The 72089-nt window shown below is 48.5% G+C and overlaps 1 protein-coding gene across 1 annotated transcript; it reads left to right on the top strand.

Moving 5' to 3' along the window:
• The first annotated feature begins 54056 nt into the window (after nt 1-54056).
• On the top strand, nt 54057-63442 carry LOC119306351. Its single transcript, XM_037582592.1, has 3 exons — nt 54057-54202; nt 55533-55648; nt 62403-63442. Exons 2-3 carry the CDS (start codon nt 55542-55544, stop codon nt 63160-63162), a joined length of 867 nt encoding a protein of 288 aa, XP_037438489.1. The 5' UTR covers nt 54057-54202; nt 55533-55541; the 3' UTR covers nt 63163-63442.
• Nucleotides 63443-72089: the final 8647 nt, after the last annotated feature.

Raw genomic sequence — 72089 nt, 5'->3', positions numbered from 1 at the left:
TACTGCCCTAACTAAAACCTAAGTAAATTAACCGAATAACCCTAGCAGAGAGAGAGAGAGGGGGGTTTACAGAGGGTGCAGGGGCGAGGAGGCAGGCCCGACGACGGCCGGAAGGGGAGAGGAGGGAGGCGAGGGCCGACGGGTCGGGGGCGAGCGCGCCGGCGCCGGGGTCGGGGGCGAGGGTCTGGTCAGGGGTGAGCATTGGGGTCGGGGGCTAGCGCCGGTGCCGGAGTCGGGGGCGAGCGCTGGGGCCGGGTCGGGCACGGCGGTGCGACGGGGGAGAGTGGGGATTTGGAGGGGAAAGGCGGGATGAAGCAGGGCGGGTGAGAATTTTGGGTTAAGTGGACGTAGCAGTAGCGCATTTGTACAAAACGCGCTGCTACTACCTTTAGTAGCTGTAGCGCTTTATCCGAAATTCGCTTCTACTAACTTCAGTATCTGTAGCGGTTTAGGCAAAACGCACTGCTACTACCTTCGCTACTGCCAGTTTCTCTTTTTCTTTTCCTTTATTATCCCACTTTTATTTCCCGAGGGCAGTGAATGAAGGGAGGGCGATATATACTGCATCATTTGACGGTTAAATATGTATGCAAAATAGGAACATATATATTACACATCATTGGACCCATGCATAATAATGGCTAAGTGTGTATACAAAATAGGAACATATATATATATTACATCATTTGACCGATAACATAAGTTTCCTCAGTGCTGACGTTTTCATTTTTGAGTCAGCTTCTTTCCCTTCTTGTTCGTCGAAGAATAATTGAGCCCCTCATTGTGACTTTGCCTTTTCCATGGAGTACGATTTTTCTTAGGTAATGTAGTATTGATTCTTCTTTTGACGTATACTTCATCATCATCATCATCTTCCCTCATTGGGTTGCCGTACTGATCATAGTCTTCGTCGTTGGCGACTCACTCCATTCCAATGATGTTCCTTTTGCCTCTCCTCACGACAACACGGCTGGGATTGCGCGGGTCAGTTATGAAGAAGCATTGTGTCAAGTGCTTAGCGTGTACCCATGGCTCGTTTTTTGCGATAGCGTTCACGGTAGCGCTCTTGGCGTCGGGTATAGTCATGGTAGTGAAAATCCGGCTTTCTCTTTCGACATTCTTAGCCCATCTGACACGAAACATCGTCGTGTTGTGCAGTCCAGAGTAGTCAAGCTTCCATAACGTGTCTAACTCCTCTTGAAGTAGCCCCAGATACGAATTAATATTATTTCCTAGTTGTTTCGGCCCTTGAATAAGCATGCTCATGTGAATGTACTTCGATTTCATGCACAACCAGGGGGGAGGTTGTACATCCATACAAACACGGACCATGTGCTATGGTTGGTGTTCTGGTTGCCAAACGGACTCATGCCATTGGTACATGCGCCGAGCACGATGTTCTTTGCATCACATTCAAAATACCGATAGAAGCTGTTCAACGCTCTCCACTGGCTTCCATCCTTCACATTTCTCAGCTTCGGATCATCTCCATCATCAGGCTTCTTCCTCTCCGCGTGCCAGCGCATTAGCTTTGCTTCCTTGGGATCTACAAAATACCTCTGGAGACCGGGAGTGATCGGTAAGTACCATACAACTTTATGGGGACATTTCTTCCCGGCCTTCTTGTATCGAGAAGCATTGCACACCGGACAGCTTGTTTTTCCGCGTGCTCCCTCCGATAAATTATGCAATCGTTGATGCATGCATGGTATCTAATGTGTGGCAGATCAAGAGGGCACACGATCTTCTTGGCCTCATCAACACTAGTAGGACATAGATTACTCGCGGGAAGAACATCCTTTAGGTACTTGAGATCCTCATCGAGGCTAATGTCGGTCCATTTGTTTTTAGCCTTCGTCTTCAGGAGTTGGAGCGTGAAACTCAAGCGGGTCACCTTAGGATTGCAACCATCATACAATGGAGTGTTCGAGTCTACCACCAGTTGCTCCAGCTTAGCCTCCTCTCTAGAAGCAGCTCTCTCAGTACTCGTCTCCTTGCGAAGCAATGCTTGGACATGAGGGTCCCGCACGATTGAACTTAGTACCAATGAACTCTGCTGCGTGGATTCCATGTCGTTCTCTCCGCCGCCATGTCCGGACCCTTCTCCTCCGCCATGTCCGGCCCCTTCTCCGCCGCCATGTCCGGCCTCTTCCCCGCCGCCATTATCGATCATCTCTTCATCTTGCCCCGTGTCATCATTACCTGCCCCGTCGGCATCCTCAACATCGTCATCCTCATCTTCAATTATCCACCGAGTATAGCCATCCATGAAACCAGTCATGAGCAGGTGCGCTTCGACACGACCATCGTCATGGGGGTCGAGCCAAACTATTCCTTTGCATTTTCGACACGGACATAAAACCTCTGTCCGGTTATTTTCTTTCATGTCCTGCACCGCCGACCGCAACCACCTGTCCACCATCGTTCCACTGACCATCGTCAACTCTGCACGGTAATAATAAACAAATTGATTAAAAAATGCATGCATGCATCAAAGTCATACAAAAATTTGGCATGACCTTCCCTAAAAATAGGACATATATGGATCTAAGGTTTGCCCGGAATTCGCCGAAACGTAAATAAATCGACATTTCGGCAAAACATAGGCAACTCAAAAGCACAATTTGGCGTGCCACACACACAATTTCCACAAACATATCACACACACATAAACATATTTCCATTTTGCAAAAGCATGAAATTTTCATCACCTCTATCTCGATCGAGATCGAGCACACGGTGGAGATGATGTTGTAGGGATATCAAAAGTGCACAAAGCTCTTCTTGACAAAGATAGATCTAGTTAGGGGGCAAATAGGTCACTTAACTAAATCCTACAACTACCTAGCTACCTAATTTGGGAGGAGACAACTTCAACTAGTGGAGGGGAAAGGAAAAAGAGAAAGGAGATGCATTAATGGAGGTGGTGTAGTTAGGTAGGAGTAATGAAGAGAGAGAAAGGTGGATAGAAGAGAAAGAGTAATGGGGGAGAAGTATTGAGGAAGAAGAAGAGTGAGAGTGGGAGCATGTGGAGGAGGTAGGGGGAAGGGAAGAGAGGAGGGGGAGGGGAGGCACGGGTGGGGAAAAGGTGGTGGGTTGGTGTGGGTTAGCAGTAGCGCGGGAGCAGAAACGCGCTACTAATAAGGAATTAGCAGCAGCGCGCTTTGGGCCACGGCGCTTCTGCTAACAGTGACAAAAAACTGTGTGAATTTGAAATTTAGCAGCAGCAATCTCAGTAAAAGCGTGCTACTACTACATTCGTAGCAGTAGCGCGGTTCGGGCCACGGCGCTACTGCTAAATGGAGCTATGTGAACACCGTCGGTCGATATTTGTAGCAGCGCGGTTTACACAGAGCGCGCAACTGCTAAAAACTTATCAGCAGCGAGTTTCCCGCACACGCGCTACTACTAATTAGCAGCAGCGCTCCTTTTTGAGCCGCTCTGCTGCTAAGATTCTGTGTATAGGCTTTTCCCTAGTAGTGAAGGTATATGGTGGGTGTATGGTACCGGTGAAAGTTGCGCGGCACAAGAGAGGCTAGCAATGGTGGAAGGGTGAGAGTGCGTATAATCCATGGACTCAACATTAGTCATAAAGAACTCATATACTTATTGCAAAAATCTACAAGCCATTGAAAACAAAGTACTACGCGCATGCTCCTAGGGGGATAGATTGGTAGGAAAAGACCATCGCTTGTCCCTGACCGCCACTCATAAGGAAGACAATCAATAAATAAAATTGTGCTCCAACTTCATCACAAAGAGGTTCACCATACGTGCATGCTACGGGAATCACAAACTTCAACACAAGTATTCTTTAAATTCATAATTACCCAACTAGCATGACTCTAATATCACCATCCTCATATCTCAAAAGAATTATCAAGCATCAAATTGATCATAGCATCCAATTCACTTTCTATGATAGTTTTTATTATACCCAACTTGGATGCCCATCATTCTAGGACCAATCTTATAACCATGGCAAATACCATGCTGTTCTATAAGACTCTCAAAATAATATAAGTGAAGCATGAGCGATCTATAATTTCTACAAAATAAAACCACCGACGTGCTATAAAAAGATATAAGTGAAGCACTAGAGCAAACGACAAACTACTCCTAAAGATATAAGTGAAGATCAATGAGTAGTCAAATAATTGTGCAACGATGTTAAGACTCTCTAACATTTAAGAATTTCAGATCTTGGGATATTATTCAAACAGCAAGCAAAGAAAAATAAAATGAAATGACGCTCCAAGCAAAACACATATCATGTGGTGAATAAAAATATAGCTCCAAGTAAAGTTACCAATGAACGAAGACGAAAGAGGGGATGCCATCTGGGGCATCCCCAAGCTTAGACTTTTGGTTGTCCTTGAATATTACCTTGGGGTGCCTTGAGCATCCCCAAGCTTAGGTTGTTGCCACTCCTTATTCCATAGTCCATCGAATCTTTACCCAAAACTTGAAAACTTCACAACACAAAACTCAACAGAAAACTCGTAAGCTCCGTTAGTATAAGAAAATAAAACCACCACTTAGGTACTGTTGTGAACTAATTCTAAATTCATATTGGTGTAATATCTACTGTATTAAAACTTATCTATGGTTCATACCCTCCGGTACTAGTCATAGATTCATCAAAATAAGCAAACAACACAATGAAACAGAATCTGTCAAAAACAGAACAGTCTGTAGTAATCTGTATCAAACGTATAGTTCTGGAACTCCAAAAATCCTACCAAATTAGGAAGTCCTAAGCAATTTGTGTACCAATCCAGAGAAAAATGAATCATATCAAAATCACGTTCTGTGAATTATCAAAACTAATTTACTGGGTGCAAAAGTTTCTGATTTTCAGCAGGATCAACACAACTATCACCGTAAGCTATCCTAACTGTATTACTTGGCACTTTATTGAAACAAAAGCTATAAGACATGATTACTACAGTAGCATAATCATGTGAACACACAAAAATAGTAAGTATAAATAATGGGTTGTCTCCCAACAAGCGCTTTTCTTTAATGTCTTTTAGCTAGGCATGATGATGACAATGATGCTCACATAAAAGATAAGAATTGAAACATAATGGGAGCATCATGAAGCATATGACTAGCACATTTAAGCCTAACCCACTTCCTATGCATAGGGATTTTGTGAGCAAACAACTTATTGGAACAATAATCAACTAGCATAGGAAGGCAAAACAAACATAACTTCAAAACTTTAAGCACATAGAGAGGAAACTTGATATTATTGCAATTCCTACAAGCATATATTCCTTCCTCATAATAATTTTTAGTAGCATAATGAATGAATTCAACAATATAACCAGCACCTAAATCATTCTTTTCATGATCTACTTGCATAGAAATTTTACTACTCTCCATATAAGCAAGTTTATTCTTTATGGCATACGTATCATCACAATAATCATCATAAAATAGGAGGCATGCTTTTATCATAATAAATTTGCTCATCAAAACTTGGGGGACAAAAAAATATCATCTTCATCAAACATAGCTTCCCCAAGCTTGTGGCTTTGCATATCATTAGCATCATGTATATTCAAGGAATTCATACTAACAACATTGCAATCATGCTCATCATACAAAGATCTAGTACCAAACATTTTAATGCATTCTTCTTCTAGCAATTGAGCACAATTTTCCTTTCCATCATTCTCACGAAAGATATTAAAAAGATAAAGTGTATGAGACAAACTCAATTCCATTTTTTGTAGTTTTCTTTTATAAACTAAACTAGTGATAAAATAACAAACTAAAAGATTCGATTGCAAGATATAAACATATATCTTCAAGCACTAACCTCCCCGGAAACGGCGCCTTAAAAGAGCTTGATGTCTACTACACAACCTTCTTCTTGTAGACGTTGTCGGGCCTCCAAGTGTAGAGGTTTGTAGGACAGTAGCAAATTTCCCTCAAGTGGATGACCTAAGGTTTATCAATCCGTGGGAGGCATAGGATGAAGATGATCTCTCTCAAACAACCCTGCAACCAAATAACAAAGAGTCTCTTGTGTCCCCAACACACCCAATACAATAGTAAATTGTATAGGTGCACTAGTTCAGTGAAGAGATGGTGATACAAGTGCAATATGGATGGTAGATATAAGTTTTTGTAATCTGAAAATATAAAAACATAAAGGTAACTAATGATAAAAGTGAGCACAAACGGTATTGCAATGCTAGGAAACAAGGCCTAAGGTTCATACTTTCACTAGTGCAAGTTCTCTCAACAATAATAACATAACTGGATCCTATAACTATCCCTCAACATGCAAGAAAGAGTCACTCCGAAGCCACTAATAGCGGAGAACAAATGAAGAGATTATGGTAGGGTACGAAACCATCTCAAAGTTATCCTTTCTGGTCGATCTATTCAAGAGTCCGTAATAAAATAACATGCTCCGTTCAATCTATCATAGAGTTCATACTAGAATAACACCTTAAGACACAAATAAACCAAAACCCTAATGTCACCTGGATACTCCAATGTCACCTCAAATATCCATGGGCATAATTATATGATATGCATCACACAATCTCAGATTCATCTATTCAAACCAACACAAAGTACTTCTAAGAGTGCCCCAAAGTTTCTACCGGAGAGTCAAGACAAAAACGTGTGCCAACCCCTATGCATAAGTTCATGGAACTCGCAAGTTGATCACCAAAATATACATAAAGTAGATCACGTGAATATCCCATTGTCACCACAGATAAGCACGGCAAGACATACATAAAGTGTTCTCAAATCCTTAAAGACTCAATCCGACAAGACAACTTCAAAGGGAAAACTCAATCCATTACAAGAGAGTAGAGGGGAGAAACATCATTAGATCCAATTATAATAGCAAAGCTCGTGATACATCAAGATCATATCACCTCAAGAACACGAGAGAGAGAGAGAGAGATCAAACACATAGCTATTGGTACATACCCTCGGCCCCGAGGGTGAACTACTCCCTCCTCGTCATGGAGAGCGCCGGGATGATGAAGATGGCCACCGGTGAGGGATCCCCCCTCTGACAGGGTGCCGGAACAAGGTCCCGATTGGTTTTTGGTGGCTATAGAGGCTTGCGGCGGCGGAACTCCCGATCTATTGTTCTCTCCGATGTTTTTTGGGTATATGGAGATATATAGGCGAAAGAAGTCGGTCAGGGGAGCCAGGAGGGGCCCATGAGGGTGGGGGCGCACCCAGGGGAGGTGGGCGCACCTCCCTGCGTCGTGGCCACCTCGAAGCTTCGCCTATGTGCACTCCAAGTCTCCTGGATTGCTTCCGTTCCAAAAATAACTTTCCTGATGGTTTCATTCCATTTGGATTCTGTTTGATATTCCTTTTCTTCGAAACACTGAAATAGGCAAGAAAACAACAATTTGGGCTGGGCCTCCGGTTAGTAGGTTAGTCCCAAAAATAATATAAAAGTGCTTAGTAAAGCCCGTAAACATCCAAAACAGGTAATACAATAGCATGGAACAATCTAAAATTATAGATACGTTGGAGACGTATCAGAGATCTCTACAGTATGAGCGGCAGAAGCTAGCAGCGATGCCTGCTTATTCACATAGACATATTATGTTAGACTCCTGCGAGAATTATTTTGATCCTCTGTTCGACTTTTCTTTCCGAACACCGAACAAAGCATCAGGGGCTACTGTCTACACTGTGAAAATCTTTCACAATTATATTACTTACCTCAAAGCCTATTAGAAGGCTAGTGCAGGCATCGGTCAGTCCATTTTTGGCGGACAGGACCTTCTAAATCACCGTACTCATAAGAGCTTATAAGAGTACGGTGTTCTTCCATGATGGAAGCGCCTTGCAGCGCTTCCAGTAATCTATCTGGTGCCTCTGGATGGACAGAGGTCACCGGTGGAGTTGTCTCACCCCCCCCTCCGAAAGAGGCGGCCGACCTGAATCTAAAGCCACTTGGGTCTCCGGAGCTGTTTTTGGCTGAGGGCCGAATTGGATACGGCCCCCAATGTTGGTATCTATAGGGGTCTATCCCCCCATGTGTTCAGCAACTTGGGTTTCACCCTCCGGCACCACCGGAATGGCCCCCGGATCCTCTCCCTGGCTTGGGATCCTTCGAGACAACACCTTCGTGTTGTCTGCGGCCTTGGGGGAGGAGGCCGTCGGAAGGGACTCATTGTTCATCGCCGACGGGTCCAGCGATCCCTCCGAAGAGGAGGATAGCGCGATGTTGGGCTGGGCCGGGCTGCAAGTGCATGATCCAGCACATTAAAAACAATAAAGTAAAAATGCTGGATATATTACTCTGTCAGGACACTTACGAGTTGGCTAGGGGCTTGACCCTGGGCTCCCACTCCCCGCCGCTGTTTGGTGGCCGCTGCGGAGTTATCCGAAAGGGAAGTTTTCCCCTTCTTGGATGCCTCGGCCTCCCCATGTGTGGAGGCCTTCCTCTTCTTTCTCCCTCCGGCAGGGGGGGGGGTGGATCTCTTCTTCCTCCTCTTCCTCGTCGTCTTCGGTGGAGGAGTGCGTCTCGGTGTCTTCGAACGTCACGTCTGAAGTGCCCTTTCGACGGAGACCACTTCTGGTCCCCGGGGCCTTTTTCTTGGCCTTCTTCTCTAGCACCTCATAAGACGCCGGAAACAGCATCTTCGTCAGAAGAGGCATTTCTGGATCTTCGGGCAGCGGAGCCGGACAGTTAATCTACTCCGCTGTCTCTACCCAGGCCTGAAAAATTGGTAGGGAGGCTTAGATTCCTCCCTCAGATATGCCAGTAAAGGATATACCTTGAAAAAACAAAAAAACTAACCAGATTAGCCCGACGTTTTGAGCTAAGCCCACGATCCTCGGTCGTGCGCGGTGGTACCTCGCCGGCCTTGAAGAGCACCTTTCATATGTCTTCGTGCGCCGTGCCGAAGAGCTCCAGCAGCGTTGGTGCTTGGTCGGGTCGAACTCCCACGAATTGCAAGTCCGGCGCTGGCATGGAAGGATCCGGCAGAAGAGCATAACCTGGATCACATTGACAAGCTTCATTTTCTTGCTTATCATGTTCTTGACACACGTCTGGAGCCCCGTCAACTCGTCCGAAGAGCCCCATGCAAGGCCCTTCTCTTGCCAGGAGGTGAGCCACATTGGGACTCCAGATCGGAATTCGGGGGCCACCGCCCAGTTGGTATCGCGTGCTCGGTGATGTAAAACCACCCCGATTGCCACCCCTTCACGGTCTCCACATAGGAGCTTTCGGGCCAGACGACGTTGGGCATTCTGCCCACCATGGCGCCTCCGCACTCCGCTTGTTAGCCGCTCACCACCTTTGGCTTCACATTGAAAGTCTTCAACCATAGGCCGAAGAGACGTAGGATGCGGAGGAAGGCCTCGCACACGACAATAAATGCCGAGATGTTGAGGATGGAGTTGGGAGCCAAGTCGTGGAAGTCTAGCCCGTAGTAAAACATCAGTCTCCAGATGAATGGGTGGAGGGGGAATCCCAGGCCGCAGACGAAATGGGTGAGAAACACCACCCTCTCCTGGGGCTCCGGGGTGGGGACGATATGTCCCTTGGCTTGAAGTTGATGAGCGATGTCCTTGGCCAGGTACCCGACCTCTCGGAGCTTCTTGATGTCCTCCTTCTTGATGGAGGAGGCCATCCACTTGCCTCCAGCTCCGGATCCGGACTTGATTGGAGTGCTTTTTCGGGTGGAGAAGGTGATGTCTACTACACAACCTTCTTCTGGTAGATGTTGTTGGGCCTCCAAGTGCAGAGGTTTGTAGGACAATAGAAAATTTCCCTCAAGTGGATGACCTAAGGTTTATCAATCCGTGGGAGGCGTAGGATGAAGATGCTCTCTCTCAAACAACCCTGCAACCAAATAACAAAGAGTATCTTGTGTCCCCAACACACCCAATACAATGGTAAATTGTATAGGTCGGTGAAGAGATGGTGATACAAGTGCAATATGGATGGTAGATATAGGTTTTTGTAATCTGAAAATATAAAAACAGCAAGGTAACTAATGATAAAAGTGAGTGTAAACGGTATTGCAATGGTAGGAAACAAGTCCTAGGGTTCATACTTTTACTAGTGCAAGTTCTCTCAACAATAATAACATAACTGGATCATATAACTATCACTCAACATGCAACAAAGAGTCACTCCAAGGTCACTAATAGCGGAGAACAAACGAAGAAATTATGGTAGGGTACGAAACCACCTCAAAGTTATCATTTCTTCTCAATCTATTCAAGAGTCCGTAGTAAAATAACACAAAGCTATTATTTCCGTTCAATCTATCATAGAGTTCGTACTAGAATAACACCTTAAGACACAAATCAACCAAAACCCTAATGTCACCTAGATACTCCATTGTCACCTCAAGTATCCGTGGGCATGATTATACGATATGCATCACACAATCTCAGATTCATCTATTCAACCAACACAAAGTACTTCAAAGAGTGCCCCAAAGTTTCTGCCGGAGAGTCAAGACGAAAACGTGTGCCGACCCCTATGCATAAGTTCATGGAACCCGCAAGTTGATCACCAAAACATACATCAAGTAGATCACGTGAATATCCCATTGTCACCACATATAAGCATGGCAAAACATACATCAAGTAGATCACGTGAAAGAAGTTAGTCAGGGGGTGCTCGAGGGGCCCAGGAGACAGGGGGCGCGCCCAGTAGGGGGGCGGCCCCCACCCTCGTGGCTTCCTCGAGGATATTCTGACGTGAACTCCAAGTCTCCCGGGTCATATTCTTTTCAAAAATCACGCTCCCGAAGATTTCATTCCGTTTGGACTCCGTTTGATATTCCTTTTCTTCGAAACACTGAAATAGGCAAGAAAACAGCAATATGGGTTGGGCCTATGGTTAATAGATTAGTCCCAAAAATAATATAAAAGTGTAGAGTAAAGCCCATAAACATCCAAAATGGGTAATATAATAGCATGGAACAATCAAAAATTATAGATACGTTGAAGACGTATCAGAAGGCAAGAACTTGGGCGCTGGAGCTTGAGAATGGATGGGCAGAGGAAGGAGAAGGCGTGAGTGAATGAGGATGAATCCTTATCCCCTTATAAAGTTATTCGCCTCCCTGCTCGCCTTAAAATCCGCCTATTCCCCAAGCGCCATGCAAATGACACGGTTGGGTTACCCATACCTGTATTGATGAGAATCCCGTGATAAGGGGACACGATCTCTGCTTCGATAAGACGTGCCAGTGAAACCGCACCTCGAAATACAGGGCGGTAGGCTAAAAAGCGGTTCGAATAATGGCTGGGCAGTGGCGTGATGTCACGCTACAAAAAGTTGTCAACGGATTGGACTCGTGAAATATTATACTCTCTATGGTTGTGTGTGGTACTTGTTTTGCAGAGCCGGACACATTTTCTATGTTCGAAAGACTATGTTGGAGTATTCGGAGAAGGAACCCGCCTTGCAGTGCCGAAGACAATCTGCGCGCCGGACTCATCGTCATTGAATCCTGGTTCAGGGGATACTAAGGGAGTCCTAGACTAAGGGGTCCTCGGACAGCCGGACTATATACTTGGGCCGGACTATTGGGCTATGAAGATACAAGATAGAAGACTTCGTCCCGTGTCCGGATGGGGCTCTCCTCGGCGTGGAAGGCAAGCTTGTCGATTTGGATATGAAGATTCCTTTCTCTATAACCGACTTTGTACAATCGTAGTCCCCCCCCCGGTGTCTATATAAACCGGAGGGTTTAGACTTCTAGGGTTAAGTCAACAATCATAATTTCATAGGCTAGGCTTCTAGGGTTTAGCCATTACGATATCGTGGTAGATCAACCCTTGTAATACTCATATTCATCAAGATCAATCAAGCAAGAAGTAGGGTATTACCTCCATAGAGAGGGCCCAAACCTGGGTAAACATTGTGTCCCCCGCCTCCTGTTACCATTAGCCTTAGATGCACAGTTCGGGACCCCCTACCCGAGATCCTCCAGTTTTGACACCGACATCAGGTCTTAGATGTTAGGTTTGGCTGCGAGGTCTGTTTGGTATTAGGCCCAGACTATTAGCATCCCTGCATCAACTGGATAGGAGTAGCGACAGTTGTTGCCTAGACGGTGGCTTCAGACTTACTGTTGTATTTCTTTGTAAGGTCTTTGATGAATAATTAATAAAGTGACTGCATGCATCACCCAGATGCAGAGGCTGGGGGTCCTCCTCCTTTTCTAAAAAAATGTCATATTTGAACTATGTTTGTAGTTTGCATGTTTGAGCTTCAGTAAAACTATGTTTTAAATATGAAATATGACCGAACTAGTTCAAATCTTCGTTTAAAAAATTATTTTTGTTGATTGGGGTTGCCTTTTTTTTCTTTTTTGAGGGAGCTGTTTGGTTGCTGGCTTGCTGCCCATGTTCGCCCTGCCCAGTCGTGGGCCAACCAAAAATTGACAGCCAAATTGCCCGCGCTGATTTCGCCAACAATAATTTGGCGTGGAATCAGAGAGCAACTAATTAACGAGCGCTCTTCGGGAGCCTCGCAACGATCACCGCCACTTGGCGTTCTTAGTGATTTGCCACGTGTCGTGCTCTGGGCGCTCCCTTCGGATTCTATTTTTTTTTATTTTTTCGCACGCGTTTTTGTCTTTTTAAACATTTTTTTGGTTTTCTTTGATGTTTCGTTTTCCATCGGTCTTCCCTAGCTTTTCAAGCAAAAAATTTCAATTTTTTTTTGCGCAAAAAACACGTTTTCTTTTTTGCGCAAAAAACACGTTTTCTTTTTTTCCCTTTCGTGAGAGTCACAGTTTTGTTTTCGCAAGAGGCACGGTTGTGCTTTCGCGAGAGGCACATCCGTACCTATTGGAAACGGAAAAAAACCACGTTTTCTATTTTTTTTCCTTTCGCGAGAGTCACGGTTTTGCTTCCGCGAGAGACACGGTTGTGCTTTCGCGAGAGTCACAGCCATGCCTCTTGGAAACGTAAAATAATGCGTTTTCTGTTTTTTTTCTTTCGCACGAGTCATGGTTTTGCTTCTGCGAGAGGCATGGTTGGGCTTTCACAAGAGTCACGGTCGTGCCTCCTCGAAAATGAAAAAAAACACGTTTTCTGTTTTTTTTCTTTCGCGAGTGTCACTGTTTTGCTTCCGCGAGAGGCACAATTGTGATTTCCTCAGAGGCACGGGTGTGCCTCTGTCGGAAAGGGAAAAACCTATGCTCCCGGTTCGGTTTTTTCGTCCAGTTTTTTTTTCATGAAAAGAAAGTTCGTCAAAACCTATCAACATGGGATCTAGTTTTGAAGATCTCGACACGAGGAATCCAACGGCGAAAGCGGTTCAAGATTTGGACGCACGTTTTAAGAGAAAACGTTTTGAATAAACGGATCTACGAAAAAAGAGAAAACTCCCAGGTTGCGACAAGTGGCCCACATGCAGCACGCCACTTGTCGCAACCTGGGGAATTGGAATGATCTTCGCAATGAGTACTCCTTAACTAGTGATTTCGGTGGAATCAGACTAAGGGAGCGGGCGAGCTGGCTGTGCCAAAACATGGGAACTGACCAAAACAAAAAGCCCACAAGAAAAGCAGTTTTTGTATCTATTTTCTTTTATAAGGCGGGCCCGCTGTCGTGGTACTAAGTCTGACAGTAGAATAGGGGGTAGGTATGGAGAGGCAAGATCCTAGCTATGGAGTAGTTGTGTACGCAAGAGATTTACGAGTTCAGGCCCTTCTCAGAGGAAGTAATAGCCCTACGTCTCGGAGCCCGGAGGCGGTCGACTGGATTATATGCGTAAGAGTTATAGGGGTGTGAACCCTTCTGCCAGTGGAGGGGGGTGGCTTATATAGAGGATGCCAAGACCCCAGCCAGCCCACGTAGCGGAGGGTTAAAGTACATTAAGGCCTGGCGTTACTGGTAACGCCTTACGTAAAGTGTCATCATGACCATAAAGACTACTTAATTACAGACCGTTTGGATACAGAGTAGATCTTGAACTCCTGGTGGTCGAGTGAGTCTTCATGGTCGAGTGTCTTCAAGTTCGTCGAGTGTCTTCCAGTCAGTCGAGTGGAGTCCCTCTAGGTCGACTGGAAGATGACTTCATCTGAAGATATCCTCGGGGAGGGTACCTTGGACAGGTTCATGACCCTACCCTAGGTACATGACTTCATCATTAGCCCCCGAATGGATCGAGGTTTGAGTGAGGAAGGAGTTGAGAATTCTTTCGACTCCTCTTTCTATGCTATGAGTACGTCTTATTCTGGATCAAATGACTGTAGGTGACGGTATCAACTTCTTTTTCAATTGCCTTGATCCATTCTGGATGTAGGTCGAGTGATCTTTCTACACTTGGAGATCTCCGAGCGACGGATCGCAGGAGATCTTCCGTCTGACAAGATTCCCTGCAGTTAGCAGATTTAGTGGGATCTGAATTTCGGGAAGCGCGCGAAGCGGAGAAGGCCGCGGTACTCGGATGGGATAAGACAGAGACGCCTTGATCCCCGCACCGCCTTTTTCGCCACGTATCCCTCGCGCGACTATTTCGGGATTTGACAGGATTGCCCGGGTCCACCAGTCAGCCACTCGGAAGCGACTCCATATAAGGAACCGGGCGGAGGTTTTTGAACAGTCCTTGCCATCTGTTCAGCGTCGTTGCTCCGTACCAGCCTCGTCGGCGACAATGGTGAAGGAGAAGACGGCGGCTTTGGAGCGGGCGAAGAAGGCGACGGTGCAAGCGAAGGGGAGAGCGACCAGTCGGGGTGGATCCTCGTCGCGGTCCCGCCTACCACAAGGTTGGATCCAAGGGGATTGGATCCGCTTGACCATCACCCAGAAGGATCTCGACGACCTGGCCAACGAGGGGTTGATTGAGCACGGAGCAGCGAGGCTCCCGGGGACGGAGTGGCAGCCGCAGCCTCAGGAGGGTGAGTGCGTCCTCCTAGCGACTCATGTTGATCGTGGGTTTTCTTTGCCGCTGCATCTTTTCTTTATGGGGTTTCTAAACTTCTTCGGGGCTCAGCTCCACCACTTCACCCCCAATTCTATTGCCTATCTCGCCGCTTTCGTTTCTCTATACGAAAACTTCTTGGGTTGTCGGCCGCATTGGGGCCTTTTCAAACACATATTCACTTGTCGCTCTTAGACGGTCAAAAAGGCTAACCCGAATGATGAGAGAACCCAAGTAATCCAGATGTGCGGGGGTCTTGGGGTCCAGATGAGGAGTAAGAGTGCTTTTCCAGCTATGACCCTTCCCGAGTCAGTTAGAGGGTGGCAGTCGACCTGGTTCTACTGCCGAGACCAGTCGACTGGGCTCCCTCCCTTCTCCATGAGTCGAGTGAACAAGCCATCTTTTCTGAAAGTAGTTCCAAAGGAGAAGGCCCAGGTTAAAATGTTGATGGAGCGGGTAGTCCAACTCTTTCGCGATGGTGTGACTGGCATGGATCTTTTGGAGGTTTTCCTTCGACGGCGTATCCAACCACTCCAGTACCAAGGCCACCCGATGTGGTTGTACTCTGGTACTGAAGACACCTCTCGGGTTCACCCAGAAGAGGTCGACGACGTCACACTGGAGAGGTGGATGACCTCCATCACAGGGAACAAGGACAACCCTCGTGGGGCCAGGAGGATCCCGCCACTCGACCAATCTTATGAAGCAGACAAGGTATGACCACTTATCTCCGACTGTAATCATGTTCCGTCTATTCTGTTTTGCTGCAGATCAGTCGATCGACTTTTGTCTTGTTTGTTGTCTTTCAGGCCACCACTGAGTTGTATTCAATGCCCAACGGAGCGCAAGCGCAGGCCGAGGAGGAGGAAGGAAGTGGAGGTGAAAGTCAGGAGGAGTGGGAATCGGATGGCGATGAGGGTGATGAAGATGCAGGCTCCGATGAGGAGGAGGAGGAGGAAGAGGAGGAGGAAGTAGCACCTTCTCGTTCTGAAAGAAGGTCTAAGCTTGCCCATGACCCTGCTGTCGAGCGCGGCAAGGGGGCCACATCTGTTGTGCAATCGACCAAGCGTCCTCGGACGACCTCTCCGGCGCCGACTGAGAAAGCGCCGAAGCAATCTTGAGTGGGGCCGTCGAAGCTGACGAAGGCTCTACCGAAGATGAAGATGGTGATTCCAACTATTTCTGGGTAATGACATAACTTGTGTCTTCTTGTTTCTCATGGATTCATTCTTGGTCGACTCGTTAGCTGACCGACTGATTTCTGAAACTGTAGCGCTGCCACTTCTGATACCTCGGCCAGACCTGAAGATCAAGAAATGGAGTATGTCGTTACTTCCAACCCTGGTATGACCTTTGAAGTTTCGTTTTCAGTCGGTGGGATCTTCCTTTTTATCTTTGACTCTTTTCTGCAGCTCCATCCAATATCATCATTGATCTTCCTGATGATGATGAAAACAGGAACCACTAAGGCAGAGGAGGAATAGGAGAGCGACTGCTGGCAAGGCAGCTCGGGCCGTATCAGCACCTGAGACGTTAGTCGCGGAGGGGGACAGCGTCACTCGGCCAACCGTATCCTTTGCGGTGCCGCTGACGAGTGCTCGCCCTTCGTCGTCAAGTGCTGGCCAGACTTCACTTTTCTCTACCCACCACGTCCCTAAAGACCAAGCAAGCGCTGCTAAAGAAGCTATACGCCAGGCGGGGGTTATGATGGAGCAAGTGAAGGCGATCCGAGATGCCAGACAAGCAGCTTATGACGCCAGTTCAACCCTTCAGAGCAATGTTCAGGTTGGTCGATCACTGCCTGTTCTGTTAGGATATGTTATCTAAAAACTTTTCTGTCTGAAAATCTTAGTATCTGTCGTACACCCACTGGGTGTGTCAATTGAGAATCTGGATTGGTGGGGGCACGCTGAGTGCACCCACTGGGTGTAGTCCCCAAGGCTATGGTCGACTGCTGGCAGTGGACTATAGTCTTTATGTCTTGAGTTTTTCTTTTTTCTCATTACTGTCTTCACTCGATCTGGTCGAATGGAATCATAAACTGGTGGGGGCACGCTGAGTGCACCCACTGGGTGTAGTCCCCGAGATTGTGGTCGACTGCTGGCAGTCGACTATACTCTGAAGAACACACACACTCTTTTTTTCTTTTTTTTGGTCGACTGATTGACTCTGAGTCTAGCTGATAGAACTAGTGGGGGCACGCTGAGTGCACCCACTGGGTGTAGTCCCCGAGACTACAGTTGAATGTTTAGATTCAGCTGTAGTCTTAGAAATACTACAATTTTTCTCTTAGTCACTCAGAAGTGACCTATCTTTGACATCTGTCGACTGGTTTTTTGCAGAAATCTTGCGAGCTTTCAGCTCGTTATACTGAATTGGAGAACAAGCATATCCAACTCGAACTTGATCTGAAGCTCATCCAGGAGAACTTCACGAAGGCGAAGGAGGAGGCAAAAGGTATGTTTGGTGAGAATCTTGACGACTGTCTTTGCTTTTTGCCTATCCCCGAGTCTGATCTTATTGTGATTTTGCAGATAAACTAAGGGATGCTCTTAAGAAGAAGGACCTTGACCTCGCCGAGGTGCAGAAAGCGGCTTCGGACAAGACGAAACTTGCAGAAGAGAAGTTGGCTTTGGTCAGCAAACTTGAAGAGGAAAACACTAATTTGAAAGCTGCTCTCAACGTGGCCAACCAGGAGGTCACTCGACTGAAGAATGACAAGATGGTCCTGAGTGACAAAGCTAGCAAACTGGTGGGAAAGAAGAATGATCTAGAGGCTTATCTGGGAGGACTCGCCAAGAAGCTATTCCTCATGCTTGAAGGTAATGTTGGGGAACGTAGCAGAAATTCAAAATTTCCTATGTGTCACCAAGATCTATCTATGGAGAAACCAGCAACGAGGGGAAGGAGAGTGCATCTACATACCCTTGTAGATCGCTAAGCGGAAGCGTTCAAGAGAACGGGGTTGAAGGAGTCGTACTCGTCGTGATCCAAATCACCGGAGATCCTAGTGCCGAACGGACGGCACCTCCGCGTTCAACACACGTACAGCCCGGTGACGTCTCCCATGCCTTGATCCAGCAAGGAGAGAGAGAGGGGTTGAGGAAGACTCCATCCAACAGCAGCACAACGGCGTGGTGGTGGTGAAGGAGCGTGGTAATCCAGCAGGGCTTCGCCAAGCACCAAGGGAGAGGAGGAGGAGGAGAGGCAGGGCTGCACCAAGAGGGAGAAGTTCTCATGTGTTTAGCAGCCCCAAACCTCAACTATATATAGGGGGAAGGGGGGCTGCGCCCCCTTTAGGGTTTCCCACCCCAAGGGGTGCGGCCAGCCCTAGATCCCATCTAAGGGGGGCGGCCAAGGGGGGAGGAGTGCCTCCCAAGTCAAGTGGAGGCCTCCCCCTTTAGGGTTTCCCCCTTCCCATGTGCATGGGCCTTGGGGGGCTGGTTCCCCTGGCCCATTAAGGCTAGGGCGCCCCCTTACAGCCCATGCTACTATATTGGACGTGGTGGAACAATTTCTGGACCTCCGGACCCCTCCGGAATCCTCCGGAACCTTCTGGAAGCTTCCCGGTACAATACCGAAAAAACCCGAACTTTTTCCGGAACCCGAACAACAACTTTCCATATATAAATCTTTACCTCCGGACCATTTCGGAACTCCTCGTGACGTCCGGGATCTCATCCGAGACTCCGAAAAACATTCGGTAACCACATACAATCTTCCTTTATAACCCTAGCGTCACCGAACCTTAAGTGTGTAGACCCTACGGGTTCGGGAGACATGCAGACATGACCGAGACGTTCTCCGGTCAATAACCAACAGCGGGATCTGGATACCCATGTTGGCTCCCACATGTTCCACGATGATCTCATCGGATGAACCACGATGTCAAGGACTCAATCGATCCCGTATACAATTCCCTTTGTCTAGCGGTATTGTACTTGCCCGAGATTCGATCGTCGTTATACCGATACCTTGTTCAATCTCGTTACCGGCAAGTCTCTTTACTCGTTCCATAACACATCATCCCGTGATCAACTCCTTGATCACATTGTGCACATTATGATGATGTCCTACCGAGTGGGCCCAGAGATACCTCTCCGTTTACACGGAGTGACAAATCCCAGTCTCGATTCGTGCCAACCCAACAGACACTTTCGGAGATACCTGTAATGCACCTTTATAGCCACCCAGTTATGTTGTGATGTTTGGTACACCCAAAGCATTCCTACGGTATCCGGGAGTTGCACAATCTCATGGTCTAAGGAAAAGATACTTGACATTAGAAAAAGCTTTAGCATACGAACTACACGATCTTTTTGCTAGGCTTAGGATTGGGTCTTGTCCATCACATCATTCTCCTAATGATGTGATCCCGTCATCAATGACATCCAATGTCCATGGTCAGGAAACCGTGACCATCTATTGATTAACGAGCTAGTCAACTAGAGGCTCACTAGGGACATGGTGTTGTCTATGTATCCACACATGTATCTGAGTTTCCTATTAATACAATTATAGCATGGATAATAAACAATTATCATGAACAAGGAAATATAATAATAATACTTTTATTATTGCCTCTAGGGCATATTTCCAACAGTCTCCCACTTGCACTAGAGTTAATAATCTAGTTCACATCGCCATGTGATTAACATTCACAGGTCACATCGCCATGTGACCGACATCCAAAGAGTTTACTAGTGTCTGTAAACTAGTTCACATCATCATGTGATTCAGAATCAATGAGTTCTCAGGTTTGATCATGTTTTGCTTGTGAGAGATGTTTTAGTCAACGGGTCTGAATCTTTCAGATCCGTGTGTGCTTTACAAATCTCTATGTCATCTCCTAGATGCAGCTACCAGGCTCTATTTGGAGCTATTCCAAATAACTGTTCTACTTGGAGCTATTCTAAATTGTTTGTCCATTATACGTATCTGGTATCTCTATTCAGAGCTATCCGGATAGGTGTTAAGCTTGCATCGTCGTAACTCTTTACGTCGAACTCTTATCACCTCCATAACCGAGAAAATTCCTTAGTGCACTAGTTACTAAGGATAACTTTGACCGCTGTACTGTGATCTATTCTTGGATCACTCTTGTACCCCTTGACTGACTCATGGCAAGGCACACTTCAGGTGCGGTACACAACATAGCATACTGTAGAGCCTGCGTCTAAAGCATAGGGGACGACCTTCGTCCTTTCTCTCTTTTCTGCCGAGGTCGAGCTTTAAGTCTTAACTTCGTACCTTTACAACTCAGGCAAGGACTTCTTCTTTGACTGATCCATCTTGAACACCTTCAAGATCATGTCAAGGTATGTGCTCATTTGAAAGTATTATTAAGCATTTTGATCTATCCTTATAGATCTTGATGCTCAATGTTCAAGTAGCTTAATCCAGGTTTTCTATTGAAAAACACCTTTCAAATAACCCTATATGCTTTCTAGAAAATCTACGTCATCTCTGATCTATGATATGTCGACAACATATATTCATCAGAAATTCTATAGTGCTCCCACTCACTTCTTTGGAAATACAAGTTTCTCATGAACTTTGTATAAACCCAAAATCTTTGATCATTTCATCAAAGCGCACATTCCAACTCCGAGATGCTTACTCCAGTCCTTAGAAGGATTGCTGGAGTTAGCATACCTTTTAGCATCCTTAGGATCGACAAAACCTTTCTGATTGTATCACATACAACCTTTCCTTACGAAAGTTGGTAAGGAAACTCGTTTTGACATCCATCTGCCAGATTTCATAAATGCTGCTTATGCTAACATGATTCCGACGGACTTAAGCATTGCTACGGATGAGAAAAACTCATTGTAGTCAACTCCTTGAACTTGTGAAAAACTCTTCGCCACAAGTCGAGCTTCATAGATGGTGACATTACCATCCACGTCCGTCTTCTTCTTAAAAGATCTATTTATCAAATGGCTTGCCGATCATTGGGCAAGTCCGCCAAAGTCCATGCTTTGTTCTGATACATGGATCCTATCTCGGATTTCATGGTTTCTTAACCATTTGTCGGAATTTTTGCCCACCATCGCTTCTCCATAGCTCGTAGGTTCATTGTTGTCTAGCAACATGACCTTCAAGACAGGATTACTGTACCACTCTGAAGTAGTACGTATCCTTGTCACCCTACGAGGTACGGTAGTGACTTGATCCAAAGTTTCATGATCACTATCATAAGCTTCTACTTCAATTGGTGTAGGTGCCATAGGAACAACTTCCTGTGCCCTGCTACACACTAGTTGAAGTGACGGTTCAGTAACCTCATCAAGTCTCCACCATCCTCCCACTCAACTTTCTGAGACAAACTTTTCCTCGAGAAAGGACCCGATTCAAGAAACAATCCATATTGCTTTCGGATCTAAATTAGGAGGTATACCCAACTGTTTTGGGTGTCCTATGAAGATGCATTTTATCCGCTTTGGGTTCGAGCTTATCAACCTGAAACTTTTTCACATAAGCGTCGCAGCCCCAAACTTTTAAGAAATGACAGCTTAGGTTTCTCTAAACCGGTGTCATCTCAACGGAATTATGTGGTACCCTATTAAAGTGAGTGCGGGTGTCTCTAATGCCTAACCCATGAACGATAGTGGTAATTCGATAAGAGACATCATGGTACCCACCATATCCAATAGGGTGCAACTATGATGTTCGGACACACCATCACACTATGGTGTTCCAGGCGGTATTAATTGTAAACAATTTCCACAATGTCTTAATTGCGTGCCAAAACTCGTAACTCGGATATTCATCTCTATGATCATATCATAGACATTTTATCCTCTTGTCACAATGATCTTCTACTTCACTCTGAAATTTCTTGAACCATTCAATAATTCAGACTTGTGTTTCATCAAGAAAATATTCTCAACATCTACTCGAATCATCTGTGAAGTAAGAACATAACGGTATTCACTGCATGCCTCAACACTCATTGGACTGCACACATCAAAATGTGTTACTTCCAACGAGTTGCTATCTTGTTCCGTCTTACTAAAACGAGGCTTTCAGTCATCTTGCCCATGTGGTATGATTTGCATGTCTCAAGTGATTCAAAATCAAGTGAGTTCAAACGGTCCATTTGCATGGAGTTTCTTCATGCATATACACCAATAGACATGGTTCGCATGTCTCAAACTTTTCAAAAATGAGTGAGTCCAAAGATCCATCAACATGGAGCTTCTTCATGCATTTTATACCGATATGACTTACGTGGCAGTGCCACAAGTAAGTGGTACTATCATTACTATCTTATATCTTTTGGCGTGAAAATGTGTATCACTACGATCGAGATTCAATAAACCATTTGTTTCAGGTGCAAGACCATTGAAGGTATTATTCAAATAAACAGAGTAACCATTATTCTCCTTAAATGAATAACCGTATTGCGATAGACATAATCCAATCATGTCTATGCTCAACGCAAACACCAAATGACAATTATTCAGGTTTAATACTAATCTTGATGGTAGAGGGAGTGTGCGATGTTTGATCACATCAAACTTGGAAATACTTCCAACACATATCGTCAGCTCACCTTTAGCTAGTCTCCGTTTATTCGTAGCTCTTTTATTTCGAGTTACTAACACTTAGCAACCGAACCGGTATCTAATACCCTGGTGCTACTAGGAGTACTAGTAAAGTACACATTAACGTAATGTATATCCAATATACTTCTATCGACCTTGCCAGCCTTCTAATCTACCAAGTATCTAGGGTAATTCTGCTCTAGTGACTATTCCCCTTATCACAGAAGCACTTAGTCTCGGGTTTGGGTTCAACCTTGGGTTTCTTCACTAGAGCAGTAGCTGATTTGCCGTTTCATGAAGTATCCCTTCTTGCCCTTGCCCTTCTTGAAACTAGTGGTTTCACCAACCATCAACAATTTGATGCTCCTTCTTGATTTCTACTTTCGCGGTGTCAAACATCGTGAATACCTCAAGGGTCATCATATCTATCCCTGGTATGTTATAGTTCATCACGAAGCTCTAGCAGCTTGGTGGCAATGACTTTGGAGAAACATCACTATCTCATCTGGAAGATCAACTCCCACTTGATTCAAGTGATTGTCGCACTCAGACAATCTGAGCACAAGCTCAACGATTGAGCTTTTCTCCCTTAGTTTGCAGGCTAAGAAAATCGTCGGAGGTCTCATACCTCTTGACGTGGGCACGAGCCTGAAATCCCAATTTCATCCCTTGAAACATCTCATATGTGCCGCGATGTTTCGAAAACGTCTTTGGTGCCTCTACTTAAACCATTTAACTGAACTATCATGTAGTTATCAAAACGTGTATGTCCGATGTTCGCAACATCGACAAACGACGTTTGGGGTTCAGCACACTGAGCGGTGCATTAAGGACATAAGCTTTCTACTGTCCGCATAATTGCTACTATCAACTTTCAACTATATTTTCTCTAGGAACATATCTAAACAGTGGAACTATAGCGCGAGCTTACGACATAATTTGCAAAACGTCTTTTGACTATGTTCAGGATAATTAAGTTCATCTTATGAACTCCCACTCAGATAGACATCCCTCTGGTCATCTAAGTGATTACATGATCCGAGTCAACTAGGCCGTGTCCGATCATCACGTGAGACGGACTAGTCATCATCGGTGAACATCTTCATGTTGATCGTATCTACTATACGACTCATGCTCGACCTTTCGGTCTTCGTGTTTCGAGGCCATGTCTGTACATGCTAGGCTCGTCAAGTTAACCCTAAGTGTATTGCATGTGTAAATCTGTCTTACACCCGTTGTATGTGAACATAAGGATCTATCACACCCGATCATCACGTGGTGCTTCGAAACGACGAACTGTAGCAACGGTGCACAGTTAGGGGAGAACACTTCTTGAAATTGTTGTAAGGGATCATCTTATTTACTACCGTCGTTCTAAGTAAACAAGATGCATAAACATGATAAACATCACATGCAATCAAATAGTGACATGATATGGCCAATATCATTTTGCTCCTTTTGATCTCCATCTTCGGGGCTCCATGATCATCATCGTCACCGGCATGACACCATGATCTCCATCATCATGATCTCCATCATCGTGTCTTCATGAAGTTGTCACGCCAACGACTACTTCTACTTCTATGGCTAACGCGTTTAGCAATAAAGTAAAGTAATTTACATGGCGTTCTTCAATGACACGCAGGTCATACAATAAATAAAGACAACTCCTATGGCTCCTGCCGGTTGTCATACTCATCGACATGCAAGTCGTGATTCCTATTACAAGAACATGATCAATCTCATACATCACATATCATTCATCACATTCCTCTTGGCCATATCACATCACATAGCATACCCTGCAAAAACAAGTTAGACGTCCTCTAATTGTTGTTTGCATGTTTTACGTGGCTGCTATGGGTTTCTAGCAAGAACGTTTCTTACCTACGCAAGACCACAACGTGATATGCCAATTGCTATTTACCCTTCATAAGGACCCTTTTCATCGAATCCGTTCCGACTAAAGTGGGAGAGACTGGCACCCGCTAGCCACCTTATGCAACAAGTGCATGTCAATCGGTGGAACCTGTCTCACGTAAGAGTACGTGTAAGGTCGGTCCGGGCCGCTTCATCCCACGATGCCGTCGAAACAAGATTGGACTAGTAACGGTAAGCATATTGAACAAAATCAACGCCCACAACTACTTTGTGTTCTACTCGTGCAAAGAATCTACGCAATAGACCTAGCTCATGATGCCACTGTTGAGGAACGTAGCAGAAATTCAAAATTTCCTACGTGTCACCAAGATCTATCTATGGAGAAACCAGCAACGAGGGGAAGGAGAGTGCATCTACATACCCTTGTAGATCGCTAAGCGGAAGCGTTCAAGAGAACGGGGTTGAAGGAGTCGTACTCGTCGTGATCCAAATCACCGGAGATCCTAGTGCTGAACGGACGGCACCTCCGCGTTCAACACACGTACAGCCCGGTGACGTCTCCCATGCCTTGATCCAGCAAGGAGAGAGGGAGAGGTTGAGGAAGACTCCATCCAACAGCAGCACAACAGCGTGGTGGTGGTGGAGGAGCGTGGTAATCCAGCAGGGCTTCGCCAAGCACCAAGGGAGAGGAGGAGGAGGAGAGGCAGGGCTGCACCAAGAGGGAGAAGTTCTCATGTGTTTAGCAGCCCCAAACCTCAACTATATATAGGGGGAAGGGGGGGGGCTGCGCCCCCTTTAGGGTTTCCCACCCCAAGGGGTGCGGCCAGCCCTAGATCCCATCTAAGGGGGGCGGCCAAGGGGGGAGGAGTGCCTCCCAAGTCAAGTGGAGGCCTCCCCCTTTAGGGTTTCCCCCTTCCCATGCGCATGGGCCTTGGGGGCTGGTTCCCCTGGCCCATTAAGGCTAGGGCGCCCCCTTACAGCCCATGCTACTGTATTGGACGTGGTGGAACAATTTCCGGACCTCCGGACCCCTCCGGAACCTTTTGGAAGCTTCCCGGTACAATACCGAAAAAACCCGAACTTTTTCCGGAACCCGAACAACAACTTTCCATATATAAATCTTTACCTCCGGACCATTCCGGAACTCCTCGTGACGTCCGGGATCTCATCCGGGACTCCGAACAACATTCGGTAACCACATACAATCTTCCTTTATAACCCTAGCGTCACCGAACCTTAAGTGTGTAGACCCTACTGTTGGGGAACGTAGCAGAAATTCAAAAAATTTCCTACGTAACACCAAGATCTATCTATGGAGAGACCAGCAACGAGTAGAAAGGAGAGTGCATCTACATACCCTTGTAGATCGCTAAGCGGAAGCGTTCAAGTGAACGGGGTTGATGGAGTCGTACTCGTCGTGATTCAGATCACCGATGATCAAGTGCCGAACGCACGGCACCTCCGCGTTCAACACACGTACAGCCCGGTGACGTCTCCCACGCCTTGATCCAGCAAGGGGAGAGGGAGAGGTTGAGGAAGACTCCATCCAGCAGCAGCACAACGGCATGGTGGTGATGGAGGAGCGTGGCAATCCCGCAGGGCTTCGCCAAGCACCACGGGAGAGGAGAAGAACTTGGGAGAGAGGGAGGGGCTGCACCAAAGGCATAAGGTGTGTTTTGGGAGGCCCTCCTACCCCACTATATATAGGGATCCCAAGGGGGGGTGCGCCAGCCCCTAGGAGATCCAATCTCCAAGGGGGCGGCGGCCAGGGGAGGAGTCCTCCCCCCCCAAGGCACGATGGCCGAAACAGGACTTCCTATATATAAATCTTTACCTCCGGACCATTTCGGAACTCCTCGTGACGTCCGGGATCTCATCCGGGACTCCGAACAACATTCGGTAACCACATACAAGCTTCCTTTATAACCCTAGCGTCATCGAACCTTAAGTGTGTAGACCCTACGGGTTCGGGAGACATGCAGACATGACCGAGATGTTCTCCGGTCAATAACCAACAGCGGGATCTGGATACCCATGTTGGCTCCCACATGTTCCACGATGATCTCATCGGATGAACCACGATGTCAAGGACTCAATCGATCCCGTATACAATTCCCTTTGTCTAGCGGTATTTTACTTGCCCGAGATTCGATCGTCGGTATACCGATACCTTGTTCAATCTCGTTACCGGCAAGTCACTTTACTCGTTCCGTAACACATCATCCCGTGATCAACTCCTTGGTCACATTGCGCATATGATGATGTCCTACCGAGTGGGCCTAGAGATACCTCTCCGTTTACACGGAGTGACAAATCCCAGTCTCGATCCGCATAAAACAATAGGTACTTTCGGAGATACCTGTAGTGCACCTTTATAGTCACCCAGTTACATTGTGACATTTGATACACCCAAAGCACTCCTACGGTATCCGGGAGTTGCACAATCTCATGGTCTAAGGAAAAGATACTTGACATTGGCAAAGCTCTAGCAAACGAACTACACGATCTTTGTGCTAGTCTTAGGATTGGGTCTTGTCCATCACATCATTCTCCTAATGATGTGATCCCGTCATCAACGACATCCAATGTCCATAGCCGGGAAACCATGACTATCTGTTGATCACAACGAGCTAGTCAACTAGAGGCTCACTAGGGACATATTGTGGTCTATGTATTCACACGTGTATTACGATTTCCGGATAATACAGTTATAGCATGAATAAAAGACAATTATCATGAACAAGGAAATATAATAATAATACTTTTATTATTGCCTCTAGGGCATATTTCCAACAGTCTCCCACTTGCACTAGAGTCAATAATCTAGTTCACATCGCCATGTGATTAACACTCACAGGTCACATCGCCATGTGACTAATACCCAAGAGTTTACTAGAATCAGTAGTCTAGTTCACATCACTATGCGATTAACACTCAATGAGTTTTATGTTTGATCATGTTGCTTGTGAGAGAGGTTTTAGTCAACGGGTCTGAACCTTTCAGATCCGTGTGTACTTTACAAATCTCTATGTCATCTCCTAGATGCAGCTACCACGCTCTATTTGGAGCTATTCCAAATAACTGTTCTACTTGGAGCTATTCTAAATTATTGCTCCATTATATGTATCCGGTCTCTCTACTCAGAGCTATCCGGATAGGTGTCAAGCTTGCATCGACATAACCCTTTACGACGAACTCTTTTATCACCTCCATAATCGAGAAAATTCCTTAGTCCACTAGTTACTAAGGATAACTTTGACCGCTATCCTGTGAGCCATTCTTGGATCACTCTTGTACCCCTTGACTGACTCATGGCAAGGCACACTTCAGGTGCGGTACACAGCATAGCATACTGAAGAGCCTACGTCTTAAGCATAGGGGACGACCTTCGTCCTTTCTCTCTATTCTGCCGTGGTCGAGCTTTAAGTCTTAACTTCGTACCTTACAACTCAGGCAAGAACTCCTTCTTTGACTGGTCCATCTTCAACACCTTCAAGATTATGTCAAGGTATGCGCTCATTTGAAAGTATTATTAAGCATTTTGATCTATCCTTATAGATCTTGATGCTCAATGTTCAAGTAGCTTAATCCAGGCTTTCCATTGAAAAACACCTTCAAAATAACCCTATATGCTTTCTAGAAATTCTACATCATCTCTGATAATCAATATGTCAACAACATATACTCATCAGAAATTCTATAGTGCTCCCACTCACTTCTTTGGAAATACAAGTTTCTTATAAACTTTGTATAAATCCAAAATATTTGATCATCTCATCAAAGCGTACATTCCAACTCCGAGATGCTTACTCCAGTCCTTAAAAGGATCGCTGGAGCTAGCATACCTTTTAGCATCCTTAGGATCGACAAAACTTTTCTGATTGTATTGCATACAACCTTTCCTTACGAAAACTAGTAAGGAAACTTGTCTTGACATCCATCTGCCAGATTTCATAAATGCAGCTAATGCTAACATGATTCCGACGGACTTTAAGCATCGCTACGAGTGAGAAAATCTCATCGTAGTCAACTCGTTGAACTTGTGAAAAACTTTTCGCCACAAGTCGAGCTTCATGGACGGTGACATTACCATCCACGTCCGTCTTCTTCTTAAAGATCCATTTATCTTAATGACTTGCCGATCATCGGGCAAGTCCGCCAAAGTCCATGGATCCGTTCTCGGATTTTATGGCCTCGAGCCATTTATCGGAATCCGGGCCCACCATTGCTTCTCCATAGCTCGTAGGTTCATTGTTGTCCAGCAACATGACTTTCAAGACAGGATTACGTACCACTCTGAAGTAGTACGCATCCTTGTCATCCTACGAGGTTTGGGAGTGACTTGATCCGAAGTTTCATGATCAATATCATAAGCTTCCACTTCAATTGGTGTAGGTGCCACAGGAACAACTCCCTGTGCCCTGTCACACACTAGTTGAAGAGACGGTTCAATAATCTCATCAAGTCTCCACCATCCTCCCACTCAATTCTTTCGAGAGAAACTTTTCCTCGAGAAAGGACCCGATTCTAGAAACAATCCATATTGCTTTTGGATCTGAATTAGGAGGTATACCCAACTGTTTTGGGTTTCCTATGAAGATGCATTTTATCCGCTTTGGGTTCGAGCTTATCAACCTGAAACTTTTTCATATAAGCGTCGCAGCCCCAAACTTTTAAGAAACGACAACTTAGGTTTCTCTAAACCATAATTCATACGGTGTCATCTCATCGGAAATACGTGGTGCCCTATTTAAAGTGAATGTGGTTGTCTCTAATGCCTAACCCATGAACGATAGTGGTAATTCGATAAGAGACATCATGGTACGCACCATATCCAATAGGGTGCAACTATGATGTTCGGACACACCATCACATTATGGTGTTCCAGGCGGTATTAATTGCGAAACAATTTCCACAATGTCTTAATTGTGTGCCAAAACTCGTAACTCAGATATTCATCTCTATGATCGTATCATAGACATTTTATCCTCTTGTCACAATGATCTTCTACTTCACTCTGAAATTTCTTGAACCATTCAATAATTCAAAGTTGTGTTTCATCAAGTAAATATTCTCAACATCTACTCGAATCATCTGTGAAGTAACAACATAATGATATTCACTACATGCCTCAGCACTCATTCGACTGCACACATCAAAATGTGTTACTTCCAACAAGTTGCTATCTTGTTCCATCTTGCTGAAAACGAGGCTTTTCAGTCATCTTGCCCATGTGGTATGATTTGCATATCTCAAGTGATTCAAAATCAAGTGAGTCCAAACGATCCATCTGCATGGAGTTTCGTCATGCGTATACACCAATAGACATGGTTCGCATGTCTCAAACTTTTCAAAAACGAGTGAGTCCAAAGATCCATTAACATGGAGCTTCTTCATGCGTTTTACACCAATATGACTTACATGGCAGTGCCACAAGTAAGTGGTACTATCATTACTATCTTATATCTTTTGGCATGAAAATGTGTATCACTACGATCGAGATTCAATAAACCATTCATTTAGGTGCAAGACCATTGAAGGTATTATTCAAATAAACAGAGTAATCATTATTCTCCTTAAATGAATAACCGTATGCGATAGACATAATCCAATCATGTCTATGCTCAACGCAAACACCAAATAACAATTATTTAGGTTTAACACCAATCTCGTTGGTAGAGGGAGCGTGCGATGCTTGATCACATCAAGCTTGGAAAAACTTCCAACACATATCGTCAGCTCACCTTTAGCTAGTCTCCGTTTATTCCGTAGCTTTTATTTCGAGTTGCTAACACTTAGCAACCGAACCGGTATCTAATACCCTGGTGCTACTAGGAGTACTAGTAAAGTACACATTAACATAATGTATATCCAATATACTTCTATCGACCTTGCCAGCCTTCTTATCTACCAAGTATCTAGGGTAATCCTGCTCCAGTGGCTGTTCCCCTTATTACAGAAGGACTTAGTCTCGGGTTTAGGTTCAACCTTGGGTTTCTTCACTGGAGCAGCAACTGATTTGCCGTTTCATGAAGTGCCCCTTCTTGCCCTTGCCCTTCTTGAAACTAGTGGTTTCACCAACCATCAACAATTGATGCTCCTTCTTGATTTCTACTTTCGCGGTGTCAAACATCGTGAATACCTCAAGGATCATCATATCTATCCCTGATATGTTATAGTTCATCACGAAGCTCTAGCAGCTTGGTGGCAATGACTTTGGAGAAACATCACCATCTCATCTGGAAGATCAACTCCCACTCGATTAAAGTGATTGTTGTACTCAGACCATCTGAGCACAAGCTCAACGATTGAGGTTTTCTCCCTTAGTTTGCAGGCTAAGAAAATCGTCGGAGGTCTCATACCTCTTGACGTGGGCACGAGCCTGAAATCCCAATTTCAGCCCTTGAAACATCTCATATGTTCCGCGATGTTTCGAAAACGTCTTTGGTGCCTCTACTCTAAACCATTTTACTGAACTATCATGTAGTTATCAAAACGTGTATGTCTGATGTTCGCAACATCCACAAACGACGTTTTGGGGTTCAGCACACTGAGCGGTGCATTAAGGACATAAGCTTTCTACTGTCCGCATAAATGCTACTGTCAACTTTCAACTATATTTTCTCTAGGAACATATCTAAACAGTGGAACTAAAGCGCGAGCTTACGACATAATTTGCAATGATCATTTGACTATGTTCAGGATAATTAAGTTCATCTCATGAACTCCCACTCAGATAGACATCCCTCTGGTCATCTAAGTGATTACATGATCCGAGTCAACTAGGCCGTGTCCGATCATCACGTGAGACGGACTAGTCATCATCGGTGAACATCTTCATGTTGATCGTATCTACTATACGACTCATGCTCGACCTTTCGGTCTCTGTGTTCCGAGGCCATGTCTGTACATGCTAGGCTCGTCAAGTTAACCCTAAGTGTTTTGCATGTGTAAAACTGTCTTACACCCGTTGTATGTGAACGTAAGGATCTATCACACCCGATCATCACGTGGTGCTTCGAAACGACGAACTTTAGCAATGGTGCACAGTTAGGGGAGAACACTTCTTGAAATTGTTGTAAGGGATCATCTTATTTACTACCGTCGTTCTAAGTAAACAAGATGCATAAACATAATAAACATCACATGCAATTATATAGTAGTGACATGATATGGCCAATATCATATAGCTCCATTGATCTCCATCTTCGGGGCTCCATGATCATCATCGTCACCGGCATGACACCATGATCTCCATCATCATGATCTCCATCATCGTGTCTTCATGAAGTTGTCTCGCCAACTGTTACTTCTACTACTATGGCTACCGGTTAGCAATAAAGTAAAGTAATTACATGGCGTTGTTCAATGACACGCAGGTCATACAATAAATAAAGACAACTCCTATGGCTCCTGCCGGTTGTCATACTCATCGACATGCAAGTCGTGATTCCTATTACAAGAACATGATCAATCTCATACATCACATATATTCATCACACTCTTCTTGGCCATATCACATCACATAGCATACCCTGCAAAAACAAGTTAGACGTCCTCTAATTGTTGTTTGCATGTTTTACGTGGCTGCTATGGGTTTCTAGCAAGAACGTTTCTTACCTACGCAAAACCACAACGTGATATGCCAATTGCTATTTACCCTTCATAAGGACCCTTTTCATCGAATCCGTTCCGACTAAAGTGGGAGAGACTGGCACCCGCTAGCCACCTTATGCACCAAGTGCATGTCAGTCAGTGGAACCTATCTCACGTAAGAGTACGTGTAAAGTCGGTCCGGGCCGCTTCATCCCACAATACCGTCGAAACAAGATTGGACTAGTAACGGTAAGCATATTGAACAAAATCAACACCCACAACTACTTTGTGTTCTACTCATGCAAAGAATCTACGCAATAGAACTAGCTCTGATACCACTGTTGGGGAACGTAGCAGAAATTCAAAAAATTTCCTACGTAACACCAAGATCTATCTATGGAGAGACCAGCAACGAGTAGAAAGGAGAGTGCATCTACATACCCTTGTAGATCGCTAAGCGGAAGCGTTCAAGTGAACGGGGTTGATGGAGTCGTACTCGTCGTGATTCAGATCACCGATGATCAAGTGCCGAACGCACGGCACCTCCGCGTTCAACACACGTACAGCCCGGTGACGTCTCCCACGCCTTGATCCAGCAAGGGGAGAGGGAGAGGTTGAGGAAGACTCCATCCAGCAGCAGCACAACGGCATGGTGGTGATGGAGGAGCGTGGCAATCCCGCAGGGCTTCGCCAAGCACCACGGGAGAGGAGAAGAACTTGGGAGAGAGGGAGGGGCTGCACCAAAGGCATAAGGTGTGTTTTGGGAGGCCCTCCTACCCCACTATATATAGGGATCCCAAGGGGGGGGGGTGCGCCAGCCCCTAGGAGATCCAATCTCCAAGGGGGCGGAGGCCAGGGGAGGAGTCCTCCCCTCCCCCCAAGGCACCTAGGAGGTGCCTTCCCCTGCTGGGACTCTTCCTTTAGGGTTTCCCCAGGCGCATGGGCCTCTTGGGGCTGGTGCCCTTGGCCCATGTAGGCCAAGGCGCACCCCCTACAGCCCATGTGCCCCCCCCGGGGCAGGTGGCCCCACCCGGTGGGCCCCCGGGACCCTTCCGGTGGTCCCGGTACAATACCGATGACCCCGAAACTTGTCCCGATGGCCGAAACAGGACTTCCTATATATAAATCTTTACCTCCGGACCATTCCGGAACTCCTCGTGACGTCCGGGATCTCATCCGGGACTCCGAACAACATTCGGTAACCACATACAAGCTTCCTTTATAACCCTAGCGTCATCGAACCTTAAGTGTGTAGACCCTACGGGTTCGGGAGACATGTAGACATGACCGAGACGTTCTCCGGTCAATAACCAACAGCGGGATCTGGATACCCATGTTGGCTCCCACATGTTCCACGATGATCTCATCGGATGAACCACGATGTCAAGGACTCAATCGATCCCGTATACAATTCCCTTTGTCTAGCGGTATTTTACTTGCCCGAGATTCGATCGTCGGTATACCGATACCTTGTTCAATCTCGTTACCGGCAAGTCACTTTACTCGTTCCGTAACACATCATCCCGTGATCAACTCCTTGGTCACATTGCGCATATGATGATGTCCTACCGAGTGGGCCCAGAGATACCTCTCTTTTTACACGGAGTGACAAATCCCAGTCTCGATCCGCATAAAACAATAGGTACTTTCGGAGATACCTGTAGTGCACCTTTATAGTCACCCAGTTACGTTGTGACGTTTGATACACCCAAAGCACTCCTACGGTATCCAGGAGTTACACGATCTCATGGTCAAAGGAAGAGATACTTGACATTGGCAAAGCTCTAGCAAACGAACTACACGATCTTTGTGCTAGTCTTAGGATTGGGTCTTGTCCATCACATCATTCTCCTAATGATGTGATCCCGTCATCAACGACATCCAATGTCCATAGCCGGGAAACCATGACTATCTGTTGATCACAACGAGCTAGTCAACTAGAGGCTCACTAGGGACATATTGTGGTCTATGTATTCACACGTGTATTGCGATTTCCGGATAATACAGTTATAGCATGAATAAAAGACAATTATCATGAACAAGGAAATATAATAATAATACTTTTATTATTGCCTCTAGGGCATATTTCCAACACCTACGGGTTCGGGAGACATGCAGACATGACCGAGACGTTCTCCGGTCAATAACCAACAGCGGGATCTGGATACCCATGTTGGCTCCCACATGTTCCACGATGATCTCATCGGATGAACCACGATGTCAAGGACTCAATCGATCCCGTATACAATTCCCTTTGTCTAGCGGTATTGTACTTGCCCGAGATTCGATCGTTGGTATACCGATACCTTGTTCAATCTCGTTACCGGCAAGTCTCTTTACTCGTTCCGTAACACATCATCCCGTGATCAACTCCTTGATCACATTGTGCACATTATGATGATGTCCTACCGAGTGGGCCCAGAGATACCTCTCCGTTTACACGGAGTGACAAATCCCAGTCTCGATTCGTGCCAACCCAACAGACACTTTCGGAGATACCTGTAATGCACCTTTATAGCCACCCAGTTACGTTGTGACGTTTGGTACACCCAAAGCATTCCTACGGTATCCGGGAGTTGCACAATCTCATGGTCTAAGGAAAAGATACTTGACATTAGAAAAAGCTTTAGCATACGAACTACACGATCTTTGTGCTAGGCTTAGGATTGGGTCTTGTCCATCACATCATTCTCCTAATGATGTGATCCCGTCATCAATGACATCCAATGTCCATGGTCAGGAAACCGTGACCATCTATTGATTAACGAGCTAGTCAACTAGAGGCTCACTAGGGACATGGTGTTGTCTATGTATCCACACATGTATCTGAGTTTCCTATTAATACAATTATAGCATGGATAATAAACGATTATCATGAACAAGGAAATATAATAATAACACTTTTATTATTGCCTCTAGGGCATATTTCCAACAGGTAACCCTTTGTATCTGACGGGCTTTTTAATCTTGACCTCGCCACCAAACTGCTGCCTTAACTTTGGGGTTGTGTCTACAGAGTTCTGCCAGAACTTTGAGGAGGAGACTGGTCGACTGGAGACGAGCCTGGATCCCATCAATTCTCCTGTGAAGGATGAAACTGCCATGAGCGTGCTCCGACTCGAGTCTCGCGTTGCTGTCGTTGTTGACTATCTTGCAAGGCTGAAGGTTGCGATGTCACGCATCGACACGGCGCTCTGGCCAGGAGAAGCACTTCAGAATGATCTTGAGTCTCTGATAACTCGACTGAACGAAGTTCCAAGTCGAGTGCAAGAATGGAAGAAGTCTTCTACCAGGTGCGGTGCCGACGTTGCTCTATCTCTTGTCCGTGTCCACTACAAGGATGCGTGAGAAGACAAGCTGGCAGCTCTCAAGTTGGCCAATACCAAGAAGCATGACTTCCGATCCTTCATGGAGACCTTCATCGCCGCTGCCACTCAGATCATAGATGGAATCGACCTGGACGAGTTTGTCGCACCTTCCAGCCCTCCGCGGGAGGGGTAAAAAACTTCTATGCTTGATGCTTTGAATTTGCCTCAGAATGCCGAGTGATTTTTGTAACCGATAAACCTTAATAGGCTTGATGCCTGAGCGCTTCTGGATCCGTAGGATGCTATCCAAACCTGGTTTGCCGTTGAATATGTCTGCTTCTGCTTTCGAACAATCATCATCCTTAGGTTGGAATATATACTAGTGTTTGTGATGCTCTTTTGCAGGTAGGGATGAAGCACAAATTGCAATCGACTTGTACTCGTCATGTTTTAGGGAAGCGCTGGGCTGCAGCTAAGCCTCCGAGTGGGAGGTTAGTTCTCCACTCGATAGGATTTCGAAACTTAGGCGAGCACTGGGCTGCAGCTAAGCCCCCGAGTGGGAGGTTTGCTCTCCACTCGGTAGGATTTTATAAACTTAGGCGAGCGTTGGGCTGCAGCTAAGCCCCCGAGTGGGAGGTTTGCTCTCCACTCGGTAGGATTTTCATCACTTAGGCGAGCACTGGGCTGCAGCTAAGCCCCCGAGTGGGAGGTCTGCTGTCTACTCGGTAGGATTTCCAAAAACTTAGGCGAGCACTGGGCTGCAGCTAAGCCCCCCGAGTGGGAGGTCTGCTCTCCACTCGGTAGGGGTTTAGTGGCGTACCTTTGAAGAAGAAGGTAACAGTCAATCTGCACCTCGTCCTCCTTGCGGGTCACACATTGTATTTGTGGCGTAGCTCGGAAGGAGAGGGTAGCAGTCGACCTGCACCTCGTCCTCCTTGTGGAGCGCACGTTGTATTTGTACTTAGGCGAGCGCTATGCTGCAGCTAAGCCTCCGAGTGGGAGGCTGGCTCACCACTCGGCGGGATTTTGTTTAAACTTAGGCAAGTACTTGGACTGCAGCTAAGCCTCCGAGTGGGAGGCTGGCTCACCACTCAGTAGGATTTTATTTTAAACTTAGGCGAGTACTTGGACTGCAGCTAAGCCTCCAAGTGGGAGGCTGGCTCACCACTCGACAGGATTTTGTTTAAACTTAGGCGAGTACTTGGACTGCAGCTAAGCCTTCGAGTGGGAGGCTGGCTTACCACTCGGTAGGATTTTGTTTAAACTTTGGCGAAATGGATTCGCAGCTAAGCCTCCGAGTGGAAGGCTGGCTTACCACTCTGTAGGATTTTTTTTACAAACTTAGGCGAAACGGATTCGCAGCTAAGCCACCCACTGGGGGACTGATTTATGAGAACAAAAGCAATAACAATCACTTGGAAAATTATGAAACTCTTGTCTTTGCTAAATAAACTACAGAAGTACTTTTATTACAACTCATCCGAGTGAATATTTAAGTATAAAAGGGGCGGAGCAGCTCCGCGTTCCATGCTCGGGGCTCGTCAATCTGGTGCTCGACATTGTAAAGGCGGTATGCTCCATTGTGGAGAACCTTGGTGACGATGAAGGGGCCTTCCCAAGTAGGAGCAAGCTTGTGTGGCTTCTGCTGATCCACTCGGAGAACTAAATCTCCCTCCTGGAAAGCTCGACTCTTCACATTTTTGGCATGGAAGCGACGCAAGTCCTGCTGATAAATGGTCGATCGGATCAAGGCCATCTCTCTTTCTTCTTCTAGAAGGTCGACTGCGTCCTGTTGGGCTTGCTCTGCTTTAGCTTCGGTGTAGAGTTCGACTCTGGGTGCGTTGTGAAGCAGGTCACTCGGCAAGACTGCTTCAGCTCCGTAGACCAAGAAGAACGGAGTTCTCCCAGTCGACCGGTTTGGCGTGGTCCTTAATCCCCAAAGCACCGATGGTAGTTCGTCGACCCATGCACCAGCTGCATACTTGAGGTCGCGCATCAATCGGGGTTTCAACCCTTTGAGAATTAAGCCATTTGCTCGCTCTGCCTGTCCATTCACTGGGGGTGAGCGACTGAAGCATAGTCGACTCATGTACCCTGAGATGTGCAGAAGGCTCTGAATTCCTCGGAGTCGAAGTTTGACCCATTGTCTGTAATGATGCTGTGTGGAACTCCATATCTGAATATCAACTCCCTGATGAAGCTGACGGCGGTGCCGGCATCAAGATTCTTGATGGGTTTAGCCTCAATCCACTTGGTGAACTTATCGACTGCTACCAGCACATGGATGTAGCCGCTTCTGCCTGTTCTCAATGGTCCAACCATATCCAACCCCCATACAGAAAAAGGCCAGACGAGTGGAATGGTCTTCAAGGCTGAGGCGGGCTTGTGCGACATATTGGAGTAAAATTGACATCTTTCGCACTTGTCAACTATTTCCTTTGCCATTTCATTCGCTCTTGGCCAGTAAAATCCTGCTCGATATGCTTTAGCCACAATGGTCCGAGAGGACGCATGATGACCACAGGTCCCCGAGTGGATATCATCAAGGATTATCCGACCTTCTTCTAGCGTTATACACTTCTGACCAACTCCAGTCGCGCTTTCTCTGTACAACTGTCCCTTAATCACGGTAAAGGCCTTAGATCGGCGGACGATCTGTCGAGCCTCTTCCTCATCTTCTAGGAGTTCTTTCCTCAAAATATACGCGATGTACGACATTGTCCAGTCGGGAGTGATGACCAATGCTTCCATGATCAGGTCGACCACTGCTGGCATTTCTACTTCAGTCGGATCTGTGACGCTTTTTGGCTGTGGAGCTTCTTCGGTAAAAGGATCTTCTTGAACTGATGGAGTATGGATGTGCTCCAAGAACACATCACTGGGGATGGCTTCTCTCTTGGAACCTATCTTCGCCAAATCATCAGCCGCTTGATTCTTCAGTCTGGGTATATGATGGAGCTCTAACCCTTCAAATTTCTTTTCAAGCTTTCTCACTGCATTGCAGTATCCAGTCATGGCTGGGCTTCTAACGTCCCACTCCTTCATCACCTGATTGACCACCAAATCTGAGTCGCCATAAACCATAAGGCGACGGATGCCGAGTGAAATGGCCATGCGCAACCCATACAAAAGTGCCTCGTATTCTGCTTTATTGTTGGAGGAATCAAAGTGAATCTGGAGCACATATCTGAGCTTATCTCCTCGGGGGGAAACCAATACTTCCCCGGCACCGGAACCATTCAACATCTTAGAACCATCAAAGAACATGGTCCAGTGCTCCGAGTGAACTTGAGTCGGTTGTTGTTGTTCGATCCACTCGGCAATGAAATCTGCTACTGCTTGGGACTTAATGACTTTCTTTGCTTCAAACTTGATATCAAGGGGAAAAAGTTCAATCGCCCATTTTGCTACTCGACCAGTTGCATCTCTCTTATGCAGAATCTCTGACAGTGGGGCGTCGCTGACTACTGTAATGGAATGATCAGAGAAATAATGAGCAACTTTCTTCATGGTCATGTAAATCCCATACACAAGCTTCTGGTAATGAGGGTATCTCTGCTTCGATGGGGTCAATACTTCGGAAAGATAATACACAGGGCGCTGAACTTTGAAGGCTTTCCCTTCTTCCCGCTCGACCGTAAGCACTGTGCTGACGACTTGTCCTGTGGCTGCAATGTAAAGCAACAAAGGCTCTTTGCTGATTGGGGCAGCAAGCACCGGCTGGGTGGAGAGCAGAGCTTTTAGCTCTGCAAACGCTGCATCAGCTTCCGGAGTCCACTCGAACTTGTCTGACTTCTTCATCAGTCGGTAAAGAGGTAATGCCTTTTCACCGAGGCGAGAGATGAATCGACTTAACGCGGCCAAGCATCCAATAAGCTTCTGGACATCGTGCACATGCACAGCGCGTTTCATCCAGAGTATTGTACTAATTTTTTCTGGGTTGGCGTCGATTCCTCGTTCGGAAACGAGAAAACCGAGTAACTTCCCGCCAGGAACTCCGAATGTGCACTTCGATGGATTAAGCTTGATATCATACCTCCTGAGATTGGCAAATGTTTCAGCTAGGTCAGTCAACAGGTCAGAACCCTTCCGTGACTTGACCACAATATCATCCATGTACGCTTCCACATTCTGACTGATTTGAGTGAGTAGACACTTCTGAATCATCCTCATGAACGTGGCTCCGGCATTCTTGAGGCCGAACGGCATGGTGATATAGCAGAAGCACCCGAACGGAGTGATGAAGCTGTTTTGATTTCATTGGGTCCGTACAGACGGATCTGATGATACCCGGAATAGGCGTCTAAAAAACATAATCTCTCACACCCCGCAGTCGAGTCGACAATTTGATCGATCCGAGGGAGAGGAAAATGATCTTTCGGGTAGGCCCGATTGATATGTTTGAAATCAATGCACATGCAAAGTGAATTGTCCTTCTTGGGGACCATGACAACATTGGCGAGCCACTCGGAGTGGTAAATCTCTCGGATGAACTCGACTGCTAGGAGCCGAGCCACCTCTTCGCCAATGGCTTTTCTCTTCTGGATGGCAGAGCGTCGAAGATGTTCCTTGACAGGTTTTACCTTTGGGTCGACTCGTAGGCGATGCTCAGCCAGCCCCCTGGGAACTCCCGGCATGTCAGCAGGCTTCCAGGCAAAGATGTCCCCAGTTCTCACGGAGGAACTGGATGAGCGCTTCTTCCTATTTGGAGTCGAGTGTTGTTGAGATATGAGTCGGAGCAGCATTGGGATCGGTCGGGTGGATGTGAATCGGCTTTGTCTCACCGGACGACTGAAACGCTGATTTGGTGGCAGGCTTCTTGGCTCGCAACAAATCACTCGGATCCGCAGTTTTCTGGTATTCCTGCAGCTCTACCACTGCCATCTGAGCATCGGCGATCTTTGAGCCCTTCTGAAAGCATTCTTCTGCCTTTTTCCGATTGCTAGTGATAGTGATCACCCCTTTGGGACCAGGCATCTTCAGTTTGAGATACACGTAACATGGTCGAGCCATGAATCGTGCATAAGCTGGCCTGCCTAGAATGGCGTGATAAGCACTCTGGAAATCCACAACTTCAAATGTTAACTTTTCTTTGCGGAAATGCTTTGAATCGCCGAAAACCACATCAAGAGCGATTTGGCCGAGTGACTCGGCCTTATTTCCAGGAATGACTCCATGGAAGCTCATGTTGCTAGAACTGAGTCCGGACATCGGAATGCCCATTCCCTTTAGCATCTCTGCATACAATATATTCAATCCACGGCCACCATCCATCAAAACCTTAGTCAGTCGAGTGCCTTCGACAACTGGGTCGACCATCAAAGCTTGCCTCCCAGGGGTGGCTATGTGTGTCGGGTGATCAGACTGGTCGAATGTAATGGCGGTCTGAGACCATTTCAAGTAGCTGGGTGTCGCCGGAGCAACCATATTCACCTCACGGTTGATGACTTTCAGTCGACTTTTGCTCTCCACATCAGCAAAAATCATCAGGGTGGAATTGACATGGGGGTAAGCTTCATCACTGTCCTCTTTGTCCTCAACCTTGTTCGACTCCTTTTCCTTACCCTTGGGCTGTTTTCCTTGAAACTGCTGGATTAAGAGCCGGCACTGGCGAGTGGTATGTGTCGGTAAATGAAATTAACCTCTTCATCTTTCTTCGTGTGGATGTGGCATGGCAAATCCATCACGTCGTTTCCTTCCTTATCCTTTACTTTCTTGGGGTTCCAGGATCCTTTAGGCTTCCCTTTGAACATGCCCTGAGTCACGGCCAGGGCCACTCCAGGAGCAGCTGGCTCGGCTTTCCGCTTCTGCTTCCGACTGGAGTTTCCTTTTTCCGACTGGCTTGGCTTGTACTTGCCACTCTGGAGTCGATACTCTTCTTCACCGTTGGCGTATTTGGTGGCAATCTCCATCATTCGACTCAGGGTCATGTCTCCGGTACGACCAAACTTCAAACTCAATTCTCTGTTCTTAACGCCTTCCTTGAAGGCACATACGGCTTGGTGATCAGATACATTCTCCATGCAACATGATCCACCTCTGGATGTAATCTCTCAAGGTCTCATTCGACTTTTGCACGCAGACTTGCAGCTCGGTCAAACCTGCTGGACGCTTGCAAGTTCCTTCAAATGTCCTGACAAACACTCGGGCAAGATCCTCCCAAGTGTAAATGCTGCTAGGTGCAAATTGATTCAGCCAGGCTCTGGCCGAGCCCTCCAGCATAAGAGGTAGGTGCTTCATGGCCACTTCATCATTCCCACCGCCAATCTGAACAGCCACTCGGTAGTCCTCAAGCCAAGTATCGGGCTTGGACTCACCGGTGAACTTACTCACCCCAGTCGCCAACCTGAAGTTGGGAGGGATCACTGCGGCCCTGATGGCTCTGCTGAAACACTTCGGTCCCGAAACATAAACCCTGCTGCTGGTGGGCGCATCTCTGTCATGGCCTTCACGGTGAGCTCTGTTCCGATCGACCAGACCTTGCATGATAATGGATCTCGCATCAAAGCCTGGTTCTCTGGGGTCGACCGGAGCTCTTCGCCCAACACTGTGCTGGCGTCTGTCGTCTTGTTGCCAAGGGGCATAAGACCCACCCCTTGGGGGAGGAGTGGGCACTCGATGCCGCTCGTCGCGATCGAATCGGTCTTCATATTGATCACGTCGACCCCCACGTCCCTCACGCCGCGGAGGCGATCTTGGGCTATGAGCCGACTGAACTGTATTTGCAGCGACGGATCGACTGTGAATTCTATTGCGTGACTGTGACATAGCTGAATTCTGATCTCCCGCTGCTCGGAACAAATCTCTGATCTACATCAAGCCTCTACCAGCCTCTGACTGAGAGGGCTGAATTGACTCTGCTATACGGGCTGCAGCTGCTAGATTCTGAATTGGGGTTCGGTATACCTGAGTCGGCGGCGGAAAGAGTTGACGTCGACTGGAGTCCGGTACTCGTTGTCGAGCGCGCTCGTCGAGTGCTCGCTGGAGGTTCACCAGCCGAGTGCGTTCAGCTAAGTTGGCCAAACGCGCGTCCTCCAAGGCGCGAGCCTCGGGGGTTTCTCCTACGATAGGAGTATGCAGAGCATCCATGTTCCGGCGGCGAAGCTCTTCTCTTTGTAGTGAAGTGAGTGGCTCGGGTTGATGCTCCTCGTGGACCTGAGCGGGATCGCCTCCGCCGTCCCCTCCATCGGTGCAGGGGAAGCCGGGGGGACTACAAGGCCCATTGACCATCAGGACCTCCGCTGCTGGATCATTACTGTCGCATTCGGATGCGATCTCTACGGAGCCAGCCGACAGATCAAAGAGGCCGTAGAGAGATTCATCAGGCTCGATCGCCGCGACTTGGGTGGTGGCCGACTGGCGAGCCACTGCATGTCTCACCCACCGCTGAAGCCTCGACCGACCAGAGCACTTGCGCTGGCGGGAGACAGGGAAGGAAGACGACGCAGGAGTCGACCGATACGGAGCCGACGGTTGCCGCAGCAGAACGCCGCGGACACACGCGCGAAAGTGCGTTGCCCCGCAGACGGGAAGCGCGTCGATGTCGAGTGGAGCCTCCTGGAGCCAAGCGGAGTCGTCGGCGATGAACGTGAGCGCACCGAGACGGATCTCGCGGCCCTCGACCAGAACTCCGCCAGAAACCATGATGAAGGCGATCGGAAGAATTGCAACTTCTCCAATAAGTCGCTAAGACATCTGCCCCACGGTGGGCGCCAGCTGTCGTGGTACTAAGTCTAACAGTAGAATAGGGGGTAGGTATGGAGAGGCAAGATCCTAGCTATGGAGTAGTTGTGTACGCAAGAGATTTACGAGTTCAGGCCCTTCTCAAAGGAAGTAACAGCCCTACGTCTCGGAGCCCGGAGGCGGTCAACTGGATTATATGCGTAAGAGTTACAGGGGTGCGAACCCTTCTGCCAGTGGAGGGGGTTGGCTTATATAGAGGATGCCAAGACCCTAGCCAGCCCACGTAGCGGAGGGTTAAAGTACATTAAGGCCTGGCATTACTGGTAACGCCTTACATTGTTGGAAATATGCCCTAGAGGCAATAATTAAAGGATTATTATTATATTTCTTTGTTCATGATGGTTGTCTTTTATTCATGCTATAATTGTATTATCCGGAAATCATAATACACGTGTGAATACTTATACCACAACATGTCCCTACTGAGCCTCTAGTTGACTAGCTCGTTGATCAATAGATAGTCATGGTTTCCTGACTATGGACATTGGATGTCATTGATAACGGGATCACATCATTAGGAGAATGATGTGATGGACAAGACCCAATCCTAAGCATAGCACAAGATCGTGTAGTTCGTTTTGCTAGAGCTTTTCCAATGTCAAGCATCTATTCCTTGGACCATGAGATCGTGTAACTCCCGGATACCATAGGAGTGCTTTGGGTGTACCAAACGTCACAACGTAACTGGGTGACTATAAAGGTGCACTACAGGTATCTCCGAAAGTGCCTGTTGGGTTGACATGGATCGAGACTGGGATTTGTCACTCCGTATTAAGGAGAGGTATCACTGGGCCCACTCGGTAGTGCATCATCATAATGAGCTCAAAGTGACCAAGTGTCTGGTCACGGGATCATGCATTATGGTACGAGTAAAGTGACTTGCCGGCAACGAGATTGAACGAGGTATTGGGATACCGACGATCGAATCTCGGGCAAGTAACATACCGTCTGACAAAGGGAATACTATACGGGGTTGCTTGAATCCTCGACGTCGTGGTTCATCCGATGAGATCATCGAGGAGTATGTGGGAGCCAACATGGGTATCCAGATCCCGCTGTTGGTTATTGACCGGAGAGCCGTCTCGGTCATGTCTGCATTTCTCCCGAACCCGTAGAGTCTACACACTTAAGGTTCGGTGACGCTAGGGTTGTATGAATATGAGTATGCAGCAAACCGAATGTTGTTCGGAGTCCCGGATGAGATCCCGGACGTCACGAGGAGTTCCGGAATGGTCCGTAGGTAAAGAATTATATACAGGAAGTGCTGTTTCGACCATCAGGAAAGTTTCGAGGTCACCCGGTATTGTACTGGGACCACCGGAAGGGTCCCGGGGGTCCATCCGGTGGGGCCACCTATCCCGGAGGGCCCCGTGGGCTGAAGTGGGAGGGGAACCAGTCCCTAGTGGTCTGGTGCGCCCCCCCTTGGCCCCCCCTGCGCCTAGGGTTGGAAACCCTAGGGTGGGGGGGCGCACCACTTGCCTTGGGGGCCACTCCACCCCCTGGCCGCCGCCCCCTTGGGAGATTCCCATCTCCAGGGCCGGTGCCCCCCAGGGGGCCTATATAAAGGAGGGGGGAGGGCAGCCGCACCCTGAGCCTTGGCGCCTCCCTCTCCCTGCTACACCTCTTCCTCCTCCCGCAGTTGCTTAGCGAAACCCTGCAGGAGTCCTGCTGCATCCACCACCACGCCATCGTGCTGCTGGATCTTCATCAACCTCTCCTTTCCCCTTGTTGGATCAAGACGATGGAGATGTCACGCTGACCGTACGTGTGTTGAACGCGGAGGTGCCGTCGGTTCGGCGCTAGGATCTCCGGTGATAGGATCACGACGAGAACGACTACCTCAACCCCGTTCTCTTGAACGCTTCCGCACGCGATCTACAAGTGGTATGTAGATGCATCTCTCTCTCTCGTTGCTAGATGAACTCATAGATTGATCTTGGTGAAAGTAGGAATTTTTTTATTTTATGCAACGTTCCCCAATAGTGGTATCAGAGCTAGGTCTATGCGTAGTTCTGTATTGCACGAGTAGAACACAAATATGTTGTGGGCGTAGATCTTGTCAACTTGCTTGCCACTACTAGTCTTTTCTTGCTTCAGCGGTATTGTGGGATGAAGCGGCCCGGACCGACTTTACACGTACGCTTACGTGAGACAGGTTCCACCGACTGGCATGCACTAGTTGCATAAGGTGGCTAGCGGGTGTCTGTCTCTCCTACTTTAGTTGGAGCAGATTTGATGAAAAGGGTCCTTATGAAGGGTAAATAGAAGTTGACAAAAAATCACGTTGTGGTTATTCGTAGGTAAGAAAACGTTCTTGCTAGAACCCAATTGCAGCCACGTAAAAGATGCAACAACAATTAGAGGATGTCTAACTTGTTTTTGCAGCAATTGTCATGTGATGTTATATGGCTAGAAGTTGTGATGAATGATGAATGATATATTGTGATGTATGAGATCATGTTCTTGTAATAGGAATCACGACTTGCATGTCGATGAGTATGACAACCGGCAGGAGCCATAGGAGTTGTCTTAATTATTGTATGACCTGTGTGTCAATGATTTAACGCCATGTAATTACTTTACTTTATTGCTAAACCGTTAGCTATAGTAGTAGAAGTAATAGTTGGCGAGCAACTTCATGGAGGCACGATGATGGAGATCATCGTGATGGAGATCATGGTGTCATGCCGGTGACGATGATGATCATGGAGCCCCGAAGATGGAGATCGAAGGAGCTATATGATATTGGCCATATCATGTCACAACTATATGTAATTGCATGTGATGTTTATTATGTTTTATGCATCTTGTTTACTTAGAACGGCGGTAGTAAATAAGATGATCCCTTATAATAATTTCAAGAAAGTGTTCCCCCTAACTGTGCGCCGTTGCTAAAGTTCGTCGTTTTGAAGCACCACGTGATGATCGGGTGTGATAGATCCTTACGTTCACATACAACGGGTGTAAGACAGTTTTACACATGCGTAAACACTTAGGGTTAACTTGACGAGCCTAGCATGTACAGACATGGCCTCGGAACACAAGAGACCGAAAGGTCGAACATGAGTCGTATGGAAGATACGATCAACATGGAGATGTTCACCGATGATGACTAGTCTGTCTCACGTGATGATCGGACACGGCCTAGTCGACTCGGGTCGTGTAACACTTAGATGACTAGAGGGATGTCAATCTGAGTGGGGTTCATTAAATAATTTGATTAGATGAGCTTAATTATCATGAACTTAGTCTAAAATCTTTGCAAAATATGTCTTGTAGATCAAATGGCCAACGCTCATGTCAACATGAACTTCAACGCGTTCCTAGAGAAAACCAAGCTGAAAGATGATGGCAGCAACTATTCGGACTGGGTCCGGAACCTGAGGATCATCCTCATAGCAGCCAAGAAAGCATATGTCCTAGAAGGACCGCTAGGTGAAGCACCCATCCCAGAGAACCAAGATGTTATGAACGCTTGGCAGTCACGTGCTGATGATTACTCCCTCGTTCAGTGCGGCATGCTTTACAGCTTAGAACCGGGGCTCCAAAAGCGTTTTGAGCAACACTGAGCATATGAGATGTTCGAGGAGCTGAAAATGGTTTTTCAAGCTCATGCCCGGGTCGAGAGATATGAAGTCTCCGACAAGTTCTATAGTTGTAAGATGGAGGAAAACAGTTATGTCAATGAGCACATACTCAAAATGTCTGGGTTGCACAACCGCCTGTCCCAGCTGGAGATCAACCTCCCGGATGAGGCGGTCATTGACAGAATCCTTCAGTCGCTCCCACCGAGCTACAAGAGCTTTGTGATGAACTACAATATGCAGGGGATGGTGAAGACCATTCCTGAAGTATTTTCAATGCTGAAGTCAACAGAGGTTGAAATCAAGAAAGAACATCAAGTGTTGATGGTCAATAAGACCACTAAGTTCAAGAAGGGCAAGGGTAAGAAGAACTTCAAGAAGGACGGCAAAGATGTTGCCATGCCCGGTAAGCCAGTTGCCGGGAAGAAGTCAAAGAATGGACCCAAGCCTGAGACTGAGTGCTTTTATTGCAAAGGGAAGGGTCACTGGAAGCGGAACTGCCCCAAATACTTAGCGGACAAGAAGGCCGGCAACACTAAAGGTATATGTGATATACATGTAATTGATGTGTACCTTACCAGTACTCGTAATAACTCCTAGGTATTTGATACCGGTGTCATTGCTCACATTTGTAACTCACAGCAGGAGCTGCGGAATAAGCGGAGACTGGCGAAGGACGAGGTGGCGATGCGCGTCGGGAATGGTTCCAAGGTCGATGTGATCGCCGTCGGCACTCTACCTCTACATTTACCCACGGGATTAGTTATGAACCTCAATAATTGTTATTTAGTGTCAAGTTTGAGCATGAATATTGTATCTGGATCTCGTTTAATACGAGATGGCTACTCATTTAAATCCGAGAATAATGGTTGTTCTATTTATATGAGAGATATGTTTTATGGTCATGCCCCGATGGTCAATGGTTTATTCTTAATGAATCTCGAACGTAATGTTACACATATTCATAGTGTGAATACCAAAAGATGTAAAGTTAATAACGATAGTCCCACATACTTGTGGCACTGCCGCCTTGGTCACATTAGTGTCAAGCGCATGAAGAAGCTCCATGCTGATGGACTTTTAGAGTCTCTCGATTATGAATCATTTGACACATGTGAACCATGCCTCATGGGCAAAATGACCAAAACTCCGTTCTCCGGAACAATGGAGCGAGCAACCAACTTATTGGAAATCATACATACTGATGTGTGTGGTCCAATGAGCGTTGAGGCTCGCGGAGGATATCGTTATGTTCTCACTCTCACTGATGACTTAAGTAGATATGGGTATGTCTACTTGATGAAACACAAGTCTGAGACCTTTGAAAAGTTCAAGGAATTTCAAAATGAAGTAGAGAATCAACGTGACCGAAAGATAAAATTCTTACGATCGGATCTGGAGGAGAATATTTAAGTCACGAATTTGGTACGCACTTAAGGAAATGTGGAATCGTTTCACAACTCACGCCGCCTGGAACACCTCAGCGTAACGGTGTGTCCGAACGTCGTAATCGCACTCTATTAGATATGGTGCGATCTATGATGTCTCTTACCGATTTACCGCTATCATTTTGGGGATACGCTCTAGAGACAACTACATTCACTTTAAATAGGGCACCGTCTAAATCCGTTGAGACGACACCGTATGAATTATGGTTTGGGAAGAAACCTAAGCTGTCGTTTCTAAAAGTTTGGGGATGCGATGCTTATGTCAAGAAACTTCAACCTGAAAAGCTCGAACCCAAGTTGGAAAAATGCGTCTTCATAGGATACCCTAAGGAAACCATTGGGTATACCTTCTACATTAGATCCGAAGGCAAGATCTTTGTTGCCAAGAATGGATCCTTTGTGGAAAAAGAGTTTCTCTCGAAAGGAGTAAGTGGGAGGAAAGTAGAACTCGATGAAGTACTACCTCTTGAACCGGAAAGTAGTGCAGCTCAGGAAAAGGTTCCTGTGGTGCCTACACCGACTGGAGAGGAAATTAATGATGATGATCAAGGTACTTCGGATCAAGTTGCTACTGAACTTCGTAGGTCCACAAGGACACGTTCCACACCAGAGTGGTATGGCAACCCTGTCCTGGAAATCATGTTGTTAGACAACGGTGAACCTTCGAACTATGAAGAAGCGATGGCGGGCCCAGATTCCAACAAATGGCTAGAAGCCATGCAATCCGAGATAGAATCCATGTATGAAAACAAAGTATGGACTTTGACTGACTTGCCCGATGATCGGCGAGCGATAGAAAACAAATGGATCTTTAAGAAGAAGACGGACGCGGATGGTAATGTCACCATCTATAAAGCTCGACTTGTCGCTAAGGGTTATCGGCAAGTTCAAGGAGTTGACTACAATGAGACTTTCTCTCCCGTAGCGAAGCTTAAGTCCGTCCGAATCATGTTAGCAATTTCCGCATACTATGATTATGAGATATGGCAGATGGACGTCAAAACGGCATTCCTTAACGGTTATCTTAAGGAAGAGCTGTATATGATGCAGCCGGAAGGTTTTGTCGATCCTAAGAATGCTAACAAAGTATGCAAGCTCCAGAGATCCATTTATGGGCTGGTGCAAGCATCTCGGAGTTGGAACATTCGCTTTGATGAGATGATCAAAGCGTTTGGGTTTATGCAGACTTATGGAGAAGCCTGCGTTTACAAGAAAGTGAGTGGGAGCTCTGTAGCATTTCTCATATTATATGTAGATGACATACTTTTGATGGGAAATGATATAGAATTCTTGGACAACATTAAGGCCTACTTGAATAAGTGTTTTTCAATGAAGGACCTTGGAGAAGCTGCTTACATATTAGGCATCAAGATCTATAGGGATAGATCGAGACGCCTCATAGGTCTTTCACAAAGCACATACCTTGATAAGATTTTGAAGAAGTTCAAAATGGATCAGTCCAAGAAAGGGTTCTTGCCTGTATTGCAAGGCGTGAGATTGAGCTCGGCTCAATGCCCGACCACGGCAGAAGATAAAGAAGAGATGAGTGTCATCCCCTATGCCTCAGCCATAGGATCTATTATGTATGCCATGCTGTGTACCAGACCAGATGTAAACCTTGCCGTAAGTTTGGTAGGTAGGTACCAAAATAATCCCGGCAAGGAACACCGGACAGCGGTCAAGAATATCCTAAAGTACCTGAAAAGGACAACGGACATATTTCTCGTTTATGAGGTGACGAAGAGCTCGTCGTAAAGGGTTACGTCGACGCCAGCTTTGACATAGATCTAGATGACTCTAAGTCACAAACCGGATACGTGTATATGTTGAATCGTGGAGCAGTAAGCTGGTGCAGTTGCAAGCAGAGCGTCGTGGCGGGATCTACATGTGAAGCGGAGTACATGGCAGCCTCGGAGGCAGCGCATGAAGCAATATGGATGAAGGAGTTCATCACCGACCTAGGAGTCATACCCAATGCGTCGGGGCCGATCACTCTCTTCCGTGACAACACTGGAGCTATTGCCCTTGCCAAGGAGCCCAGGTTCCACAAGTAGACCAGGCACATCAAGCGTCGTTTCAACTCCATCCGTGAAAATGTTCAAGATGGAGACATAGATATTTGCAAAGTACATACAGATCTGAATGTCGCAGATCCGTTGACTAAACGTCTTCCGCGAGCAAAACATGATCAACACCAGAACTCTATGGGTGTCCGATTCATCACAATATAACTACATTATTGACTCTAGTGCAAGTGGGAGACTGTTGGAAATATGCCCTAGAGGCAATAATAAAAGGATTATTATTATATTTCTTTGTTCATGATGGTTGTCTTTTATTCATGCTATAATTGTATTATCCGGAAATCATAATACACGTGTGAATACTTAGACCACAACATGTCCCTAGTGAGCCTCTAGTTGAATAGCTCGTTGATCAACAGATAGTCATGGTTTCCTGACTATGGACATTGGATGTCATTGATAACGGGATCACATCATTAGGAGAATGATGTGATGGACAAGACCCAATCCTAAGCATAGCACAAGATCGTGTAGTTCGTTTTGCTAGAGCTTTTCCAATGTCAAGTATCTCTTCCTTGGACCATGAGATCGTGTAACTCCCGGATACTGTAGGAGTGCTTTGGGTGTACCAAACGTCACAACGTAACTGGGTGACCATAAAGGTGCACTACAGGTATCTCCAAAAGTGTCTGTTGGGTTGACACAGACTGAGACTAGGATTTGCCACTCCGTATTACGGAGAGGTATCATTGGGCCCACTCGGTAGTGCATCATCATAATGAGCTCAAAGTGACCAAGTGTCTTGTCACAGGATCATGCATTACGGTACGAGTAAAGTGACTTGCCGGCAACGAGATTGAATGAGGTATTGGGATACCGACGATCGAATCTCGGGCAAGTAACATACCGTCTGACAAAGGGAATAGTATACGGGGTTGCTTGAATCCTTGACGTCGTGGTTCATCCGATTAGATCATCGAGGAGTATGTGGGAGACAACATGGGTATCCAGATCCCACTGTTGGTTATTGACCGGAGAGACGTCTCGGTCATGTCTGCATGTCTCCCGAACCCATAGGGTCTACACACTTAAGGTTCGGTGATGCTAGGGTTGTATGAATATGAGTATGCAGCAAACTGAATGTTGTTCGGAGTGCCGGATGAGATCCCGGACATCACGAGGAGTTCCGGAATGGTCCGGAGGTAAATAATTATATATAGGAAGTGCTGTTTCGGCCATCGGGAAAGTTTCGGGGTCACCCGGTATTGTACCGGGACCACCGGAAGGGTCCCGGGGGTCCACCGGGTGGGGCCACCTATCCCGGAGGGCCCCGTGGGCTGAAGTGGGGGGGAGGGGAACCAGCCCCTAGTGGGCTGGTGCGCCCCCCCTTGGGCCCTCCTGCGCCTAGGGTTGGAAACCCTAGGGTGGGGGGCACACCACTTGCCTTGGGGGGCACTCCACCCCCTGGCCGCCGCCCCCTTGGGAGATTCCTCTCTCCAGGGCTGCCCCCCCCCCCACAGGGGGCCTATATAAAGGAGGGGGGAGGGCAGCCGCACCCTGAGTCTTGGCGCCTCCCTCTCCCTGCTACACCTCTTCCTCCTCCCGCAGTTGCTTGGCGAAGCCCTGCCGGAGTCCTGCTGCATCCACCACCACGCCGTCGTGCTGCTTTGATCTTCATAAACCTCTCCTTTCCCCTTGCTGGATCAAGACGGAGGAGACGTCACGCTGACCGTACGTGTGTTGAACGTGGAGGTGCCGTCCGTTCGGCGCTAGGATCTCCGGTGATAGGATCACGACGAGAACGACTACCTCAACCCCGTTCTCTTGAACGCTTCCGCACGCGATCTACAAGTGGTATGTAGATGCATCTCTCTCTCTCTCTCGTTGCTAGATGAACTCATAGATTGATCTTGGTGAACGTAGGAATTTTTTTATTTTATGCAACGTTCCCCAACATACATAAAGTGTCATCATGACCATAAGGACTACTTAATTACAGACCGTTTGTATACAGAGTAGATCTTGAACTCCTGGTGGTCGAGTGAGTCTTCATGGTCGAGTGTCTTCAAGTCGTCGAGTGTCTTCCAGTCAGTCGAGTGGAGTCTCTCTAGGTCGATTGGAAGATGACTTCATCTAAAGATGTCCTCGGGGAGGGTACCTTGGACAGGTTCATGACCCTACCCTAGGTACATGACTTCATCACCCGCAAACCTCCCAAAATCATCTGGACCGCCGAAGCCATTCAACGCGGTCATGTATTGGTCTGCGGAGCGGTTCAGACGCGATTTCTCCCGCAAATCAAAGACAAACGTGGGAAGGTTTATGGGAGTCCAGACCAATTGCAAGCCCGCTTCACACCACCCTGCCCCACCTAAACCCTGTCACCCGCCCCTCTCGCGCTTTCCTTTTGATGGAGGCGCCGCTTAACACGGCACATTCATGCTATCCCAGAGCACGCGGAGGTCGACATTGAGGTGGCGATGTGACCGGGGAGGGATGGAGGGCGGCGCCGACCGACGCGACATCTCGACGACCGCCGCTTCAATGCGGACGCAGGTTCCCGATGAACCAATTCCGGCTGCTGCACCGCATTGAAGCGGACCGCCCCTTCACCTCGGCCTCGCCGCGGCTATTTAAACCATGCACCGGAGATGTACCATCCCATCCCCTTCCCCGTCTCCGTGCCCGGACCTTCCCTCCCCCTCTCCGACCCAAGCTCCGGCGATGGCGATGCCATGGTGCTCCGCACCGCCTGGCGGAGTAGGCGGAAGCTCCTCCTCCGTCGGTTCTTGTCGCCGCCGAAGACGCTCTCCGGGCCCGTTATCTTCCACGGCGGCCGGCTCCTCTGCCAAGGAGGAGATCATCATCTCCTAAGGTGATGAGGAGGACCAGGCGTCGCCGCCGCCGCCGTAGGAGCCACCGCAGCAGCCGCCCCGACTCCTCAAGGAGGCCGCTCTAAAGGACAAAGATTTTGTCCGTCAGATCGAGTTAATGACGGAGCGGTCGCTCTGTTTCATGAGGGCTTCGCCGCCATCGCCGGCGCGCGTGAAGGAGGAGCCATCCTCCCCGCCGCGCCACCGCGTCAAGACCGAGCCGGCATCCTTGCTCTTGCGGTTCCTTAGGCTCGAGGGGCATCGTGACTCATGCGGAGCGTGCGACTCGACAACATGAGTGGTACAATCGGCGGAATGCTAGTCGCCGCTCCGCGCCAAGAGCGACGTGGTGCCAGACTGGGTTCGCAATGACCCAGACCTCGCCGCCGCATGGGCGCTCGACCGTTCCGTGACCACCGCGGAGATGGCCACTATGCGTCACCGCCATCTTGACGACGAGCTCACCAAGATCGGCAAGGCATGGTCGCTTCGTGACTGCTTCACCAACGCCGACCGCTGCAAGGCCGCCACCATGGTTCCGAAGGCCACGTCGGCACTGGCCATGGCGACACTCTGCACGGTGCGGCAGGAGACGGAGCGGCTCCTCCGCGAGCTGCAGGTAGCCGCCATACAAGGCTGCCGCGGCCTTCTGACGCCGTACCGCCGCTAGAGGGACCACGCCGCCGACGACGGTGCGGCAGGGCAGGGTGGCCACGCGTACGAGGTGGTCGTTCGGTATAGGGTTTATAATATTTTTTTTCTAGTTTTTTATTTAAACGGTTGAAATATCGATGTTTTTATGTAAATTATATCTAAACTTGAATGAAATCCGTCCGTTTTGATCGAATTTCATGAGGTTGGTTCGAATTGTTGATTGAAACTCCTGCATCGTGTCCGCGGACGAGCGGGAGAAAATTTGCGGGTTGCGGTTCTAGATGCCCTAAAGAATGGACTGGATTGCCGAGCAGAAAATTGAACTGGGCTGGTGCGATTTGGTTTTAGGCGAAAAAAAATTAAAATAAAAATGGCCTGAACCCGTGGGTTCACCGGTCGACCACACACACCAAGCGAACGAAACGCACAAAGCTCCACCCGTTAGGGTTCGACGGTCGCCGCCCGCCGCTTTGTGCCCCGCCGACGCCGTCCCCAGCTCCGTCTCCGTCCTGCCTTGCTGCATCCTCCGCCGCTCTGAAGTGTACTGCATCCTCCGCCTCGCCGGACCGCCGTCGCCGTATTCCTCCTCCTCAACCTCGTCTTCTTCAACCGAAGGTCGCTGAGATCATTCACCCGGTAAGCGATCTCCCTCCCCCCATCCCTCCATCCTTTTTCCGTGTGTTCTCGGATCCTGTTGCAGCGTTTGAAGAATAGGCGCGCCTTGCTGCGCCGCAGGACATTTCAAAGCGTGGTCATTGAGTTACATTTATTTTATTGGTCAAAATAAAGAAATTTCACAATGTTCAGCTGAAGAAAAAACATTGAGAGCTTCCACATATGCAAAACATGATAACACGATTTACGTTAGCTATATAGGATAAATATAATCCATACCATTTTGCAATTTGGTTGTTGTTATGATAATATTGTATGATATGAAGGGGCAACTACGCCTATCTTTATCATACAAAGATATCACTACTTGACAATAGAGTTCTTTACTATCCTCTGCATGCAGGTTATAGAATTTCTGAAACATATGGTATCGATCACCTACAATTATACACAAAAAAGGGAATATTTGTAGGTAGGTAAGAATCTGCAAAACCATATCGATCACCTGAATAATTTCTTGATCAAAATTGCAGGTAGGTAAGAATCTGCAAAACCATAAAAGATCCCTTAATTAATTTGAATTACAAAAACAAGAGTAACCATCTAAAAAAATCAAAGTATCAAGAACTTCTACATTATTATGGAAGCCATTAGAGAACTAAAAAAGTCACGGGGCTTGAGTATGAGAAAATGTTGAATAATAGGGAATATAGATTCAGTTTTAAGACATGGAAGTGTTGTTCGTATAAAAGAAATAAGTTTCTGTAGTATTAATTGATGAACCACATATGTGAGTGCAACACAATTATGTATTATAGAGTTGGTCTGGTACTGATGCTTTGATAAAAGGAACCATTGCTAAACCTTGAGTGGTAGGATGAGTGACACATTCCTGCATATAACTTATGAACTATAATTTTTCTAGAATATGGAGCAATACAAAAAATAATCTGAAACAAGTGAAAAAACATGACAAAAATATACACAAATAGCAAAGTTTTTAAAGGCAATTTATAGGAGTCAACTATCATTACGAATGTGACCTGGAAATAGATAACATCCTATAGTTTATTGAATTAGAGGGAAACTAGGATGAAGTGAATTTGGAACCGGTATTAAAATGGTCCTAACATCATATCCATATAAGTACCTTCTCTAGCGGCATGAAGCATCGACAGAGTACCCCGAAACCAGGGGCAGAGCTAGGCTAATGCAAGGGTATGCAATGCATACCCAACATTTTTTGCAAAAACAATTCAGTATATAAGCTCCTATATGCGTTTATGTAACATATGGAAGTATATAAGCCCACCATTGCCACCATCACTATGTAACATGCATTTTTTTATAGGTGTGAAAAATGAGTTTGTGGGACAGAGCTGCTTCATTGGCGCCGAAGTTAAGTTCGACATCAACACCAACATTGCTATCTATCGACGATGAAAACCAAGTTCAAGATCAACCTCGGTATTATGAACTTTTTTATTTCTTACTTTGTTGTGAAGCAAAAAAAATTCACCATGCATACCCATGTCGGAAATCCTGGCTCCGCCACTGCCCGAAACTCTGGCATATGAATGCAAAATTCAAGAGACAAATAAACCATTTCAGGCCAGATCACTCAATAGCTCACATATTTGAGCTAAATATATGCTTTCGTAAAAGAATTAGTGCCCCAAGAATTTACAGGACGAGCGAGACAGATAAAAGTGAAATCAACATTAGAATGGTACCTTATCATCAGTCTATAATTAGCTATATAGTTGTACTACAAAGTTTAGAATATAAACTTTTTGGATCAGAGAACGAATATCACTCTTAACTGTTCTCAAATTACTTCTCTTCTAGTATCTGTGATGATAATTCGAGCTCCTAGAACTCAAGATACTAACCCCTTTTTTGACAAGTCTGCAATGTTTTGCAGTAGACTCAAATGGTGAATGTTAAGCCCATTTGTTAGGTGCCTTCTGAGTTGGTTGCTCGTAAACATAAATATCTATATATATATAAAGCATGGTTCAGTATTGCAATTCCTGAAATTGATTGGCTATCTTTTACGTCTTCTCTGTTAGAACTTAGAAGTACATAATTTATCAAGTTTAGGCTGTTAAAAAAATTTAGACTGAACATTCACCAATGACACCAGGTAAACAACAATTGCTTGAGAAAACTGGTATGTTTAATTAACGGCAGAGCAGTACATGCATTTCACGTACCTAGAATTCAATCAAGCTTTATATATATTTTTTATTTTTTGACATTCAAATGCTCAATAAATATCTCACGAGACTAACACCAAGAAAGCAGCCAAATAATTTGTCAATATGGAGAAATGTTGCAGCTATGTACTCCCTCCGTTCCCAAATTTTTGTCTTTCTAGAGATTTCAACAAGTGACTACATACGAAGCAAAATGAGTTAATCTACACTCTAAAATATGTCTACATACATCCGTATGTTGTATCCATTTGAAATGTCTAGAAAGACAAATATTTGGGAACGGAGGGAGTAGTAACTATAGAACCATATAAGATATTTTACTTGAAGGTAGAGCTTCATCGTACATGACGGAAATAACTGTTCATTCTATAAACTTGGAAATAATCAAATAATGCATACATATTTCCTCATCAGCACACACATGTAAATGCAGCACCGAGCAGCCTCCTTTCTCAGTCCAGACACACCTACATCTATAGAAATAGGGTGGAGAAAACAATTAAGGAAAAATGAACCATTTGGTTGAGTGCCGATCCTTCATTATCTGCCTGTACACAACGCTGAACGATGAGCTTATGAGTAACAACGCGTGCACCAGGACGAAATCCCCCCAAAGGACCTCAAATAGAAAATCAAATTATTTTGTATAGAACAATTACGGCAGATAAAATGCTTCCATACGCCCAGAGCTAGCTCCCACAAAACATATTACAGACTACAGAAAGTTGGTACTCCAGTAACCTTACTCTCCAACATGCAGCATTGTGGCTCAATTTAAGTACTCCCTCCGTAAACTAATATAAGAGCGTTTAGATCACTAAAGTAGTGATCTAAACACTCTTATATTAGTTTACAGAGGGAGTACTACTAGAAATATGTATATAGCACAGTTCTGCAGCTTGTTTCACATCTATTTAGAAAACTTCAGAAAGACAGTAAAACACAATACCAATATCCGTATATGTTTTCTTGGGATCAGAGGGCGTGCCTGTGGCCTCGAGGTGCCCGAGGGCCGATGAATATCCAGCGGGTAGGCGTCTTGCCGGTGTTGATAGGTAAGGAGGAGGATAGCTTGGGGGGAAAAATTAATTTTATTGATGACTTGAGAATTCCGGTACCGACCACCTTCCCTTATATCATGGCGAGTCCAAGTTCTATTTCTCTTCCTAAAGGAAACCCACCCTACTAGGAATTGAGTCTGGCTTGGGTGGGTAGCCGCGCAAGGTGGTGCTACGGCACGATGGTTCCTTCCTCGCCTTGTCCGTTCCAAGGTGCCCGCTTTTCCGCAATCCTGTGTCCTGGCGGCGGTGGGGTCTCCTGGAGCTGGGCGTCGGCCCTGGATGGTGAGGCTGTAAGGGTAACTTTGCGGTGAGCAGTGGTGTTGTCTCCTCTTGGATATGTGGGTAGCAAGGGGAGGAATGACGGGTGATCCTGGTGTTATCGTGAGTTCGTCAATTCAATGGTGGCGGCTCTTGTACCAGAATTGGAGGAAGTGGCGGCAGCGATTTCGAGGAAGAGTGGGGCTTGAAAGAGAGATCAGGAGGTGGCACGACAAAGGACCGAGATAGTTTGTGTTAGGTGCACATGCTTGTGGGCTAACCAAAGCGGGCCACACATTCACAATTGGGGCGCAGCGGCACCCCACAATCCCAATGCACCACAACGCTCGCTTTCCAGGGACCTTAGAGCTTTAGGGATGTTGGACTAGCACTTCAGTAGTTGTAGACATCAAGGCTATGGCTTTGAACTGAAAGTGTGGTTGCTAACTAGCTAGATTCTGAGAGAAGTAGAGCTTTGCTTCTCTTGTGTCACTCGTCCACGCTGCCACCTCGCGGTAGCCATCTCCTCCACTCCCTTCCATCCCTGTCCTCCCCCTTCCCCTCGCTGCCAGGACCCTCTGTCGGGCGAAGCCTGATTGGCATAGGCATGGCGACGGCGCGGCTCTTCTCCCTCTTTGTCAGGGTACGACGATCTATGGGACCAGCGAGGCCCCTTGCCTAGTTCGGTTGGGGAGATCAACGAGCACAGAGAGCAAATCTAGCAGTTCACACGTGAGATCTATCCAGGTTCAGGCTGCCGTGGGGGCGTAAAACCCTACTCCTGTTCTATGGTGGATTTACTTGGGGCTCAAGTTACAAGCGCAGCTTGCCGGAAAAGGTGCGTGCAAGGTGCAACTACTGTATAAGAGTGAGCAAAGTGTCGACCTTTGCCAAGGTAGCCTTGGGCCTCCTTTTATAGACGAAAAGGGGTCACCAGGAATTTTATCAAGAAAACCTTATCCCCTCCCGAGTCGCTCCCGCGGGCGACGGGGAGGGCGACCTAACCACCGCCGCCAGCGCCCCCCCCCCCTCCTCCCGCCTCCTCCTCCCTCGCCACCGCCAAAGGCCGGGGCCGGGCGAAGCCCGGTCGCCGCCGGCGGCGGCGGGGCCCCTTTCGTCCCTTCGTGCGGGTGGCCGGCGCGGGCCGACAACTCCGGACTGGGTGGTGGCGCTCCCGTGGGGCTCCTCCGCGCGGCGTCGCACCGGCGCTGGTGGTGGCGTGCGGGTGCGGTGGTGGCACGACGGGCCACATCCTGGTGGTGCACGGCCGCGTGGTGAAGGCTGGCGGCTAGATCCAGTCACGGTGGGTGCGGGCGGCGGGCTGCGTGCGGTTGTCCTCGTCGTGGTCTGGTGGCGGAGATGGCGGCGCAGCGGTTGGGTCTCGGCTTGCCTCTCCTCTGTTTGGTCGGGGCCGGAGGTGGGCTGTGGCAGATGGAGGTGGGTGGCGGTGCGCTTGTCTTGGATATGGCTAGGGTTCGGGGTGGGCGGCGCGGGTTGGGCAGCAGCTTGGTGTGGCTGTTGCTCCGGCCGTGGGCGGCAGCGCGGGGAGGTCCGGCCCATGGGCGGTGGACTCTCGGTGGCGTGCCGGCTACACGGTGGCTTGGCGGCTCCGCCCGCGGCGACGGCCGGCTCCCGGCGTCGGCTCGTCTGCGGTCGGACCGTGTCAACCTTCGCTTCATCTTCTCGGCGTCCGGGCTCTACTTCCGTCGAAGGGCTGGCCCGCTCCCAGCTGCGGTCCATCGCTCGTCTCGCGTTCGGTGCGGCAGGACCGACCTCGTCTCGCGCACGGTGTTGTAGAACCGAGCTCGTCTCGCGCACGATGCAGCAGGACCGACCTCGTCTCGCACATGGTGCCGCAGGACCTAGCTCGTCTCGCGCCCGGTGCTGCAGGACGAGTCGATGGAGGCCCGGTTTGGCCGGCCTATTGTGTCTCGGTGCTGGGGCTGCCCAGGGGTGGGAATGGCGTGATCTTCCCGCTCGTCTCTTTGGTTGGGGTAGCGGCAGATCTCGGTGAGGTGGTGTCAAGGTCTTGGATGCCGGGGCGGCGGCCCTTGGGGTGGTTTCGCGGTGCTCATGGGCAGAGCCCGTGGCTTGGTGCTGCCCGGTGGCCATGGCCGTGTGGGCGGCGTGGTAGCCGGGGTGTGGCGATCGGTGGTGGTGAGTGTTGGCCGGGGTGAAAACCCGTTCTATCTTCGGACGGACCGACGATGGCGGAGCTCGTTCCCTTCTTGAAGGCGTTGTCGCGGCTCTCGCTGCCCTTCGTGTGGTTCCAGGGGAAACTCTATCGTATCCTTCCTAAAGGCACCGTCTTGGAGCCCACGATTCGTCGTATGCGGCTTCGTCTCTTCGTGATAGTGCTAGGGATGGTGTTGCTGCGCTCAGCGCCTATGTATTCTGCCTTGGTTGTGTGCGTGTGTTGTGGTGGCGTGCGTTTGTATCGGATGATGATGATCTTTTCTTTATATATAAAGCGGGGCGGAAGCCTTTTTCGGTAAAAGGGGTCACCATAGTGGCAACATGGTCATTACATAAATGTGAATAGTGGCCTCGATGTTATCCAACCTAATCCCGCCGGACTAGGACAAAGGCATTTAATGCGCCGTGAGCTGATAATGATCCTTTGGCAAAAGCCGTCTCTCCTTCTGTGCCGTCGGGTTGGCCGAACCCTACCTTCTTGACACGTCCATGAGATGGGTGTCAATAAAGTTTAAACTTTACGTGACACGCCGGCACGCGTCCTGATGATCTTCCCTAAGCCATCTGCCTGCTCGACACCTAATCTTGACAAGCCATCAGCTGGTCGACGAGGTGAAGTGGTCGAGAAGCAAAGAGGCAAAACTTCCCGGCAAGGAGCTTGTCGGGTCTTGGCTTGCCGGGCCAGAGCTTGCCAGCAATTGGGATCTTGTCCTTCTGTACTAACTTAGTACTTCTCGATGACCTGCCTGGAGGTCTTCTCACGGTCTTGTATATCAATATCTTGAGTCTAGCTTGCAGTAGCTCTCTGGCAAGCCTTGCCGGCGGGAAGGCTGCAACTGCCTGTGCACAAGCCAGGGTACGAAGGCACCCATGTCTTAGTACACCGACATTCTTGTGCAATACAAGTAGTGCGTCTTACTGCGGGCTGGCAGGGACGTTGTGCTACGCGTTGGACATGACGGTGAATCTGCGCGGGGTGGCGTTGGCGTGGGACAGCGCTGTGAGGCTGCATGATGGGTGGTGCACCTGAGCTGACAGGCGGGGCGGCCAGAGATGGCATTGCAGTGGTCTCAAGTGGCGTGGGGTGGCTCCCTCGACGAACGGTGTGTTGCGGGTTTCTTGTGGCTGGCTTGGGTGGGCAGCGTGAGGTGGTGGCATGTGTGGCTCTGGTGGCGAGTGCCGAGTGGGATCTAGGGTTTGGGCGGTAGCGGGCCTTGTGAATTGTTCCTTGGTCGGTTTTGAACGACCGCATGGCCTGTGGAGTCATGCTACCCGGTGGTCTGCTTCGGGTGGGTGCGCCTTGGCATCGTGTGGTGGGCAGTCGGCCCATGACATGATGCTGGCTAGAGCCGGTGATCCTCGTTCCCATCTGTCGTGGGGCCGGATCCATATGGGATCTGGCACCCGTAGCCGGGTGTCATGTGTGTGGGCTGCCATCTGTGTTGTCTGTCCCTAATCGTGGTGGTGCTACGGCAAGATGGTTCCTCCCTTGCCTTGTCCGTCCCAAGGTGCCTGCTTTTCGGCAGCCCGGTGTCCTGGCGGTGGTGGCCCGGTGGGGTGTCTCCTGGAAGTCGGGGCTGCAGCTATGGATGGTGAGGCTGCACGGGTGACTCTGCAGCGAGCAGCAGCAGTGGCGTCTCCTCTTGGATATGTGGGTAGCAAGGGGAGGGGTGGCGGGTGATCCTGGTGTTGTCATGACTGGTGTGTTCGGTACTTCGGTGCCTCTTGTGTTCACGCTCGGTGTATCTTGTTAGGGGCGGTGTCTCCTGTGTTCACGCTCGGTGTTGGGTTGGTGGCACTTGTTCCACTTGCTCGAATGCTGTTTTATTTCTTTTTTGACTCGCTTGTATTAGGACTTCCTCATCACTTTGTATCGGTTCGGCCGTTTGTGCCTTTATTTATAAAGGATGGAGAAATCGTGTTTCGAGAGGACTATACTTGAAGTCTTCTGTGAATAAAAGCGACGCTCCCGCATGTTGTCATGTCGTTATGTTGGTACCATGAATCTTCCATCCACAGCGATCTGATTTCTAAACACCGTCCTCCGATGAAAGTATCAGCCACCACCCAAGTAGCAGATACATCAATGTATGATGATCAAACTGACGGCCCTTGCTACTAACTAGTACGCCCTCTGTCCCTAAATATAAGACGTCTTGGCAGTTTAAATTGAACTGCCAAAACGTCTTACATTTGGAAACAGAGGTGGTACATACCATCTAGGCAACTACAAAAATGGTAAATGGAGCTCAGACTCGATGCAGCTAGTAATATATATGCTGCTGCTACCATATAGAATCATGAATACTATTACATGCATGGGCACTGTCCATTGTGTCATTCCTAAAATTCTAGTTTGCACCTGTATTCTAATCATTTAGTTGATCAGCAATACTAGTCCGTACATTCCTGCATATATACACATACATCATGATTGCGCTTCTTGTACCAGACCGTGAGATCATGACACGAAACATAACACTGCAGGCAAGGATCGATGTCGTCGCCAGTACTACCTGTGCCCACGGCTGCACCGCCTCTGCTCCCCATCACTCAGTTGGACGGAGAGAGCGGTTACCTCCGCTGGAAGGAGTCAGTGCTGCTCCGCCTCCACACTATTGGTGTGGCCGACGTCCTGACCGAGGAGCGCCCTCTCGACGAGAAGACGGCCGCCGGCAAGCAGTGGGCGCACATGGATGCATTGTGCCGTGGCCACATCCTCGCCACGCTCTCCGACCGCCTCCTTCCGGTCTACGCTCCCCACGCCACTGCAGCTGCCGTGTGGCGCGCAGTGGCGCGCACCTATGATCTGGACCTAACGGTGGATGTTCCGCTTCGAAGCGTGCCCTATGTGAAGGCCATCACATTCCAGTACACGGAGGACGAGCCCGTCATGGAACAGCTCGCGCTCCTGGAGGGCTTGACCACCAACTCAAAACTCGATAACTCTACCTTGTGTTTCATCGTGAAGCAGTTCCCGACATTGAGTGAGAAGGTCGCCGCGCACGACTACCGTCTGAGCATGGACGAGATCTGGGAGATCGCTCGGCGGAAGGAGCGGCTGGCCAGGGTACAGGATATTCGCCGTGCCAGGGACGATCCGCAGACGTCAGACGATCCGCAGACGTCAGACGGGCAAGGCAGCTTCTCAGATGGGGGACAGGCGTCCAGAGACGATGGCGGAGGAAGAGAGGACGGAGGACAAGATTCAGATGCGGCGAGCTTGTTAGATAAGGTTGAAACATAGCTTACCCATCGTGCTCGTGCGTGGGCGTGCATGCCACAACTAGTCAGTCCGTGTTTGTCTTGTGCGATTTTATTTGAACCTAGTTCAACTGGGAGTCTGGATGGTGATGGTGATCTTTTGTTGGTTTGGAACCAGGCTGCGTCCTGGGTTTCCCTATCCTTTCCTTCTGGCCGCTGTGATGGCTTAGTTGCAGCTAGTCTTTTCAGCTGCTGTTTGTACTTCTTTTCTTTTTAGCTGCTTGTAAGAACTATATATGATCGTTTCTTTTAACGGAGATCGAGGGAAGACCGCTTTTATATATTCTATTAAAAAAAACCTCAGTGCTGAGGTACCTATTTTGCCAGATAATTGTATCTGTTTACGTTTGCTTTGTGTGAGTTTGTGTAATGTAATCGGTCCAATAGAGCCGGACACATTGCCAGGGAACGCAGGCCGTGAACTCGTGCTGTTTTTCTTTTCTTCTCACCGACGGCATTCAGCCCACTGGAAAACTCACCATCGTCAGATTTGATTTTCCAAGTACCCACCATGTTAATTTGATCGGTTTCAAGCCTCCTTTGATTCAAAGGATTTTTGTTCATAGAAATTTCGGACGATTCAAAGAATTGAATTTTTTTCCCTAAAGCTTCCTTTGTTATTTATTATATGAAACTCAAGCCACTCAAATCGCTTGTAAAGAATCCTCGGTTTATCAGCTTTTGCCATAAGGTAATCAAACAAACTTTGGTGCACACAAACTCATTTTACGATTCCAGTGTTCATTTTTTTTCTCTCCATACGATCCGAAATGGACCGGGTTCCATTATCACAGAGATAAACGAACAAAAAAAACAACAACAGAAAAAACGTCCACAGTGCGGCAACGGAAATACAGAAAACGGACCGGATTCCAGTGTTCATGATATTGCAATCTCGTGTTCTTTCTGTACCCGTTTTTAAATGTGAATCAAAGAGGCCATAAGGTAGGGTCTTGTGACAAAAAACATATATCCCGTTCCATAAACATACAAAGTGCACTTCACAACCACATTAGCATGCATCTATGATACTCCCTCCGTTCCTAAATATAAGTCTTTGTAGGGATTTCACTAGGTGGACTACATACGGAGTAAAATGGATGAATCTACACTTAAAATGTATTTATATACATCCGAACGTGGTTCATAGTGAAATCTCTACAAAGACTTATATTTAGGAACGGAGGGAGTAGAAAATTGTGGACTCTCATTCCGCAAAATAAAATAAAATTGTGGATTCTCACAACCGTACGCACGTGATCACTTGCTCGTCGTCTTGGCCTAACATTGTTTTACGAAAATGGATCTACAAGCACAAATTCAACTTGGTGATACACTCAGGTCACCACAAGGTTTGACAGGTTGTCCATGGCTATTCTCGACAGCCAGGGAACGATTTTGACGAGACATTTAGCCCTATTGTCAGGCCAGCCACCGTCCATGTCGTGCTAAGAGCATCTCCAACAGCCGCGCTATATAAGCGCCGCAACAGAAATTTTTGGTTTTTAGCACACGCAACCGCTCAGCGAGCTCCAGCAGAGGCGCAATAACCGCGTGCGCGGTATAAAGAGTTCAACGCGCGGTCCGAAACGCCATCACGCGCCGTTTATTTGCTACGCCCATTACTGTGCGTCGCACACTCGAGCGCCCGCTCGCGACTTCCACCTACCCCGACCCAGGCGCTGGTGCCGCCGCCCGCACCACGCCGTTGGTTCCGGCGACCATTCCGGCACTTCCCCGGCCTATCCCCGCTCCGCTGCCACTTCCTTCTTCTCCCTCCAGTCGCCGCCGCCCCTCGCGCGCGCCATTCCTCCGACGAACAGCGCCCGGCCGCCCACTACCGCTCAGCACCCACAAGGTGTTCGACAATACGCTTGCAAGGTATGTATTGCTTCAACTTCACATTTTTACATGAATTTGATGCACGTTGTTTGTAGTTTTTATAGCCTAGTTTAAATTGATCATTGTAGATGAGTTCGTCATATGATTCTTCCAAAGAAGAATTTGATATTGAAGAGGAGGAGGATCTTGCAATGATCCTAGCTATGCACATCAACAAAAAACTGAAGCACGGTGGTTCGGTTATGGGTCGGCAGAAAATTTGGAGGGATAGGATCGATGCCCACAACAGATTGATGAGGCACTATTTTGCGGATAATCCTGTGTACCCGAGTCGTACTTTCGGCGCCGGTTTAGGATGAGCACCGAGTTGTTCAGGCGCATTGTAGATAAACTAGCGAGCCATGATCAGCTTTTCAGCAAAGGAGGAATGCTGCCGAAGAGCTCGGGCATAGCACCTTTCAGAAGGTGACAGCCGCTTTGCGTATGTTGGCATACGGTATTCCTGCTGATCTAGTTGATGACTACTTGGCCATGGGTGAGAGACAAGCCATCATGTGTGTCAAGCGCTTCGCGGTCGAAATTGTGCAAGTGTTTGCCAGGAGTATTTGAGATCTCCCAATACTGAAGACGCCGTAAAGCTATTGGAGATGAACAAAGCTCGCGGCTTCCCGGGTATGCTTGGCTCAATAGATTGCATGCATTGGAGTTGGAAGAATTGTCCTAAGGCGTCGGAGTAAATAACCACGGGTAGCCTTATCCGCTCCCCCTGGTTGTTCAAAAACAACGGGCCGACTGCGCCCCTCAAGCATCCAAGACGAAGGGCCGCCTTCTCCTGGACGGCTGGTCCAGTAGCCGGCTGCAGGAAGGCGGCAAGGTTCAGCAAGCCATCCCGAAGTGGGCCGACTCCTAGCAGGCGGCCTGGCATATACCCTCAAAGTTTGCACCCACATAACGGCGATAAGACGGGGCGTGGCTACAGTGAAGCCTGCCACCCCCAAATCCCGGAACGAGCGGGGCCACAGAGCACCGTACCGGGCGGCCATCCCTCGTCCGGCGCGGCACTGTTGCCATGTTGACCATGACGTCACCCACGACGGGTTGTCAGTATGGCATGCAGGCGGCATGCCCCTCTTGCCAGAGAGCCACCAGAGGGCGGCTTGACCTGACCAGTCGGCACAGGGGGAGGCCGGTTCCCAATAGCCGGCCTACTCCCGCCCTAGAAGTTTGTGCGCCATTAAGCAGATAAGACAGGGTAAGGCTACAGTGAGCACCCGCCAGGCGGCGGTACTGTAGCCAGGTTTGCCCCGACAAAGCCATCGTCATCAAGAGCGAGGCTACAGTAATGAGTAGCCGACAGGACCCATGGGCTGCGGGCCCAGCCTGTCGACCAAGAGGCCGACAGCCGACGGGACCCACCAGTCGGCGGGCCCCAGCGGCCGGCGGAGCAGCCGACAACCATAGACACTGACGGCCTGGACCCACATCCAGCCGGATTACCATTGTACCCCTCGGGGGTAGGCCTATATAAACCCCCAGGGCACCCATGCAAAGGGTTGATCCATTAGAACTACACACACCTCATAGAGAGAAGAGGAGAGCTAGCCTTGCCCTTCTTCTTCCTCTAGCCGAACAGCTCAAGGAGCCTCTTGTAGCTACTTACTGATTTAGTGATCATGCGGAGACCCCGCAGAGCAGGACTAGGGGTGTTATCTCCTAGGAGAGCCCCGAACCTGGGTAAGATTCACCGGCGTGCATGTCTTTGCCTTATCCCGTTTCCAGGCACCGGCGATGTCTTACTGGCTCCCACAATGATTAGCCATCCTTTGGCATATGTCGCACCTACCACACGACATTTGGCACCCACCATGGGGCCAGGTGCACCGTCGTCCGGAGACCTGCTCTGGACGGGAACCCTCTTCCTTCCTAACGAGCGTAGCCAGCCCGGCACGCCCGATGGCGCTTGCCCCGATGTGCTGCATGGCATCGACGCCGCCAGCGCAGCGAGCTGCCTCGCCGATCTTCTCGGTAAGGTCTGCCTCTCCAACGAGCCCGCGCCAGACGCAGGTGCAACCAACTCCGAGAGCTGCCTCATCAACCTCCTTGGCAAGCTCGACATCGCCAGCGAGCCCACCTCCGACCTGGAGTTGATCGGCTCCACTGACCCGATGCTCGTCGACTCCGACATGGCATCCCTCGACGCCTTCCCCACCAACGTGGTGGTCATCGGTGACCCTCTTCCTCGTGCCGACAGCAGCGGCAACACCGTCACTAAGGTGCTGGTCATCAGCCACGATGCTGCATCCGACGAGAACGCCCGCGACACTCTGCAGACGGCACTGCATGACCTGTCCGCTCCCATTCCGGCTGACGCCGACGCCGAGACGCTAGAGGCCGACCGCCTTGCCCTCATCGAGAATGGCAAGAAGATAGCCTCCATGAGATGCCTCATCGAGGCTTATCAGCGCGAGGTTGATCGTGCCGCCTCCGGCACGCCGCCTGCTGGCGGGCCCAGCCGGCTTGGCGCTATAAAGAAGCGCGGCGCGGTCATCGCCAGCATACTGGGGGCCGACCGCCCAGTCTACGCCACGCCACTCGAGAACCTACGTGCTGCCCAGGTGGTGGCAGACGAGCTAGAAGGCTTGGACGGTGACGAGCTATGCTGCATGACGAGACGCGTCCAGCAGCTCATCGACGCGGCCACAGAACGGCAAGAGGTCGGTGCCCGCGCCGAGAGTCCTCCCCCTCGCCGAGAGCACGGCGCGACCGCCCGGACGCTGACTGCAGGCGAAGCCCGCGAGTGAAAAGATAAGGAGCCGACTGCTAGCCGTAGTCGGACACGCCTCACCATCAAGCGCGACGCAGAAGGCCGCCCCCGAGCCATGGAGCGGCAAGGTGATAACCCGCCTCCTCCTCCACCCCGCAGGGAGAGATATCCCTCCCTGCCGCCTGTTGAGCACCCGACGCTCAGCGGGCGGCTGGGCCGCCACGAAGGAATCAGCGAGAACGATGCCCACCATTGGATCGACCGCCTGGCGCGATCCCTGGCGCTAGAAGAAGAAGATGATGTTGGCCCGCCTTGTTTCGGTCCCCGCATTCACGATGAGCCCTTTCTCAAAGGGTTCTCGCTCCCAAGAGACACGCCCAAGTATAACGGCTCCGTGAAGTACGTCCCCCTCATGCTTCAAGGCACGGCATGCACCTGGTTGAACAGCCTCAAGCCTTACAGCGTCAACAGCTGGTTGGACTTCACAGAACTCTTCATCCGCAACTTCACCAGCACGTACAAGCGGGCACCCAAGACACGTCAACTTTCCCTGTGTGTCCAAGGCTCGACCCAGTCCAGCTGCGACTACCTGACACGCTAGGCCGAGCTCCGCAACTCCTGTGAAGGGGTGCACGAGGTGCAAGCTATAGAGTACTTCACCACCGGGTGCCGAGAAGGCACCCTCCTCAAGCACCGACTTCTCTGCGACGAGCCGGCTACGCTCGACGAACTGCTGATCATAGCAGACAAGTACGCCACTACCGACTCCTCAATGAAGTCGGAGCTCTGCGTGGACGCCTCTGGAAAGGTGCTCCCTCCGACCCCTGGCGATACCAATCGGCGCCCGCATTAGAACGACAACAAACGCAAGGCCCCTATGCCGACTTCCACCAACCGGCAGGTGGCAACAGTCGAAGACCAGCAGCCAGAAGGGCAGTCCATACCCAAGCGTCAGAAAGGCGGCAAGCCGGCTTGGCAGCCTGCTTTCTCCTACGAGCAAACCCTCGATGCCCCCTGCAAGTTCCACAGCGGCGCGAAGCCGTCCAACCATATAACCCGGAAGTGTCATTGGCTCACTCGGATCTCCAAGGGCGAATGGCTGCTGCCTCCCCTGCCTACTGGCCAACCACCTCCGGCTCCTCAGCAGTCGGCCGCCCACCCAACAGCCGGAGCCATCTAATACGAGTTCCCAGACGAGCACACAACCTATGTCGTCTTTACAAGCCAAGCTGATGACAGGCGCAGTCGGCGCCGACAGCACCAAGAAGTCAATGCAGTCGCCTCCAAAGATCCAGAATTCATGCATTGGTCTAAAAAGCCCATCAGTTGGAGCCGAGATGATCACCCAAAGGTGATGCCTTCTCCGGGTTCTTACGCCTTGGTGTTGGATGCCACCTTTGCAACGGAGAGGCGGGCTGCTCGTTTCTCCCGAGTTCTGATTGATGGCGGAAGCAGTATCAACATTCTGTACCGTGACACCATGGAGAAGCTAAACATGAAGACGAAGCAGCTCTTACCCAATCGGACTTTCTTCCATGGCATTGTACCCGGCCTTTCTTGTTCACCAATTGGCAAGATCAAGATAGATGTTCTCTTTGGAGACAAAGATCACTTCCGCCGCGAAGCAGTTTGGTTTGAGGTAGTGGATCTAGAGAGTCCTTATCACGCTTTACTTGGCCGACCTGCCCTGGCCACGTTCATGGTTGTGCCCCACTATGCCTACCTCAAGATGAAGATGCCGAGCTCCAAGGGCATCATAACCACAGTCAGAGACTACAAGAAATCCTCTGCCTGCGCTGCAGCTAGCAGCCGGTTGGCCGAGTCCCTCGTGATTGCTGCTAAGAAAAAGATCCTTGACCGGGTTGTGGCCATGGCCGACAAGCAGCTGGACCTATCGCCCGATCCCAAGGAGTCGGAAGCTCAGGGCTCCTTCCAGCTGGATAAGGAAACAAAGAAGATACCTCTGGACCCAGAGCACCCGGAGATGTTCGCTGTTGTAGGAGAAAAACTGGACAGCAAATAGGAAAGCGAGCTCATCGATTTCCTCCGTGAGAATCGGGATATCTTTGCATGGTCCCCCAAGGACATGCCGGGTGTTCCGACGGATTTCGCCAAGCACAAGCTACATGTCCGAGCAGATGCAAAACCAGTCAAACAGCCCCTTCGCCGAGTGTCGGAGGAGAAGAGAAGAATTGTTGGTGAAGAGATAGCCCGGATTCTGGCAGCTGGCTTCATTATGGAGGTGTTCTTTCCAGAGTGGCTTGCCAACCCAGTCCTTGTACTTAAGAAGAACAAGAAATGGTGCATGTGTATAGATTATACCAGCCTCAACAAAACTTGCCCCAAAGATCTGTTTGCTTTGCCCCGGATTGATCAAGTGATAGACTCCATAGCCGGATGCGAGCTGTTGAGTTTCTTGGATGCCTACTCAGGTTACCATCAGATCAAGTTGGATCCAGCTGACCGCCTGAAGACCGCCTTCATCACACCATTCAGAGCTTTCTGCTACCTGACTATGACATTCGGCCTTAGAAATGCCGGTGCCATTTTTTAGCGTTGCATGCAGAAATGCCTCCTCAAGCAACTCGGCAGAAATGCCCACATCTATGTAGACGATATTGTGGTGAAGACAGAGAAGCGCGGCACCCTGCTAGAAGATCTCAAGGAAACATTTGACAACTTGTGCCGTTTTCAGATCAAGCTCAACCTTGAGAAATGCGTGTTCGGGGTACCAGCCGACCAGCTCCTTGGCTTCCTGGTCTCTGAACGCGACATTGAGTGCAACCCGGTGAAGATCAAGGCCATACAAAGGATGGAGATTCCCACCCGGCTGCGAGACGTCCAGAAGTTCACCGGGTGCCTGGCTTCCCTTAACCGCTTCATCAGTCGGCTAGGGGAGAAGGCCCTTCGCCCCTGTATCAACTCATGAAGAAAACCACTCACTTCGAGTGGAATGACTAGGCGGACGAAGCTTTTCACCAATTGAAGAAGATGTTGATCACACCGCTTGTCCTGGCGGCTCCGACTGACAAAGAGCCCATGCTCCTTTACATTGCCGCAACTAGCCGGGTGGTCAGCACTGTCATCGTGGTTCAGCGCCCAGAAGAAGGCAAAGCTCAGCTGGTCCAGAGGCCGGTATATTACCTGAGGGAAGTACTATCAACCTCGAAGAAGAACCCACTACCAAAAGATGTGCTATGGCGTGTAATTTGCTGCCAAGAAGCTCAAGCCCTACTTTCAAGAGCACCCCATCACGGTCGTTTGCACTGCCCCACTTGCCAAGATCATGGGCAGCCGGGATGCATCTGGCCGGGTGGCCAAGTGGGCCATTGCGCTGGCTCCTTATACCATCTTCTACCAGCCTCGCACCTCCATCAAGTCCCAAGTGTTGGCCGACTTCCTTGTCGACTAGGCCGAGACCCAGTACCTGCCACCAGCACCCGACTCCACCCATTGGGGGATGCAATTTGACAGATCCAAGATGCGCACTGGTTTGGGAGCCGGCATCGTCCTCACCTCTCCCAAAGGCGACAAGCTCAGATACACATTGCAAATCCATTTTACCACCTCCAACAACGTGCCGAGTATGAGGCGCTCATACATGGGCTCCGGCTGGCCAAACAACTCGGCATCCGCTGGATCCTGTGCTATGGCGACTCAGACTTGGTGGTCCAACAACCGTCTGGTGATTGGGACGCCAAGGATGCAAACATGGCGAGCTACTGCTTCCTTATTCAGCAACTCAGCGGATATTTTGAAGGGTGCGAGTTCCTCCACGTGCCATGGGCCGACAACGAGCAAGCAGATGTCCTGGCGCAGATCGGTTCCACCCGGCAAGCTATACCAACCGGCGTCTCCCTCCAGCGCCTCCTCAAGCCATCTATTAAGCCGTCTCCAGAGTCAGACTCTATCTTCGTGCCGCCTGACTCCGATGCAGTCGGATCCGACTTGGGGACTGCGGCAGGCGGCTCAGGGACTTCAGCAGGCGGCTCGGGGACTGCCACGGTCGTATCCGGCCCGGGGACTTCAGAACCCGGCCCAGGAACTGCAGCAGTCGGCCCGGGGACTTCAATGACACAGCAGGCGGTGGCCGACTCCAACCCACCACCTCCCAACCCAACCGCCCTAGTCGCAGTAGTCGTGTTGGCAATAGAAGAAGTTGCAGCTCCATCATGGGCCCAGCCCATCCTCAACTTTCTGGTGAACAGAGAGCTGCCGACTGACGAGATCTCAGCAAGACAAGTTCAATGCCGAGCTGGAGCCTACACAATAGTGAACAGAGAGCTTGTTAGGCGCAGCGTGAC

The sequence above is a fragment of the Triticum dicoccoides genome, chromosome 5B, assembly GCF_002162155.2.
Source record: "Triticum dicoccoides isolate Atlit2015 ecotype Zavitan chromosome 5B, WEW_v2.0, whole genome shotgun sequence".
In the NCBI taxonomy this organism is placed as follows: domain Eukaryota; kingdom Viridiplantae; phylum Streptophyta; class Magnoliopsida; order Poales; family Poaceae; genus Triticum; species Triticum dicoccoides.
The sequence above is the reverse complement of the archived record's forward strand: the minus strand, read 5'-3'. Positions and strand labels throughout refer to the sequence as shown.

What these genes read in the sequence shown, in the direction of transcription:
- LOC119306351 (XM_037582592.1), top strand. Translation starts at nt 55,542, where the DNA reads ATGAGTTTGTGGGACAGAGCTGCTTCATTGGCGCCGAAGTTAAGTTCG. An exon ending in CAAGTTCAAGATCAACCTCG is followed by an intron (nt 55,649 to 62,402) that starts GTATTATGAACT and finishes ATAACACTGCAG; the next exon opens with GCAAGGATCGATGTCGTCGC.